A 59238-nucleotide genomic window follows, 5' to 3' on the forward strand; every position below is an offset into this window, starting at 1 on the left:
CGCCTCCAGGGTTAAGTGCGTCTGAATGTGTATATCAAATTCAACCAATGGTGAGGCTTAACGACAAAGACAGAGTGACGTGGGAGACAGGAAGTATATCGTTATCTGAAATATTGCCAAAGACGGCGTTACAGGGACGCAGGAAGTATGGCAAGGGAGACGCAGCGTCTTGTTCCCTTCTCAGGGAACAACAGTAACGTACGTAACCCGAGACGTTTTCATGTGTCAAACAGAATTATGCAAAAAAAAGCATTTTGGTATGAATCAACATTCACATACAGAAGATATAAGCATTTAAAGCGAACAGTTCAGCACATGTGCTAAAAAAGTCTAGAATTTGTATGATATTATCCTACAATACACAGGGAATAATACGGATTTTTTCCCAGAAAACTTCTTGCATAAAATAGATTCAAGCACTTTCAAGTTCATACTTTCAAGTATTTCAAGGACCTCTGGGAACCCTGTGCATAACACCACCTTAATGTATATGCAAATAAGGCATAACTTTTATTCTTGTTGTAGTATTGTTGCCGCCGCCATGTCGTGGAGACGCTGGCTTTGGAAGGTGATATTCCAAATATGATATAAGGGGCTTGAGGTATTTGGCCAATCACAACGCACTGGATAGCTGGCCAATCAGAGCACACAAATATTGACGCGTTTCAGAAAGGAGGGGCATAAAAAAGCAACAATAATGTACGGGATGTGGAAAATAATGTGTTTTGTGAACCTTAAACCATGTGAATACATTTGCATTACACCTAATACACGAAATAATGTTCTTTTTAGAAACGTCATATTACCCATCTTTCACTGACAGCCCAAATTTTGCCTAGATTTAAACGTCTGAGCTGTGTTTGGACACAGACACTATTAGACAACTTTTAAACTCAAAATTGCTTGCTTGGAAAATTAGGGTTAGGCTTATTTCTTCTAAATGTGAAATTTGTCAAAGTTTGAGAGGATACTAGTTTTAAGATATCTCTAAAATTAACATACGGTATTCATACTAAAAAAATCAATTCAATTTCATGGGGACTTTAAATGTCCAAGAAGCGCCCTGATTCTTAAATGGCCTATAAAATCATTACATAAAAAGTAATTTTCCATAGCCCAATTATATAAACATTGTCCTGCATCTTAAAATTAAGTGCCGTTTCATTTTACAGTTATTTACATTCTTAAATACAGCAAAGACTTTCATTGTGATATTAACAAAAATACAGGCTGAAATTGAGTGTTTTTTCTTTTTTTGTCATGATTTTGAGGTTTTAATCTGTTTGTTTCTTTCATCGGGGCAATCTGCTCGAGTGCTCATAGATAGTAAACCATGAGATCAAACAGCCCAGAGACGGGAAGCTCATTTACAATGTTGTCAGCACAGCCCTTTCTTTCTCCGATTCTGCTTCAATTTACAGGAAAAAGAAGCATTTCATCTGAAAATAGCCAAACACTATTTTGAGATTAAACCTGTAACTGATGTAAGACAAGAAAGAAAATTGTGTATATCTGGAATTTGATAATGAGTTAAACCATAAAAGTCGCCTACAGAAGATAAGGCCTGAAATTATTTTTGTGCATTTATTTTTTGTGTTCATTTTTTCAAAATGGTTCTTTACTGTTCTTTGGCGCAACATGGCTCTCCTGATTTTATGTTGATCCTGGGACAACATTTCAATCAACCAATCAGATTTCAAGAAATAAGTTTACAGTTTGTTTTAAGTTTAAGCTTACAACCAGGATTAGCTGTTTCTAGACCATTGTTTTTCACTTATCATGTCCCTGAGGGTGATTTTAGGGTTAGGTTATGTTTAGGGTTGTGGTTGGAGTTTGGGGTGGGTTTAGAATTTATTTCAGAAAAATTTTGCCCTTGGGTCAACACAATATGTCCATGAGTACATCAATCACTTGGCAAAATCAGTTCGAGTGGCCCAACATCATACAAAGTAAAAAAAAAATCTAGGTGAAAAATTTAAAGGTGACATAGAATGATTGAACGGGGTATTTATCCTTGTTCTGTGATGTGACATGTAGACAAAAAAAATTTGTTTGGGTCTGTAATGCCTTAGAAGCTTCCTAAAACCTCTCTCAGATAGCTCTATTAGGGTGGGGGATTTTAAACAAGTGGTTTTGCACCTATTTGGCTCCCCTACTGGCTTAACTTGCAATCTCATTACTGATTGGCTGACTTTGCTGCCACTCAAAAAATGTAGCCAATTATTTTAAAGTGAGGGGGCAGGGAGATGCCTGTGATGTCATAAGCATCAGTTTTTCAGATTGGGCCGTTTTCTGGCTGACATTTCTAAAAGAGGAATTTCTATGAGACTGAGATGTTTACATGTCTAGCACTTTTTGTACGTTTGTGAATGCGGGTAGACTACCATTATTTAACAAAGACAAGGTAAAATGGTTTTTCATTCTCTGTCCCCTTTAAGAACTTCAATATTCAGAAAGATTAACATCGCTGCTATTAAAACCATATAGAAACCATCAGAAATTCTAATCGATTTAATGGTTATAAGGGGAATTGTATTGGTTTTATAGGAAACTTTAATTGATTTTTGTGGGTTTCTACTGGTAATGTGTTGGGTTATATTGGTGGGTATTTATCTGCTGGATGCGAACACCATTAACTCTTAATGAAATAAGACCCAAAACGATTTGTGGTTTGTTTTTCAGAAGGGATGGCATAAGCTGAATAGGAAAAGTGGATTTCTATGAAGCTGGGCTGACAAGTAACAGCACCAAAACACTGAGTGCACCGCGCAGCCTTTAAAGATAACAGGGTATCTTCTCCCTTTAAACTTCATCCTATAATTTCGCATACACATTATATTTAACAGCATGATAGATTCTTTGAATGTCACATGGCACACTGGGTTGAATCCTCCTCACAAACAAACTATATCATTATTTGCCTTCCTGCAAGGCAGTGTTTCTCAATCAAAGGGGTCACAAGATGATTGAATATTATTCACAATATACAGTGGCTCAGTGGGCAGCACTGTTGCCTCACAGCAAAAAGGTCCCCGGTTTTAGCCCCGTCTGGTTTGCATATTCTCCCTGTATCAAAAAACATGCAAGTTATGTGAATTGGAGATACCAAATTGCCCCTCCCCAGCCTGTGTATGGATTAAAGGGGTCATAGCATGAAAATGTTAGCATTGCCACTTTGTAGGTTTGAGCAAAAATGTGTCGTTTTGGGTGTGTTTTTTAAAATGCAAATGAGCGGATGAAGTGCAAACACTGATCACAATGATGGTGGTTTGTTGTAATTCAAACTCAATTGTGCTGTCAAGTCCTTCTTTTCTCTCTCTTTCTCTCTGCACTAAATGGCAGTGCAGTGGTTGGATAGTGCAGATTAAGGGGGCGGTATTATTCTAATAAGATATCCTTATGACATCATAATGAAAGCCAAATTTCAATGACCTATTTTTGCTCACACCTACAAAGTGGCAATGCTAACATTTTCATGCAATGGCCCCTTTAATTTGTGTATGGATTAACTGGTTCTCGCCATGAATATAGCCATATATACTGGAATGGTGTGAATGAACGAATGTATGAATGAATAAATAAAGAAAGAAAGAAAGAAGACAAGCCAAGCATTAAAATAAGCTAAAACAACTAAAAATATAAATATTTATAAGTGTGGGACAATTAAATATTGTTATGGACAATCGTGGGCCTTAAAGTAAAATGTTTCGATAAAATGGCAAAGCAGTATATAATGAAATACAACCTCAAAAAGGGTTCTAGAGGGGATACAGCTACGACCAAATCTCGCGAGATGTTGAGTTTAGGGTTCGTTTTGGGGGCAGGATAAGGATGAAAACATATGTTCTGCTAGATAGGATACAGCTACGGCCTTATTCCGTAAAATGTCGGGTTTAGGGTTAGGTTTGGGGGTAGGATCATAGATATGTATATAAAGGCTAGATGGCTCAAGGCGGAGTCAGCTGTGTCGTCACTTGGCGGCCATCTTAGGTCAGTGCTGCCATAGTGCTGCTCCCTGCTGCTGTGGACGGAAGGTGAGTGACATACGCCAACTAAAATGCTCGTAACTTGCTGAATTCTTGACGGATTTACAAACGGTTTGGTTTTTTACAAACGTTATTAACGTGGCTATAATTATGGATGCTTTAACATGTTTCATGAATTTTTTATTTATTTTTAGTATACGTATTCAGTGTCATAGGTACATCTTTGACGTTTATAACAAACCAATCCGTTTGAAAATCGGTAAAAAATTAAGCAAGTTATGGTCATTTAAAAGTACCTGCATCATTAAAACTCAATGCTACGAGTGAGCGAGCGCCCTGTCCTAAGATGGCCGCCAAAATGCGGACGTTCAACTCAATTGGCCATCAGCGCGGACGAGCCATCTAGCCTTTATATACATATCTATGGGTAGGATTACGAGATTTTCCCCGTAGCTGTAGCGCTTCTAGCCACAACCATCAAAGAGGACCTGACAATTGAGGAGCAACACTGGCATCTACGGGCAGGAAAAGGAACCGCATATTATATTAATACAGAGTGACATCATTGTGTCGTCATTTTGTCACGTGTCTGAGTTGAAAGGTCGTGGGTAATATGGCAGCTTCATTGATTTGTAACAACACGCAAAGCAGGTAAGAATAACGTTATTATTTGTAAAATATCGGTAGGCTAAATAAATATGTATTTGTGAAATTCACTATAGGCTCAGGCTGTTATACTATATTTGGTAAGATGACGTAAACTGATTTTATAATATTATACATACAGGGTGAGCTCAGTGCTGAACAGAGATGTCAAACAATTTGGTAAAAAGTTTATGTTTGATGCCAATGAGGAGACATGCTGGAACTCCGACCAGGTAATGTATTTTAATACAAATAATTATCAAGTTTAAACTGTATTAAGACACCGGTAAATTAGCTGTTAAGTTACTATGGTTTCACTACAAATACCTTAAAGTATGAATGCTGTATTACAAAAAATTTAAATAATTTTTTAAAGGCTACTTTGCCCTATTATTATTTGTTTGGTCTTTTAGGGTGGATCTCAGTGGGTTATTTTGGATTTTCCACAGCCGGTGAAAGCGACCGATTTGAGGCTACAATTTCAAGGAGGATTTTCAGGGAAATCCTGCAAACTAGAAGGTTTTTGTCAACGTTAAACTTATATATTTAACAGAAAAAGCTTTAAAGACCTACCATGTGCTCCGACAGGATGTTTTTGTGTGACTTTTAAAAGAACAATGAGGTACAAACAAAATCCGCCAATGAGAGAAGCTTCTGTTACCATAGAAACACAAAAAATCGCGGCAAAGGAATGAAAGCGTCCAATCCCATAACGGGATTTTAATCATAAGGTTTGAAATATATTTTACATTTATATATAGTTTTCTAAATAAACTATTTATTAATTTAATTATATATATAAAAAACATTTTAAATACATTTTATTATTTATTTATTTATTTCATGTCATTTCGTTATGATTAAGACGAAAAGTCATAGTTAAATTAAACCTTACGGTTTAGTAAATAATTTATTGTTTAACTAAAATAAGATAACGTTGAGCCCATCAGTACCTCTTTTTATAACTTTTCCTTTCCAAAAACCAAACCTATCCCACTTTTGCCTAAATAAATAAGCCGTTTCTGTCTTAATAAATGGAAATATGTTTTTAAAACCAAAACTGCTGTTTATTCAGTGTTACTCTATATTACAATTATTTTACTATTAATTTTAATAGATTAAGTAATACGTATGTTTACATTAAACTGCATGTTAAATCAATTGCAAGTACAAGAATATAAATATTAAGTATTGAAATACATTTTCTTTACAGGTAGTGCCAAAGAAAATGACCTCAAACATATTTTAGACTTTTATCCAGAGGACGACAACAGTCTACAGATATCCTTTTATGTGCTGCTGTTTCTACACTATATTTAAACATACATATTTAGATGCATGCACATCATCACCTCATCCTTCAGGAAGCTCAACTCCACATCCATCCCAAGCTTATCGAATCCTTGATTCTTCACCCACAGTTTTCCCATTCCGGATAGTCCTTTGGTGCAGAGACTTAAAATAGTGTTTGAAAACAGTACTGACTTTTTTGGAAGAATAATTGTTTACACTTTGGACATCCTGGGGGAAAAAGTTTTGTAATGTTCTGAGAAAAAGAGCTGTGAGGAAGTATGAAGAGGAGGGAATGCCAACCAGCCTTTTCCCTTGGTGTTTGACAGACTTTGTTCACCTCTGCTCATGAAGTCCCTTCTCACCCGCTTGGTAATATCAAACGAGTTTCTTTGTATTTGTAATACAGCGCTTCTGGCCTTTTCAAGTCAATACAGATGTAAACTATGTGTTTATAAGAGTGTTTTATTAAAAAAGTATAGAAAATCAGATTTTTCTTTACATCTTCCATTTCAACCTATAAAGTATGCAGGATTATTGAAGAACAGTTTTTAAGGCAGTCATTTGCTTCATGTGTTTTCCGATACCGAAACTGGCCCCCGAAACAGTTTCAGTATGTGATCTTCAAGGAGTTTTTGCACTGCAAACAAATTGGTAGACATGTTAGCATGATGAACTTATGTTTATACCGACTTTCCCAACCCTGTTCCTTAAGGCAGTGGTTCCCAAACTTTTTCAGCGTGCGGCCCCCCTTGTGTACAGTGCATTTTTTCGCGACCCCCCGAAAGAAAATGTATGACAAAAACAGTTTTAAAATGTTATATTTTAATTAAACAAAACATATAAAATTATACCTAGTAGTGCTGTTGGTTAGTTGGCTTATTATTTTTTAGGTTTAATTACACAGAATTCATGATAAATGAATGTATTTTATAAAATGTCATAAAACTGGGGCCTCCCTTGCCCCATCTTGCGGCCCCCAGTTTGAAAACCACTGCCTTAAGGGACACCAACAATGCATGTTTAGGATGTCTCCCATATATTCTATCTTAGAGTCTCTACCATTGGCATTTTAAGGATTTAAATACATTTTTGTTCACAAATTAAATTGATTTTATAATTACATCTCATTCGGTCTATCATAGAGAAATGCTATTGTAGAGTAAAATGAATTATTTTTTTGGATGGAGATGATTGACACTTGCCTTTTTTGTGGCCCAAAGCAACGGCAAGGGCCACAGGGCTGTATCCAGAGTCTGCTTCAAATGTGATGTCTGCCCCAGATCCTGGACACAAAGTTACCTCTTAGGCTTTATCACAAATGTGCTAAAAAATGAATGTCAATAGACTTACTTAAGAGAGCTTCAACACATTTCAAGTGATTCCCGCGAACTGCGTACAGTAGAGGAGTCCCGCCATTCTGTTTTTAAAAAGTAATTTCTTGAACTATACTGAATAATATCTGTGCATAAATTGTAAAATAATTATTAATAATAAGTGGTGGGCAAAGATTAATCGCATACAAAATAAAAGTGAGTTTTTGCATAGTTTATGAATGTTTGCTGTGTGTAATTAAGTATGTATGTGTATATATAGAGATAGAGATATAAAACACACACATTCATGCATTTGAGAAACATTTACATGTGTATATATATTTATTTTTATCATTTGTTTATAATCTATATTACATATATTATGCAAAAACTTTTATTTTGTATGTGATTAATCTTTGGCCACCACCAATAATAATCAAAGTAATATACATACCCAATCATAGGAATCAATATCAACCTCATTTTGTAGCAGAATATTAACAATATCTGCGAATCCCCCAGCGCTGGCCAAAGACAGGGCACTTTCTCGTTCCCTGGCCATCATTTTCGGATCTGCCCCCTGTTTAAAAACAAAAATGGTGTTGTTTTACACTATCCTGACTCATTTTCTCTCACCAGTTTGAAGATAGATGTCCGTCTCACCTTCTGAAGTAGAAACTCTACCATTGTTATCTCTCCAAAAGCAGCGGCCCACATCAGTGGCGTGAAACCTCGCTCATCTTGACTATTCAACAGAGAACTGTCTGCAAGAGCAACCATGCATATGTATATCACATGTTTTGTATATGACCTTTAAATTGTTCATGTTGAATTATCAGGTACCTCTGGCAAGATGTGTCTCTACTTGGGAAATCTCTCCCTGGGCTGACAGCTGATGAATAGAGAGGACTACAGAAAAAAAAAAAAAACATTATAGAAAAATTAATAACAAAAAGATTGCATTCATGTACAACCCCAAATCAGAAAAAGTTGGGACACTGTAGAAATTGTGAATAAAAAAGGAATGGAATAATTTACAAATCTCATAAACTTATATTTTATTCACAGTAGAATATAAATAACATATCAAATGTTGAAAAGTAAGAAATTTTGAAATGTCATGCCAAATATTGGCTCATTTTGGATTTCATGAAAGCAACACATTCCAAAAAAAGTTGGGACAGGTAGCAATAAGAGGCCAGAAAATTTAAATGTACATATAAGGAACAGTTGAAGGACCAATTTGCAACTTATTAGGTCAATTGGCAACATGATTGGGTATAAAAAAGCCTGTCAGAGTGGCAGTGTCTGTCAGAGGTCAAGATGGGCAGAGAATCACCAATTCCCCCAATGCTGCAGCGAAAAATAGTTTTCTGAGTTTCTCAGAGAAAAATTGCAAAGAGTTTGAAGTTATCATCATCTACAGTGCATAATATCATCCAAATATTCAGAGAATCTGGAACAATCTCTGTGCGTAAGGGTCAAGGCCGGAAAACCATACTGGATGCCCGTGATCATCGGGCTCTTAGACGGCACTGCATCACATACAGGAATGCTACTGTAATGGAAATCATAACATGGGCTCTGGAATACATCCAGAAAACATTGTCAGTGAACACAATCCACCGTGTCATTAGCCGTTGCCAGCTAAGACTCTATAGGTCAAAAAGGAAGCCATATCTAAACATGATCCAGAAGCGCAGGCGTTTTCCCTGGGCAAGGCTCATATAAAATGGACTGTGGCAAAGTGAAAAACTGTTCTGTGGTCCAACAAATTAAAATTTGAAGTTCTTTTTGGAAAACTGGGACGCCATTTCATCCGGTCTAAAGAGGACAATGACAACCCAAGTTGTTATTAGCGCTCATTTCAGAAACCTGCATCTCTGATGGTTTGGGGTTGCATGAGTGCGTGTGGCATGAGCAGCTTACACATCTGGAAAGGCACCATCAATGCTGAAAGGCTTATCTAAGTTCTAGAGCAACTTATGCTCCCATTCAGAATTCGTCTCTTTCAGGGAAGACCTTGCATTTTCCAACATGACAATGCCAGACCACATACTGCATCAATTACAACATCATGTCTGCATAGAAGAAGGATCTGAGTACTGAAATGGCCAGCCTGCAGTCCAGATCTTTCACCCATAGAAAACATTTGGTGCATCATAAAGTGGAAGATGCGACAAAGAAGACCTAAAACAGTTGAGCAACTAGAAGTCTGTATTAGACAATAATAGGACAAAATTCCTATTGCTAAACAATGGTCCTACTCCAGCTGTTCCTTATATGTACATTTAACTTTCTGGCCTCTTATTGCTACCTGTCCCAACTTTTTTTGGAATGTGTAGCTCTCATGAAATTCAAAATGAGCCGATATTTGGCATGACATTCTAAAATCTATCACTTTAAACATTTGCTTTGTTGTCTATATTCTATTGTGAATAAAATATAAGTTTATGAAATTTGTAAATTATTCCATTCCTTTTTTACTCACAATTTCTACTGTGTCCCAACTTTTTCTGATTTGGGGTTGTAGCTTGATTGGAGGATTTTGTTAGCAACACAAATGTTATGGGTTTGTTTAAAGGGATAGTTTATGTCGTCATTTACTTACCCTCATGTTGTAACAAACCTGTATAATTTTGTTGTTTTGATGAACACAAAGGAAGATACTTAAAAAAACAACAACTTTGAAATCTTGAAAGTTATATATAGTTATACTATATATAAATTTGAATTCATGAAATCTTTTTGCTTCCATAGTATTCTTTTTTCCTCCTATGGAAGTGAATAAGGGTCCACGAACGTTTTGGTTTCAAACATTTCTCAAAATATCTTCCTTTGTGATCATCGAGAACAAAGAAATGTATACAGGTTTGTAACAACATGAGAGTGAGCAAATTATGACACAATTTTCATTTTTGAGTGAACTATCCCTTTAAGGGAAACACGCATACTGAATAAGTGTACCTTGAATGCAAGTCACTTTGAATAAAAGCATCTGTCAATACATGGATTTTGATGCCTTTATACTTAAAATTACCCTTTACTATAAAAGACTGCAATAAATTGTAGTATACGGTAATATATTATGGTAATTACTACACTTGTTGTATACGATTATTATACATTATATTAACTTTAAGCTGCAGTAAATAATGTACTATAATATTTACTATGATAAAGTAAAAAAAAACTATAGTCCAGGAATTTTACTACAGTATGCTACAGGACAGTGTAAAAAGCTTTTAGGATATTTGTCATTTTATGACAGTAGTGACTTATACCGAGTTATAATGCTTTTATTTTATTGCAAATATATTTTGTGTTTACTGCGTGAGAGGCTGCGGACTCACCATCTAAAGTGGCCGGGCGGACTGTGGCCTCGTTCCCACGCTGTTTGTTCGTCAGTGTGGTCGAGTGATTTAAAACACTCTCGTCAGGTCTGTTTTCCATTATCTCTGATCATTACTCCTGCTTTAAAAGTAAACAAGTACACCCACGACTACAAGATCACCATCAAGTACAGAATCTTGATATGAATGTACTAATATCAAAAATTAGCATGAAAGTGTGTTGAGAATAACTTACCTTTGATTACTGACACTTTATGATCCCTAATGTGATGAACACAATAGAAATTGCACTTGACGAGCTTAGTGCTTTTATTTCCTCATCGTTTACAAAAGTGAAACTGAAATAGGAGACTTTCACGTGCGTTGAGTTAAACACACCCCACACAAATATAAACGTATGGGTATTTATAATGTTTTGAAACAAAACTTTATGCGATAGTATCGTATAATAGATTTCTAGATGCAAAATTATTGTTATCCTTTTTGGAAATTTAATTTGGAAATGTGCCTAGGAACTATTTATTAGGCTGGAGTTCTTCCGGGCGATATTTTAGGTGCACACTCGAAGGAAAAAACAAGCGGCGCTTTCATAACAGAAGTAAAATTAATCGTTCGTTTGTTTACGGATTTTAAACCATTAAAATGGACGATCAAGAAATGCAGTTGAAAGTGAAAAGAGGTACTGTGGCTACAATCAAAATTCCTTTGCTTGTTATTATAGTTTGCAGATACAATATACGATTTTAGCACGTCTAAGTTATTAATGTTTCTGAGTTTGTAGTCGTTGTTTTACATTTTAATTTTGTATATGTATAGTTTTAATTCCGAATTATTTATATAGTGCTTTTAAAATGGGCTTTGCAAGAAAGCTTTAGTTGTTAAAAATAAACAAAATCATAAAATGATATGTCAAAATAATGATATAGAAACATAACAGGAAAATTACATAACAGACGAAAGAAGAAAAAACACGTGAAAGCACGTGCAAAAGTGCCACACTTATAAGAAATGAAAAATACAATGTTTTATGTATGTTTTGTCAAGATTTATGATTACAGACAGTACTTCCAATGTAATAAACTAATGGAGGTATATTGATTTTTGTGTGTTTTATTTTTGTATGTTGCAGTGACTGATAAATTCACAGAGAGTATGTATGTGTTGGCCAATGAACCGTCTATAGCTCTATACAGACTGCAAGAACATGTCAGGAGATCCTTACCTGAGCTCGTGCAGCACAAGGTGCTTTATCAACTTCTTCAATAATATTTATTTTAACAATGTAACCTATGTTGAAAATACTATATAGTGATATTTCCTAAATTTGTTTCATTTCAGTATTTTAAAAATATATTTGTTAACCTTTATGATGTGTCTCATTTTCTTGGGTCCCTGCTGAATAAACCATGCAAATTCTGGTGGTTTCCATTACAATATACAAACCATCAGCTGTTAACAATTCAAACCATTACGTTTTCCATCCACCAAATGACATCCCACCAATATACCCAGGGTTGCCAGATCCGCGTAACAAAACCAATGGCTGTTTAAAATTGGTCCAAAGCATATTAATGACTATTTACAGCCCAAACACCAAGAACTAGTGAACCAAATCCTTTCTCATCTAACCCACAGAAAAATCAACCCACAGAAACAATTTAAAAGTAGCTGGCAATGCTGAATTTACCGAACACATATCAGTAGAGACCAACAGATACCATTATAGTGTCTAATAAAACCAATACATCTCCCAATATAACCATAAATCCATTAGAATTTCTGTGATTTCTGTTTTTTTTTAAAGCATCCCAAATTGTAAAATTGAAACGGTATTCTGCAGTCATGTTATTCATCTAGTATCATTTTATCTGTTTGGTATCAAACGGACCCAAGAAAAAAGACTTTAAAAAAAAATACAAAGTCAAAACAAACATTGTCTATATCAGACTGAAAATCTGATCATGTGAATATTAATCTGGGCTCTTTAAGTAATGTAAAAGGTTTTTTTGTAGGACAGTAGTTGTTATCAAGTTGGTTAAACGTTAAAATTAGTTTGTAATCGGTTTTCATACGTTTAGATTAATTTCATAAATTAATCATAAGTTAAATACCCTAACATTTTATAATGAAGTATTTTTCTTTTTTGTAGACAGATATGCAGAGCTGGGAAGAGCAAAGCCAAGGAGCGATATACACTGTCGAATATGCATGCAGGTACTATTTGCATATCCAAGCAAACATAAATCACTTGTGGCAGCTAATGTTTTTAAGTTATTTGATATGTAATCCTTTCTCTTTGTGTTTCCAGTGCTGTGAAAAGCATGACAAATAGTAGTCTGTATTTCAAAAACATAGACGGTCTCCTCCGACAAGCCATTTCACTGAAGGAGCAGATCAACTCACAGGGACGCAGGTACAAAACGTAAAACTTTCTGCTAAGAATAAGAACACTACAGTCAGATATCTTTTATAGATATATTATTTATATATATATATAATCAGTCTGCAATAATAAGATCATACAATAGCTTTAAAAAGAGACAATATATAGTTTTTGTTAGATATTTACTACGCAAATGTTCATTTTTTTTACATTTAACTTTTTTGTGTCTCTTAATTTTTTCATTTCTCGTTTGCATCATTTTTAATTTGCTCATTTTTTTTCTGTTTGTGTACATGCATGTTGCTTTAGTGCTGTGAAACCTCCATTTAATCCGAATGATACATCCGCACATGCTACAGTCACACCACCTTGACTCACGAAGGTGTTTCTTCAAGGTTAGTTTTCCTTCACCCATTGCTACTTTTAGCATTGCGTGTAGTTATTTTGTCGTTATGTGCAAAACCTTCAGTTGATCTGTTAAAGGTCAGAAACTTTTGTGGTACTATTTTTGTTTCATTGTGACATTTACTACATACACGATCTAATAGCAAAGCTATACACAAATTCTTAATAGTAATTTTATAATATCTCACCCTGTCTATGAAAACCCAGATAAAGTCTTTTTTTTGCCATTTACTGTTTTCTACATAAAATCATCCTACATAATGTGAAAATATATCCTTAATATCTTTAATATTGACTAAGGTCATGACAAAGATTGAAATCGATGACTGAAATCAAACTTTGCTCCTAATTTCATAATTAGATAGAGTCACATTAGTGTATAAAAACTGATGATCTCATCATATAAATTGGCCTAGAGTAAGAATATAGCAAGAATAAAAACACAAGACAGATTTTGTAATCTTCATCCCAGCATCTGTTTTAGCATAGGCACATTATATATTTCCTCATATTAAATAATGCCCATCTCAATACTATTCATACTAAAGTAGAGTCCCTGACTGTGGATTTGCGAGCCAGTACAGCTCTCATCTCGCTGTTGACCCCGGTCCAGGGTTTGGCATGGGCGTGCGACTGTGGGGACTCATCTGAAGCGGTGCGGTGCGTCCGTCCATCACCGTAATCATCTTTATCGCTAGAATGAACGTGAGGCCCGTTCGATGGAGAGTACTGTGGTTTCTGTCTGGGATAGTTGTCGTGTTGTCTGGGATAGTTGTCGGTAGAATTCGAGAAATGGGCGTGAAGACCGGCTAAGCTGTGCTGCCTCCGTGGCTGGTCCGTGAGTCTCAGGTTCGACCTTTGAATTTCAGGACCGCTAAAGTGGTCGTTTTGGTATCCGGGCTGGGCGTGTTGTTTGCGGAAGCGTCTGCTGGTACATGTGGCCTGTATAAGGGCGTGAATAATGATAAATTGCAGGACGAGAACCCCGGAGGAGAGCACGCAGGCGCCGGCTATTCCAGTCTCGATTTCAAACACCAATAACATGTAAATGGACATAGCTGTAAAAGAAATTTGGAAGTCAGTGGCTATCATATTATGACTTCAGACTTCATGTTTTTTTTTTTTACAATGATGCATTCTGTTTAAACAGGAAAAGAGCTTTGGATCCCGGCATGATTAAAGATGGAGGGGAAAAGCAGAGCTCTGGGATATAAACCCATGCACCCATGACCCCAATGAAGGAATTTTGGATGAGACCATCTACAGTTTATTCCTATTCATGATGATTGTGGGTCTGCCTTTGTAAGCATATGAAGATAATGTATTAGGAAGTATGTGGGATGTTTATAAGCTGCTTATAAATGTGTATGAGAGTTTGCACTATAAATGTATAGTTCTACATTTGATTTGTGCATTCTGTAAATATAATCTGTATCTAAAAATATTAAACTTTATAAAGAATGCATGGGTCATGACATTCATGTGGTTTTATGTAGGCCACTTTTTTTTAATACGTACCAGCTAGGTAAACTGAAACGCCGAGGCAAAACAGCCCGATGGCCACGTGTCGGACTGCCCTGCTATCCATTAGGAACCAGTCGGCCCTTAGGATGTAAACAAAAATGGGAGTTTATTCTGTGAACTAGTATCTGCGGATAATTTGCAAAACAAATAGACTAACCTGTTTCCGAAAATGCTAAAAGCTAAAGCAATACATGTTCAATATAGACTACTTTGAATTGGACGTTTAAGTGGTTATAGATGAATACAAGACACTGATACATTTACAATTCTTTACATTTACACATTTGGCAGATGCTTTTATGCAAAGCGACTTACAGTGCATTCAATCTATACATTTTGTGTTCCTGGGTATCGATCCAGCCATCTTTGCCTTGCAAATGTTTTCATTTAAAAATATTAACCAACAAATAAAATGCATGCATTTACAAACATTAAGTGACTTTTTACAATTATTTATTATATATAAGTAAGATTTATTTTCTAGTGTGTGTTGACTTTAAAGGGATAGTTTACCCAAAAATGTTAATTTTGTCATCATTTACTAACCCTTATGTTGTTACAAACCTGTATGAGTTTTTATTTTTATTTTAATGTACACAAAAGAAGATATTTTTATAAATGATGGTACGGACACAGTTGAAGGTACCTATTGTATTCCATCGTATGTGTTTATCTTACCATGGAAGTCAATGGGTACAAACAGCATGGTGTGCTTACCATCATTTATCAAAATATCTTCTTTTGTGTTCATCAGAAAAAATAAATTAACACAGATTAAGAACAACATGAGGATGGGAAAATGGTGACAGAATTTTCATTTTGGGGTGAACTATACCTTTAACAGGTGTAGTTCAAAGGCACCTTTGTGTCCAAATACCTACCTGTGCAAATACTTTACTTTTTTAAATCTACGTATATATACTATCAAAAAAGCAATTACCTTTGGGTATCGTCTGTCCCTTTGCTCAATTCGTTTATGAAATAACTATGAAGCAGACAAACAGCCACGGAGCTCAGGTTGAGAGTTAGAGAAAAAGCTGACAGGACTGTAGAAACGGGCAATAAAACCGCGATAACTTCAGTCGCCAGGAATGACGGCGTGCCCTTAATAATGGCCTGTTGGGCTTGAAGCTGGAAAATCAAAATGACGGATAATATGGACATTATTGCGGATAAAATCCCCAAAAGCGCGAGCACCACCAGCGAACGCTGGCTGTACGAATGCGTCATTCCGAAAGCGTTTTGCGCCAACTTTAACGAATATGTACAGCTCTAAACCCGCAAAAGTCCATCGATAGGTCTTTTTTAAGATTTAAAGTCGACGACTGGTTTCTGTCTGTCTGTCTTTCTTTCTTTGCACAGTTTGCGATGCAAAACGGTGCAAGCGCGCGCTGGAATGCGCGTCCGTGTTGTTGTTCAGCCGGGGCATGTGATCTACTTTAAACCGATTTAAAACTTTATGCAACAATGGCGTTTTGATTTGCATTGGGCAGTGCGTTTTATTTTGAATGCAGTAACCTTGGAAGTGATTTCTATTCAGCCTGGTACTACTTTTCCCTTAAGGAAAGAGTTTGCCAACATGCATTGTTCATTCAGCAGGTGCACAAAGCACTAGAAAAGTCTAAATCTGGAATCACTTTACATGACAAGATGGTAAATTAGGATGCATGCGCGTAAATGAAGATTATTTAGAAATATAGTTTGTTAATTTCTTAAAATTAGGTAACTACATTAGATAACAATGCATACAGCATTTATTAATCTTAGTACATCACATGTTAACTTAAGCTTTAACTATTATATGTAGCATTGTATCTGTTAACATGCATGAACAAACAAAACTAGCATGAACAAACAAAAGTTGTATTCGTTTTAACTCGTGCTGGGCAAAGATTAATGGCATAGCCTACCAAATAAAAGTGATTTTATATATATATATATATATATATATATATATATATATACACTCTAAAAACAAACAACAAAAAGAGTTTTTTGTAATCATAAAAGGAACCATTTTTAGAGGTATAGTACTTATGAAGAACCATATGAAGTCATGTAGCCCCACTTTCTATGATTATGAGCCAAGAACCACTCTTTAGCACCATTTGTTTTTAGAGTGTACACGTGCTAATGTTTCTTAAGTACATACATGAATGTGTGTGTGTGTGTGTGTGTGTGTGTGTGTGTATATATATATATATTTATTTATTTATATATATATATTTATATATTTATATTTATATATATTTATATATATATATATTTATATTTATATATATATATTTATATTTATTTATATATTTATATATATATATATTTATATTTATATATATATATATATATATATATATATATATATATATATATATATATATATATATATATATATATATATATATATATATATAATGCAAAAAAACACTTTTATTGTGAATGCGATTAATCACAATTCATCTTTGCCCAGCACTAGTTTTAACTAACATTATTCATAAATAAATTGATAATTAATTAATCCATTAGGTAATGAATGAGACTGTTTATTATAAGACTTTATTGCAAAATGTTACCTAATATGTCCAATAACTCGGGCCATAAAATTTTAAGACAGAGATGTACAGATGCTTAAATAATAAAACAGTCATCATACATATTTATTTGAGACACCATGATATAATTGCAGGTACATTTGGTGTCCCAAGTCATCATTATTATTATTTTTTTGGATTATTATTATTATTTCTTTTTTAATGGTTATGCTTTATTATTATAGATTGGATTTTCATTGGAACGAATCACAATATGTTACAGACCACAACAATATAATATTTTCAGTAAAAAGTGTCTTGAATATCATGATTTTGTGTTGTTTGAATTAGTCGGTGCCAATTCTGTTATTGTCTAATAACCTAACCTACCAAGGTAAAGTAACAGTGTTGACCATATGTAACACAACTAGCAGTCACACACAGAATTGCTCGCTAGCTCGCTCACAAACACACACTTTGTCTGTCAACACTGTTACAGAAAATCAAAAATATTCAGACAGATATTTAGTTCTTGGTCTGTAACATCTTGTGATCCCATAATTAACCAACCAACTTGGACAAAGAAATGATGACACATTCATATTTTCAGCTTTAAAATACATAAAAAATACTTTTTAAAATAATTGTAAGGACTCATTGGAATAGAGAGAAGAAATCCAGGACGTTATGATTTGAAAAGCACTAACTTAATAAAGGCTTTTTTGTGTTTTGAATGAGATGAAAATAGAGGCAGCTGCATCCATTTAAAACTGATAAAGCTGGTTGCCTCAGAGACAAGCATCACACTGCAGAGAATGCTTAGTTAAATCAATGGAAAGCTTTTGATGAATAGCTCACATGCACTCGCCGGACACTTTTTAGGTACACCTTGCTTGTGCTGAATTGCGCTTGGATTTGCCTTCAGAACGGATTCAGCAGTGCTAGAAACATAGTCAGATTTGTTGTTCACACATTCCACCACATCCAAAGGTCTGGTGGAGTTCATCTTAAAGTACTGTAATCTCTTTGTTTGGGATGGCCTGTGCTTTCAGAAGTATATTCTGACAGGGGTACACTCTTGGCACATGATGTCATAGAACTATTTTTGGCGGTATGACTCTATATAGAACCTTTAACATCCATTGCGTAGAAGGTCTTTAGTAGAAAAGTTCTTTAGACAATGAAAAGGTAAATAAAATGATTCTTTTAAGTACCTTTGCCTGAAACATATCAGTGGCAGAACCTTTTGGTAGCACCTTTATTTTTAGAAGTGTAGTCATTAAAAGATGAGTCATAAAGGGCTGGGCGAGGTCAGCAACTACTCAGTGCCGTTTAAACAATGCCCGATTGTTATTAAGGGCCCCAAAGTGTGCCAAGAAAATATCTCACACACAAGTCGACCACCACATGCCTGAAGCATTGCAAGGCAGGATAGATTCATTCATTCATGTTGTTTATGACAAATTCAGATGCTGCTATATGAACTGAGATCCAGGCCACATTTTACAGTCTTCTTTCATCCAGTTTGTGCCTCACTTTCTTGTACTTAGACAAACAGGGTGGCATATGAGGTTTGGATCCGAAATATCTAATGTACATCGACAGCCAGCATAGCTGAAGTGTGTAATATTTTAAATATTTTGTAATTATTTTTTTAGGTTATGTGGTGATTACGTTTTATAATCTTTTAACAGGGCTTACTCTAGTCCCGGATTAAAATGCATGTTTGAGCTGTCGTCATTAAAAAACATCTTGTACTGACCTATCTTAACATATATCAGTGACATTTTGTCTCGATGCACACCAGTATTGTTTTTTGTACGAGGTACGTAAAAACGATTTAAACATCCTAATGCCAAGTTCTGGATTAATTCAAACCGTGTCTGGGAAACCGCCTTGACTTGGAGTCAGTTGTGAACAAATATGAAAGGGTGCGGTAGGCCTTATATGTTGAAATGTAAAAATATGTTGTATATGTTTCGAACTAGAGTAGAAAATGTATATAATGTATCTTATGATCTTATGATCTTATATCTATATATATCTGCAAAATGCATTGTATTTCAGCTGCATAACGGTGAAATGTTAAGGTGTTACCTTAACCCCAGTCTGAGCAGGTGGTTTTTTTTCTCAGAATGGGTTGATAGGAACTCAAGGTCTGCTTCTGTGCTCTGCGCGATAAGCCAGAGACTAAAAAAACATCGCCTAAAAATCGCCTATACGTGTATGCTGACCAGCGAGGCTATTTCTGAATCCGAGAGACTCACCACATGTGCAAAACTTAAAGCCACTGATGTTGTCAAAAGCAGAAGTGAGAAGTTTCAGGAAAAAAAGGTTTGAAAGGCACTTTCCAGAGTTTTTTTCACGACACCCAGACAGTTATTTAAAGTAATAATTAAACAGTAGCCACCATCCATATATTATATAATAATAATAATAATATAGAGTTAATTCAAATAATTTTTTAGGTTTTGACTTGTGATTAGTTGCAGTAACTTTAGTTGAACAAAAACAAGTTGAAATTGTTGAACTTTAAAAAAAAATTAAGTTAAAGTAACATGAAAATATATGTTGATACAGTATGATATAATTTTTTTACAGTGCAGTAACGTTAAAACTCACTTTTAGACATCATTTTTTACTTTTAGTTACATGAATTTAGTTACATATGCAATTTTGCTCTTATTTTAAATTTGGCCGGAAAGCTATAACAGGCTGTATGTATGTATGTATGTAAGGTTTCATTATGACAACATATAGCATATAGTGAACCTAGCTATATGGGCAAGCTGTCACAAATAACTGCTCAGCTGACCGAATCCAGGGCAAAAATGGTGGAAATGTTCAAAGATTCCCCGTACATAGTAATTGATCAAATAAGCCTGCATGCCATTAGATAAGTTGAATTAAAAGTATGGATAAAATTTTTTAAAATTATGACCTTGTTGTCCCCAACAATGTAACAATATAGAAATATATTAAAAAAACCTGCATGCATTGCTTTAAGGACCCAGAAATCAATATCCTGATTTCTCATATTGTGCAAGCAACATTTGTTTTTCACATCCAGGTTTATTTGTATTCTCTAGTCAAGAGGAAATCCAGGTACCTTGAGCTTCCTGCAGGATGGATGCTTAGGGACTTTCGGGAAAATGGCAGGAGGTTGCTAATTCTTGCATCAGATGACATGCAGATTATTATCCCATAGGGAAACTAAAGCCATTGCATGCATGAGCGAAAAGACAGTGATAACTGCTTTACGGCATGTATAGTATCTTGTTATTACTTTATACTAAAATGGTTGGTGAGATTCAGCTATATTAAATACTAAGCATACGTCAGATGTGATAAATCATAAGAGACTAAAATAAAAATGATTTACAGTATAAAAATGGACACTAGACAATGTCTGTTTAATAATCTTTTTTGGTTGACAATTGTGTAATTATAGTGGTGACGTTTGCCTAAATAATAGACTATTTTTAAAAGATGATACATTTATTATACATACACTTTAAATGCTGGGTTGTTTTAGCCACTGGTTGCGTAAAATATAGACAAACCTAACCATTTGGTTTAACCTGGGTTGTTTCAACTCGTGATTAGGTCAAGTATGGAAATTTTCTAGGTTCATTTAAACCAAAAGTTGGGTTTGTCCATATTTACCCAACCACGGGTTGATTTTGAGTGCACTAATTTTATATACACACTATGTAAAAAAATACACTATTTGTATAGAGATTATCACTATATTTATAAACTATTATGTACTATTAAAGAGAGAAAGCACTGCTTTTATTTTTGTATATTTGCATAATTTGAAAAGGTTTCCTTAGTAATTACATTTTAAAAATGTATCTGAATATTAATGTTTTACTGGTTTACTAATTGACAACTTAAAAGTAATATATGTATTTACTTTAAAAAAATTAATAAATGTATTTTGTATTTTTACGTAAAGTTATATTTATTAGAAAGCGTGTTATTAGTTAGCATTTTGGGCTTGCAAACAGATATTTGATTTTTATTTATTTATCATCTTTAATTTACTCATATTAATAAAATTATCAAGATAAACACAACACATTCTTTGTTAAATGCAAGCAGTGTATCACTTCAAGCAAAGCCACACTCATATAGCTGAAATATTTTTATTAGTGTTTATTTTTGAGTAAAAATGTTAATAGTATGTGGATTAAAAAATCCAAAGGCAATTGAATTATGAATATCCTCACCTAATATAGCAAATAGTTAATGTTATAGAGATTTAAGTGCCTTTTTCTTAGAATATAAACCATTTTCTAGGCTAATTTAATTTAATATCACCATGCCTCCTATTGTCAAAATTTTTTTTATTAATAGCTTGTTTACTTGTTTACTGTTACTTAATTCATGTTATTTAAATGCATATTCACTGTAATGCATCGATAAACTTTTAAACCCTGATTTAGTTTTATGCTAAATGCTTAAGATATCTTTGAATAACTTTCATCAATGAATGACGGAGAATAAAGGTGGGGATGATCGACGTATTTCTCAGCCAATATGAGTTTAAAAGAGGCGGGCGAATAGTCATTTCCTTCCAATCTGACGCCGCTACTGCGGGAACTGCTGTAGATGATTGACGTCTCCTTCTGCCAATGGAAACTGCAAGGGGGCGTGGCATGCACACGCTACTGGCTACTGTATGAAACGCTTCAGATGCGCGCCTGTCAAAAGCGCTCGACGTTGATGTGAACAAAACAAAAACGTCTTGTCATCTGATTTATATTTTTGCAAACTGCTTTTAACCGACTGGTTACGTTCAGAAGCAGGTAAGATCAGTTTTTTATATTAAAATGTGAATAATTCTTGTAAATGTCGTTTTCCCTGATAACGTTTGGTTTTGGCAAACTTAAACACTGAGAAAACAAGAACAAGTTAACGTTACTATATTTATAACTTAAATATGCTTAATACTTATATAAGTTCATATAAGGAAGTATAGCTTACCTCTATAGTCCTCAGAAGTACATGACAAATGTAAAGGGCAGCTTTAATCAATTCATATGTGATTTTATGTCAATATTATGTAAATTACTATTACATTATCACTATTAACTAAATTAATATTAAAGTATTTAGGTTGCTAAATCAAAGGATACACTGCTGATCTCAAACTTTATCTGCTGACATTAAATCCTCATTGTGGTTTTGGTTGGCCTATGTTGCTCTATAGGGGCCGTCCACAAAGTTATTATACTGTAAAATAGTTAGGTTGTGGTTTATTTCCTAATAACATTGTCATAAAACTGCTATAAAGCTGTGAGATGTCCACATTGTAGACATTCTTTACTGCATGGTTGGTGGTGTCACATTGTTTGTTTAATATTACCGTATAGTTAATACAAAATCATTGCATTTATTGTTTTTAGGACAACAAATTGCTATTTGTTTGCTATTCTTGTCCAGTTTATATCGACCATATCAAAGAAAACTGTATATTGAATGCATACAGAAACAGAATGCCCATACTTGACTTAAAACTAGGCCGAAAAATGATAAATTTTTCGCACAAACGTCTAATCAAACCACTGTCACTGCTTAATTTTAAGACCATGACAAACCGATGCACACAAAGTGGTATTGACACATTTTGTTTTAAGAAATTCTCACCGCTTTGTAACTCGGTCTAGATCCTTGTGAGTTTACAGATTGTAGGAGTTTTGATTGAAGTTTTCCATGATCTGGCATTTGTTGCAAGCATGTTTTGTCAGTTAAGCCACAGAAGTGTCCTATCTCCAATTATCTTGTATATCTGTAGCTTTTTTTGTAGAGATCTTGGGTTCGATCCCCAGGGAGCACACATACTGATAAAAAGTATAGCTTGAATGCACTGCAAGTTGCTCTGGATGAAAGCGTCTGCCAATATGCCTTAAACAAACCGTATACAAAGATCATCTATATTTAGTTACAAATTTTAATCATGAAAACAACAACAGTTTTTCGAAAACACATCTTCATCCAAATTCAAATTCTTAGGTCGCTCTGTTGCAGGTTTCCCCTTGTCATTTTGTATGCAAATACAAGTCTTAGTTGCTATTTTTGGCACCTTTAGGTTTCTCATCCCACCAAAACGAACCAAGCGTCAGCCCCCAACAGCTGAACTGTCTGTAAGCTACAGGTGGCAGTTGCGTTTGGTTTTCACCTCCATTACAAATCATCATTTGCCTGCTCATTTATTTTGCTTCAACGGCTTTGACTCGACTTCACAGAGGTTTTTGTTGTTGGTGTTCTGATAGGGTGGACCTCATGAGGGATCAGGCAGTTCCTCCCCTCGTGCCCCAGAGTAAGTGCTCCACTGAGGGATACTGTCAGCGTATGAGTAGACCTCTATTTGCGTGTAGTCTTTTCCATTGTCTGGTTTCTGGGTGGATCGCACAGGAAGTTGAACTTTCACCTTGGGCGAGTTACAATTTTTACTTTACGCTTTAATTCAAAGTGACTTGCAGTGCATACAGTATGCATTTTTATCAGTACGTGTGTTCCCTGGGGATCAAACTCATGACCTTTTCACTGCTAACACAATGCTAAATGAGCTTCAGGAACATCACATTAATTATAATTATATTATATATGTGTGGTATCCTATATAGTATATATATAGCAATACAAACACTGTAAAAAATACTTTGCTGCCTTAAAATTTTTTGTTAAATCAACTCGGATTTACAAGTCATGTCAACAGAGAAAAGTCAACTTAATTTTATAAGTTATAACAACTCACCTGTAGTTATAACAACTCATATCTAGTCAAGATAAATAATAGTAAGTTGAAATGACTTGTAAATCCGAGTTGATTCAACAAAAAATTTTAAGGCAGCAAAGTATTGTTTACAGTGAAGGTTGTGGGTTCGATTCCAAACACACATACTGATTAAATGTATAGCTTGGATGTAGTCACTTTAGATTAAAGCCCCTGCAAAATGTGTAAATATAATCATAGAAAGTTTATAAAGTAAATTACCTGGTTGCCTTAGAATTTTGAGTTAATTCAACTTATGAATATTAGTTGACACAACAAACTTTTTTTGAGTCAATTAATATTTTAAGGCATTTTAACTTACTTTTTTTTAAACTTGAACCCACTTTTTACTTTTTTTAAGGTGAATGAACAAATCTTTTTTAGGCTCCCATTGTAAATGGGTTTTTTAAACCATGATGAAACACATATTTCGGCCTTTGGTCAGCGTTTACCACAGCAACTTCATTTTGTCAAGATATGCTACCCAAAAGTGTGAAACTTCTGAATTTAGTTCAATTTCTGAAACTGAATTTATCCCAAACACGTGATTTTCACAAATCCAGATTTATAAGGTGTCCAGCATCAGAATTTTTAAAAATCCCATTTTTTTGCACATATAAGATTAAGGTCTTAACTTACTATAACCATTTTTTTAGAGGATTTAAAAAATATTTCCTATAGAATTATTTACATTTTTTAGATTATCAAAAATGATCATTACCGCAAAATGATATTACATTAATAAATATATGCATTTACAAACTCATGTTGCGGTAATGAGAACTAAAATATTGTCTACTATGAGAAAAAAATCAACTTTTATCTGGAGAGAAAAAATAAGAACTGCTTACCTGGTGGCCATCTTGAGTGTCACAGTCAATTATGTCCCTTACAACAATTTTTTTTTTTAAATTTTAGTTCCTTGAGGGCTTAAACAATGATTGAAAATTGTTGTGGAGGATGAGAAAATTGGTCTTGGACACATTTATATTCCTTATTATTGTCTCTACATTTACCAATGATCACCAAACACCGCATGTTTTTTTTAATGTAAATGTTTATAGTATAACATGCACTGAAGCTTTTTATTTTTTAATTATAAATTTTCCATGTCAAAGAACCCAAATCCAGTCATGGATACGTTGCGGTAATGAAAAATTTCCCCTTAAATGTGTAAAAAACTACAAGATTGGTTTGTATGATGTCATTTGAAATCATGTGCAAAATAGTACACGAAGAGATGTTTGTAACTGTATGCTTCTTATTTTAATAGCATTTACTTTTTTTATCAAAATGTTTCATGACACCTCATAAGTCTAATTTCGTGAGAATCAAAATCATTATTGGTCAGTCAAGCACAAACCCCCGCCCACAACCTCAAATTTGTTGCCTTAATTAATTTTCAAGTGCTAAAAACAAATCCTACCATCCTATACTTTGCTTTCATGTATGTTGCTTTTATGTCCAGTTAATTCATTTAATACTCTTCGCTTCATATCAGCAAATTTGAGGAACTTTAAAATTAGCCACCGACACATCGTTTGGTGATAGAGATCTTGTCACCAATGTATTTCACTTCCTCGCGTTACAATTATATCTCATGATCAACTGCCTGACCCTACAAGCCACCTGTCAAGGCCTTCAGGAGTCTCTGTGTATGCAACGAACGGATGCTCATGTCAGTATTATCTTATATGGTTATAGTGGCACAAAACATCAGCTCCTTCAGTTGCCTCAGTGCCACTGGGTGGGTGTGAGGGCAACGGGCATCAGTGGATCGTGGGAACAGCGTCACTCTCTCCGCAAACCCCTGGCTTTGAGATTTTAAAAATAGATGAGGTCACTAATATGAGATTAAAAAAACGACGGCCAATCTCCCTGGGGCTTTTACTCTAGCAAGGGCAGAAAAACGGCTTCTTGTGTATAAACCCAGTTTCCGCTATCAAACACGATTTGTAAAAGTTGCAAACCAATAAGGAGTGAAGTGGAAAACTTAAGTGTTATGTGAAACTAAAATAAAGAAGTTGAAATAAAGTTAAGCATTCTTCTAGGTTATCATCATTCATCTTACTACTGTAGGTACTAGCAATCGCAACCAGGCAAAACGCTAAAACATGACGCATGTTTAGAAACCACACCACAAGTGGTTTCTGCAGAATTTGATCGAATTTTTTGCATTCAATGAAGAGTTAATACAGACATAGACTTAGATCAAACTCTGTTAATATTTTGTTTTCAGGGAAACGTGAATATATTTTAGATTGCAAGGACATTACTAAATAAAAAGTATGATCTTTAAACAAAATGATAACAATAAACACGGATCATCCTGTTCAAAAGTTTACATACCCCTGGCGCTTAGTGTAATAGTTATGTGTGAGTCTCTCAATTCTCCTCAGTGTAATACGTTGAATATCAAAAACAATGTTGTAAAGGGATCAAACATACAAAAGATGCTGAAAAAGCACAGAAGGTGCAGGACCTGAAGATTTTTTTCTGAAGGCCGGTGGGCAGTTTAATGCCCAGATCGAACAAGAGACTCACAAACAACAATCACAAAACATAAAAACAGCTTTGTATTAAGAATCCAGGGTATGTAAACTTTTGTAAATGCAGTTATTATTTAAATTTATATGTAAGCATGTTATGTGAAATAGCTTGCTTAGGGCAGTACTAAATACAAATTGTTTTTTTAAAGAGGATGAAAACTTATGAGCTCAAGTTCAACTGTAAGTCGTGTTGCATTAAAGGTACAGTTCACCCAAAACGGAAAATTCTGTCATCATTTACTCACTCTCATGTTGTTACAAACCTGAATAAATTTCTTTGTTCTGATGAACACAGAGGAAGATATTTTGAGAAATGTTTGTAACCAATCCATTGGTGGACCCCATTTACTTCTATAGTATTCTTTTTTCCTATTATGGTGAAGTGAATGGGGTCCACCAACAGTTTGGTTACAAACATTTCTCACAATATCTTCCTTCATGTTTATCAGAACAAAGAAATTTATGCAGGTTTGTAACAACAGGAGAGTGAGTAAATAATGACAGAATTTTCATTTTTGGGTGAACTATCCCTTTAAAGCATCTTCTAAATGCACAAACGTAATTGCAAGCATAGCAAATGTGTGCGTCACATCATCCAAAAGCAAGTCTTTTATTACAAATTATTTTATTTTGTGAAATACCATGCTTAATATAAGGGTATTATTTTGTACAAAGTTAAATGGTTTAATGTGCATGGTTTCAATATGAATATGCCATATATAATATTGTATACGTTTATACTGTATTAATTTAATATGCTATGTGTCACTGTAATCTATTTGTGTAAGTTTGCAGAGAAGGGACACTCACAAAAAAAAACCTGGAAAATGTCCATATTTGTACCAACTGTGTGTTTAAACAACTCAGCTTTCAGGGTTAAAACCAGTGAAGGCCAGTGACTTCTCTTTCGAGTGGTGCGAATTCAATATGTGTTGTGTGTTTCTCGTCATGTCAAAATATGTGTTTGTTGTGTCATGTGAACCATGTGCGTCTTGTTAAAATATGTGCCTGCTGTACACACGTCGACATGTCCATATTTGACCCAACTGTGTGTTTTAACAACTCAACTTTCACGGTTAAAACCAGTGGCGGCAGACTTCTCTTTCGAGTGGCGCAAATTCAATATATGGGTCATTCTACAGAAATGTCAATTTTTCTGTCCCTAGCCTTTACAGAAATATTACACTTGAAACACCCTTTAGGGTTAATTTTTTTTTATATATATATTATAAAATGAAACAATTTGAACAATTACACATTCTTGAGCCATTAATGTAGCAATATTTGATTTTTATTAATTAATTAGAAATCCAAGCACCACAGAAGTGCTCGTCCCCACAGTCATGTAGGCTACAGAGCGAAAATGCTTTATTTTGAGATCAAAAATAGTGTTTTCTTCCATTTAAAATACAATAATGTGTCCATAACTATCAAATATATGATGTAAATTACATTAAAAACAAAATGCTTAATTAATATTATAAAATATATAATGAAAGTAGTGATTTCCTGGAGTTGTGTCACTGGTGTGCCTGTTTAACAAAAAAGCTCTTATTTTTAAATAAAAATCACACTGATGACATCACTTGACTTCCTTCTTTCAATTTCCTGGAGATCTATGAAGAGACGCCCATATAAGTCCACTGTCTCTTTTCAGTTATCAGAAATCTTCTCATTTATCTCATGTTTTCATATGAAGCTTTTAGTTTAAGTCACTGGTATGACCTTCTTTATTGTTAAGGGAATTCCAAAAACCTAGAATACAAACGGATAAAAATACTTAATTTACTGAATATACAATGATTGACAACATGTGGTTTGATACTTTGCAGCAGAAATTTTGTAAAATGCAGTTTCATGAAAATTGTCACTGGTGTTATCTTCCTTATGGGTAACAGCAGTGAAGATCAGTAACACCACTGACTGGTGATTTGTTGGGTCACTGGTGTTACTGTGTTTTTTCTTTCACATTTAATAAAACATGTGACATGATGATAATTCATTGAATTCTGATTCATTGAAAAATTCATTGAATTCTGCTACACTTAAGAATTAAGCTTTAAAGCTGAAAAAAATGAAAATAATATTTCATAAACGCCTTTAATATTGCTAAAGAAGTGGTTACACCAGTGACAAAAAAGGTCTATGCAGTCTTGAAGTACATGCACACAAAAAATAAAAAAAAAGAGTAAGCTGTCATTTATGTTTACTTATAAAGTCAAAGAGTAATCTAATAATTTGGTCTAAGTTTAAATGTTAGAAATGTTAGAAGACATCTTGCCATACCAAAAGTGGACGTTTCTGTAGAATGACCCATGTGTCGTGTATTGCTTGTCAAATTATGTGTTTGTTGTGTGAACCATGTCCATCATGCGTCTCGTTAGAATATGCACTGAAAAAAATGATTCATTCAATTTACTTAATTATTTTAAGGTAAGTGGTTGCAATCAATTTATTTGAGCTACAATTAGACAAAAAAAATAAAAAATAGAAAAACAAAACGAAACAAAAAACATTTGTTTAAATGTACTGTAGCTTAAATAAATTGATTGCAACCACTTACCTTAAAAAAATTAAATTGAATGAATAATTTTTTTTCAGTGCATATTTGACCCAACTGTGTGTTTTAACAACTCAATTTTCAGTGGGTAACCAGTGGCGGCCGGTGACTTCTCTTCCGAGGGGCGCGAATATCACAATGTGTCATGTGTGTTTCTCGTCATGTCAAAATATGTGTTTCTTGCGTCATGCGAACAATGTGCATCATCCGTCTTGTCAAAATATGTGCCTGCTGCACACGCGTCCAAACAGTTTATGTAAAAGAGACGCTCACGTTTACAAGATACACGCAAGACACTAACTTAACTCCACACATTAAGCGAGTATCTGGCAAACGCGAGCGTCTCTTTGATCATAAACCCCTTCGAAGCGTCTGCAGCAGGCACTTATTTTGACATCACGCGTGATGCACATACGTTTACATGACGCGCCAAACACATATTTTGAAATGACGAGCCACACACATGACAGGCTACATACATTGTGCGCCCTCGAAAAAGAAGTCACCGGCCGCCACATTTTTTCAGCCAACATTGGCTTAACTTAGCACTCACTTCTATACGTTACATCATCAACACGCTAGCTTGTAAAGCTTATTCATAGCCGCTACTTATGCTGTTTCTATTAATGAAAAGCTGTTTTGATACAATTACCTATTGTGAAAAGCACTATATAAATAAAATTAAATTGAATTGAATTTTTTAAAGAGTGTAAACATGAAAAATCAATAATTGAAAACCTAAAATATTACATGAATATGCAACAGATGGAATATATGTAGAAATGACTGTATATACAACATTTCTACCTCCCTTTCTCCCAAAATCAATTATTTGTGTCCATTTGGCTCATGGGAGAGCAGGGGGTGGATGAAACTTTCCCTTCATTGAAACACTATTATTCCAAGTGCGGTTGTAAGGCTAATGTTAACATAACTGTACCTTTAAATGGAGATGACATATTTTTAACCCATGCCCTGTGGAAATGCTGGTGTTTGTGCTGGGATAACACAGACTGCGGGGGTGTTGGCCTGCCAACTTTATTCTCAACTGAGTCTCAGGAGGGGTTAAGTACACAATGTTGGGTATTTTACAGTTTTATAGGAATTTGGGGTGGTAGTTGGGTATCGGCTAAACTCATAATAACACATGAACAACGGAAATATGTAGCTTAGCAATCCAAAGTTCACGGTTTCAGTCCCAAAGGTACAAATGGGTGGGTGGGACGGTACTCTTAAAAAAGGTCCTAATGTGTACCTTTAAGGTACTAATATGCACCCTTTCAGTACCCATTTGAAAGCATACCACCCCAGTGACAACTTTTGTACCTTTATTTAAAAACTAAGACTTTACTTTTTAATTTTTAACAGGTTAAGTACCTGCTTTAAACACAGAAAATTATGGGGCGGAAGAAAATACAGATCTCTCGGATCCTTGACCAACGCAACCGACAGGTTGGTGTTTTTTTACTTTGACTAACGCATTAAAAATGAGTTCCTGTATTAGTAGTGCAAAGGTTGGGGATTCAATAAATGTATCTTTAATTGACTTTAAGATGCTTTAAATTAAATCGCCTGCCGAATGTATAAGTGTAATGTATATGGATCTTTCAGATCTTGTATCCAAGGGTTAAACTAGGTGGTATTTTCACACCTGATATAATAGACATCAATGCTCTTGATTCTAGCTCTACCTTACAGCGTGATATTTTAAGCCACCCCAGGATCTCAATGTGTGAAACACAGTCTAGCTATGTCAGAAATACATGTTCAGAAAAAGACATCCTAGCTTTGCAGTGGTATTTGTAACAATAGTACTGTGGTTTGTTGGCCTCCCCAAGGTGACATTTACCAAGCGCAAGTTCGGTCTGATGAAAAAGGCTTACGAGCTGAGCGTGTTGTGCGACTGCGAGATCGCCCTCATCATTTTCAACAGCACAAACCGACTGTTTCAGTATGCCAGCACCGACATGGACAAAGTACTGCTGAAGTACACCGAATACAGCGAACCTCATGAAAGCCGTACCAATAATGACATACTGGAGGTACGTGCCAAATATCTTCTTTCTGGAAAGGCCCTTTTTAACCCTTGTATTGTGTTTGATTTTTGTGACGATTTTGATTGAGCGGGTCAAATTGACCCTAATTGGATTCACAGCAATTCCCTAAACCTATATGTGAAATTGACCAAAATCGTAAAAAAATTGTGTTAAAAACCCACTTCAAAACACATCAGTGTATCTTAACTTTGCATGCATGTTCATGGCCCTAAATGAGAAAAAGTGACCAAATGTCTGGAAGACAAATATAACTTAAATATTATTTCCTATACATTATAAATAGAAATGATAGCTCACTTTTACCATCTGTTAGTGTGAATGTTTTTTCAGTACTCAAAAGAGTGAGGAGAAGCATTTTTACCCCATTTCAGGATAGTAAAACACCAATACAGCAACAAACACTGAAAACAAATATTTAATTTTTGGTCTGTACAGTTGCTATGACCCGCGAACCTCAAAATTGTTACAAAATTATTTGCGTACATATCAGCGTAATAAATGAGAAAAGTCACAAAATTTCGAAAATAAAATCACTTAAAGGGGACATATCATGAAAATCTGACTTTTTCCATGTTTAAGTGCTGTAATTGGGTCCCCAGTGCTTGTATAAATATAGAAAATGTAAAACATATCAACCCAGTAACTTAGTTTTGGTAAACCATTCTCTGCAAGCATGTAAAAAAGTAGGTCATTGAAATTTGGCTCCCCTTGTGATGTCAGAAGGGGATAATACCGCCCCTAAATCTGCACTATTCAACCACAGCACTGCCATTTAGTGCAGAGATCAGCTCATTTGCATTTAAAAGGACACACCCAAAACAGCACATTTTGCCCATGCCTACAAAGTGGCAATTTTTACATGTTATAAAAATTATCTATATGATATTTTAAGCAAAACTTCACATATGTACTCTGGGGACAACAAAGATTTATTTTACATCTTAAAAAAGTCTTGTGAAATGTCCCCTTTAACAGCTCAAAGTGACCCAGAACATAATACAAGGGTTAAAGTTCAGTCGTTGCCTGTGTGGTTTCTGTTTTTGATCAAGTTTATTGTAATGGAACCAATCAGCTTTCAGCAGTTTTATATCACAGCTGTGGCTTATTGGTTTGCACACATGCTTTAGATTCGGATATGGTGTGGAATTCATGGTATTCGAATTTACCCCTGTCATGTCCTGCTTCCCATTTTTTTCTGTTTCTGTCTAGACTTTGAGAAGGAAAGGATTGGGACTGGATGGTTCTGAGTTGGTTGATCATGAAGATGCCTCGTCGATCGGAGCAGAGAAATATCAGCTCGGTGATGGTATGGATCTGTCCGTCGCTCGCCAACGCTATTACGTAAGTAAAGTGGTTTTTTAACAATGAACAATACATCATGAACATTGCATGCATTAAATCAGGCCTACAATCATCACTCCTTGTAGGCAGTGGGGGCTTGTGACTGCTCATCCGAGGGGCGCAAATTCAAAATATGTGTTTTTTAGTGTCATGTGTGTTTTCAAAATATGTGTTTGTGGCATCATGTGAACCATGTGCATCACGTGTTTTGTCAAAATAAGTGCCTGCTGCACACGCGTCAAAACCGTTTATGATAAAAGAGACGCTCACGTTCACAGAATACACGCAAGACACTCCCTTAACAGTAAACTTTGATTACGCATGAGATTATGCGAGTATCTGACAAACGCGAGTGTCTCTTTTATCATAAACCTTTTAGACGCGTCTGCAGCATGCACTTATTTTGACAAAACACATGATGCACATAGGATAACTCGATGCGCAGAACACATATTTTGAAATTACAAACCACACACATGACGGACTACATACATGTTGTCACGAACTTTACATCGTGCGCCCTCGAAAAAAGAAATCACCGGCTGCCACTGCTTTTAGGCGTAATCACTGTTGACTTTGCTTTTGCATCGCAAATTTTTACGCAAAAAACAACATCCACATTTATTTTGGATAGATGCAGTTTACTCATAGCCAGATTATATTGGGTCTATAGTTAACCTAGACAAGCAAGGGGTTTCAAACACAAAGGTTTCCTTGCGGTCCCCAGAAATTGTCAAAGAGAAAAAGTCTAAACTGTGAAAAGTCTATATTTAAAGTTTGTAAACATTTAGCAGTTTTTAATTTCACAATTACAATTTATCTAACACAGTTTAAATGTTTCTTTATAGGATAATATAGATCAGGGGTCTCCAACCTTTTTGTGAGCAGGGGCTACCACAATGGATAAAACAATCTGGAGGGCTAATTTTTGATAGTCTACTCAAAAAATTTTTAAAAACACTTGTTGATTTAATTTTATTATGAGGGCACCATGTTGGAGACCCCTGATATAGATATATATTTTAGGAAGGGGGTCCCTCGCTTAAGGTTCATCATGGGTCCCTGCCATTAAAATGTTTGAAAACCCCCAACCTAGACGGTGAAATGATGGCTTTTGCTTGCTTTGTGGGTACAACTTGCTGAAACAAACCTAACAAATGAATGTTTCTCCTTATACATCTTGATCTAAAGGTGATCCATAAATGATTGAAATTAAATTTGTAGATGAAAAAAATCTTGGGTTGTTTTCAATCCATGGGTGGGTCAAATTTTATCAAATCCACCAGCTGGTTTAAATTGACTTAGAGAATTGTCTATATTTGACCTATCTATGGGTTGAAGCAACCCAGATTTTTTTTTGAGGGGGGGTTATGAATTTCTTTACCCAACTCCAGTGGCGACCTGTGACTTATTTTTTCAAGGGTGCTCGATGCGAAGTTCGTCACATCATGTATGTAGCCCGTCATGTGTGTGGTTCGTAATTTAAAATATGTGTTTTGCGAGTTGAGTGATCCTATGTGCATCACATGTCTTGTCATAATAAGTGTCTGCTGCAGACGCATCTAAAGGGTTTATGATAAAAGAGACGCTCGCGTTTGCAGATACTCGAATAATCTCATATGTAATCAGAGTTTACTGTTAAGGGTGTGTTTTGGGAGTATTTTGTGAACGTGAGGGTCTCTTTTATCATAAATGGTTTTGACGTGTGTGTAGCAGGCACTTATTTTACACATGGTTAACATGACGCAATAAACACATTTTGAAACCACAAGCAACACAGATGACAATCCGAACACTTATTTTAAATTTGCGCCCCTCGGATTAGCAGTCAAGAGCCGCCACTCCCCAACCTTTAGACCATTTTGCAAGATGTAAACAACAAAGCACTTCCTGTTGTTTTTAAGGTTCAAATTTATTTTACATTTTGATTCAGTTCAAAAGTTTCTATTGGTTGTATTTTGTTCTAAAAATTTATTAATATTAGGGCTGTCAAAAGATTAAAAAATAAATAAAAGTTTGTATTTGCATAATATATTTGTTTGTTTATTGTGTGTAATTATTTTGTATATATATATATATATATATATATATATATATATATATATATATATATATATATATATATATATATATATATATATATATATATATATATATATACACACACATGCATGTATACATTTAAGAAAAATTGTATGTATGTATATATTTTTATCTATATATAAAAATACATGGAAATCTATATATATATAAATATTTATAAATATATATAAATAAATTAATTAAAAAAATATATATATACATACATGTAAAAATGTCTTAAATACATACATGCATGTGTGTCTATTTATATATACAAAATAATTACACACAGTGCACACACACAAAAACAAACTTTTATTTTGTAAGCAATTAATCACGATTAATTTTTTGACAGCCCTAATTTATTCTTATATTAATTTTTGTTCAGTGTTAAAAAAACTAAAACAGCAAGTGCTTCTGCACCAGTGTTGTTTACATCTTGCTAAATGGTCTATATGTGAAAAAGGTAAAATATACAATATAGAAATAAAGAATGTATAATGCAGGTCTTTATTTTTTGGAATACAGTAGTGTACTTGCATATGTGACCCAATTTGTGTAAACCCATCTCAAGCCATTTTTGTGATTTACTGTTTCTATAAAATCATCGTACATAATGTAAAGAACATGTAGTGAAAAATAACTTTGATATCTTGCATATAGGCTGAGTAAGATCATGCCAAAGATTGAAATCAATGAAAAAAATCTAACTTTGATGCTCCTCATCTCATCATTAGTTTACGAGACTTAAGCCTGGATTTCACAGACATGGTCACATAAATCCCCTTAAAAAATGTATTTACATTTTTATATTTCAAATCTTGTCCCAGGCGTCTTCACACCTCCCTACCGAAGCACAGATGATGGGTTCAAGTAGTGAGAATGGCTACACCAACTCTTCCAATCCAAACCTAGGGAGGACACTGCCCTACAAATCCCTATGCAACAGATCCGGCTCGGACGGTTCTGGAGGTTCCAACTCCCACGCGGCACTAGCAGGCCCGCATTCAGGTAAGGCCCATGTCATTTAAAATTACCATTAAAGAATCTTATTTTTAACAATGATGCTTTTACTATTATTCAGGATTATATTTATTTATTTATTATTTATATATATATATAGCGTTACAAAGACATCTACTGCATTCATAGGCCAAATTATTAAATTGGAATTATAAATGGCCATACATTTTTTGTTGGGTTCAAACAGAAAGTTAGTATGGACCGCTCCCCGAGTGGAGTATTTTAGTTCTTTGTTCACAGGAAGCTGTCTTATATATGAAACCCCCCCGCTTTTCAGCCACAAACACATATGAGACAGTACCTAAAGGCTAAGCTGTGGTTTTTGAGCTGAACATCACACCTGCTGAACTTTATGAGGCTGCACCTCTCCATTTAACTATTAGCGGGACATCATGGGAATCTTCTCAAGCTGTGTTACCTGCGTGTTATGTTGTGGTCACAATCCAGCGTTAAAGCGTTAAACGCACCAGAACATAGCAACTTATTTTGACCGCGGACTTACAAATAAATCCTTTTAGATGTAGAGGCAGACGCCCAGGCTCTTGTACGTCTGAAAGCTTGTGGCCGCGTTGAACCGTCACCTCGAGGCAGGTTCACACATATCAGTGGAATTCGTGCAGGTGTCAAATCTAGATAGTGAATTAAAGCCATATGGTGAAGGAGACTTCTCCTTTTACTGACCGACAGAGATGGAGGGAGGGAGAATGAGAGAGAAACCGAAAAAAATTGCAGCCACATCTTGTTTTTCACTTCCCATATGACTGTGAAGGTGTGGGCTATTCGACATTCACCCATGGCAACCTGAGCAGAGGTTTGGAGATGAAAACTCCGCCCCCTCTGGGTGTCACCGGCGACGGACGGCGAATCGACCTGCATGCCGGCCTGTGCGGAACCCGCAGCAATTTGAGCAATGCAGTGAGAGAGTCCACCAAAGTACTCATCTATCTATCTATCTATCTATCTATCTATCTATCTATCTATCTATCTATCTATCTATCTATCTATCTATCTATCTATCTATCTATCTATCTATCTATCTATCTATCCATTTACCATCCATCCATCATCCATCCATCTATTGTTCTGTCTTTTTTTCTGTTCTTTTTTCTGTCTGTCCATCCGTCCATCCATCCATCCATCCATCCATCCATCCATCTATCCATCCATCCATCCATTCATCCATCGTCCTGTCTTTCTTTTTGTCTGTCTATCCATCTGTCAATTTATATATCTGTCTATACATCTGTCTATCCATCTATTGTTCTATCTGTCTGTCTGTCTATCCATCCATCTGTCTGTCTGTCTGTCTATCGTTCATTTTTTGGTCTGTCTGTCTGTCATTATATCTATCATTCTGTCTGTCTCTCTGTCTGTGCGTCTATCCATCTGTCTGTCTGTCTATCATTCATTTTTCGTTCTATCTATCATTCTGTCTGTCTTTCTATCTATCTATTTATCCATCTATTTGTCTGTCTATTTGTCTATCCATCCATCCATCCATCTATCATTCTGTTTGTTTTTCTGTCTCTCCATTGCTTTATCGTTCTGTCTGTCTGTCTGTCCATCCATCCATCCATCTATCGTTCTGTCTGTCTCTGTCTGTCCATCTGTCCACCCACCTGTCCATCCATCCATCTATCGCACTGTCTGTCTTTCTATCTATCGTTTTATTTGTCTGTACGTCTCCGCATCCATCCATCTATCACTCTGTCTGTCATTCTCTCTATCGCTTTATCTCTCTGTCTGTCTATGCCTGTCTGTCTGTTTGTCTGTCTGTACACCCATCCATCAATTTATCACTCTGTCTATCGTTCTATTTGTCTGTCTGTCTATCCATCCATCTATTGTTCTGTCTGTCTGTCTATTGTTCTATTTATTGTTCTGTCTGTCTGTTTTTGTCTGTCTATCCATCCATCTGTCTGTCGGTCTGTGTCTCTGTCTGTGTATTTATCATCCATCCATCCATCCATATTTCGTTCTGTCTGTCTGTCGTTCTATCTATCCATCTGTCTGTCTGTCTGTCTATCCATTCATCCATCTATCATTCTGTCTGTCTGTCTGTCTGTCTGTCTGTCCCTCTGTCTGTCCACTCATCATTCTATCTATTGTTCTGTCTGTCTGTTTTTGTCTGTCTATCCATTCATCCATCCATCTGTCTGTCTATATGTCTTTCTATACATCTGTCTATCCATCCATCTGTCAGTCTGTTTCTCTGTCTGTGTATTTATCATCCATCTGTCTGTCTGTCTATCCATCCATCCATCCATCCATCCATCCATCTTTCGTTCTGTCTGTCTGTTGTTCTATCTATCCATCTGTCTGTCTGTCTATCCATTCATCCATCTATTTGTCTGTCTGTCTGTTCATCCATTCATCTGTCTGTTTGTCTTTCTGTCTGTTTGTCTGTCTGTCCCTCTGTCTGTCCACCCATCCATCCATCTTTTGCACTGTCTCTCTTTCTATCTATCGTTTTATTTGTCTGTCCATCTCCCCATCCATCCATCTATCGCTCTGTCTGTCATTCTATCTATCGCTCTGTCTGTCTATAGTTCTATTTGTCTGTCCGCCTATCCATCCATCTATTGTTCAACTATTGTCTGTTTTTGTCTGTCTATACGTCTTTCTATACATCTGTCTATCCATCCATCTCTCTGTGTGTCAGTCTGTTTCTCTGTCTGTGTATTTATCATCCATCCGTCTGTCTGTCTATCCATCCATCCATCCATCCATATTTCGTTCTGTCTGTCTGTCATTCTATCTATCCATCTGTCTGTCTGTCTATCCATTCATCCATCTATTTGTCTGTCTGTCTGTTCATCCATCCATCTGTCTGTCTTTACGTCTTTCTATACTGTCTATCCATCCATCTGTCTGTCTATCCATCCATCTGTCTGTTTCTCTGTTTGTGCATTTATCATCCATCCGTCTGTCTGTTTATCCATCCATTTATCATTCTGTCTGTCTGTCTGCCTGTCTATCCCTTTGTCTGTCCATCCATCAATCTATTGTTCTGTCTGTCTGTTTTCGTCTGTCTATCCATCCATCCGTCTGTCTATACGTCTTTCTATACATCTGTCTATCCATCCATCTGTCTGCCTGTTTCTCTGTCTGTGCATTTATCATCCATCCGTCTGTCTGTCTATCCATCCATCCATCCATCCATCTTTCGTTCTGTCTGTTTGTCTGTCTGTCGTTCTCTCTATCTTACTGTCTGTCTATCCATTCATCTATCTGTTTGTCTGTCTATATGTCTTTCTATACATCTGTCTATCCATCCATCTGTCTGCCTGTTTCTCTGTCTGTGCATTTATCATCTATCCGTCTGTCTGTCTGTCTATCCATCCATCCATCTTTTGTTCTGTCTGTCTGTTGTTCTATCTATCCATCTGTCTGTCTGTCTATCCATTCATCCATCTATTTGTCTGTCTGTCTGTTCATCCATCCATCTGTCTGTTTGTCTTTCTGTCTGTTTGTCTGTCTGTCCCTCTGTCTGTCCACCCATCCATCCATCTATTGCACTGTCTGTCTTTCTATCTATCGTTTTATTTGTCTGTCCATCTCCCCATCCATCCATCTATCGCTCTGTCTGTCATTCTATCTATCGCTATGTCTGTCTATAGTTCTATTTGTCTGTCCGTCTATCCATCCATCTATTGTTCAACTTCTGTCTGTCTGTTTTTGTCTGTCTAAACGTCTTTCTATACATCTGTCTATCCATCCATCTCTCTGTGTGTCTGTCTGTTTCTCGGTCTGTGTATTTATCATCCATCCATCTGTCTGTCTATCCATCCATCCATCCATCCATCTTTCGTTCTGTCTGTCTGTCATTCTATCTATCTATCCATCTGTCTGTCTGTCTATCCATTCATCCATCTATTTGTCTGTCTGTCTGTTCATCCATCCATCTGTCTGTCTTTACGTCTTTCTATACTGTCTATCCATCCATCTGTCTGTCTTTCCATCCATCTGTCTGTCTTTTTCTCTGTTTGTGCATTTATCATCCATCCGTCTGTCTGTTTATCCATCCATCTATCCATCCATCTATCATTCTGTCTGTCTGTCTGTCTGTCTGCCTGTCTATCCCTTTGTCTGTCCATCCATCCATCTATTGTTCTGTCTGTCTGTTTTCGTCTGTCTATCCATCCATCCATCCATCTGTCTGTCTATACGTCTTTCTATACATCTGTCTATCCATCCATCTGTCTGCCTGTTTCTCTGTCTGTGCATTTATCATCCATCCGTCTGTCTGTCTATCCATCCATCCATCCATCCATCCATCCATCCATCCATCTTTCGTTCTGTCTGTTTGTCTGTCTGTCGTTCTCTCTATCTTACTGTCTGTCTATCCATTCATCCATCTGTTTGTTTGTCTGTCTGTCTGTTTATCCATCCATCCATCATTCTGCTTGTCTTTCTGTCTGTCTGTACATCCATCCAACCATCCATCTATCTATTGTTCTGTCTCTGTCTGTCTATCTGTCGGTCCGTCCACCCATCCATCCATTCATCCATCTATCGCTCTGTCTTTCTGTTTGTAGATCTATCAATCTAGTTTATTTTATACAAAGATGGTTTTTTATTTCCTTAAGTGTCATGTTGTCTTGTTTGTCATTCATGTAGAGCAAATGTACTGTACGAAATATTGTAGTTTAGTAAATTTGTGTGTTCCTGTTTTCTATCCAGAGGGCTTTGTATCAGAGTATGCACGCTGGAGGTCACATGATGACTATGGGGAAGACAGGTTTACTGGGGCACAGTCTCGGGAACTACGGGCCCACAGGTGAGGGCCGTTTTAAGATACCCAACCATTAAATAATTATGGCCCGGAATTACTTTCAAATACATGTTAACTTGCAAAGATAGCAAAAATTATGAATTTAAGGTTTGATTTCTTAAGTGTAAATAAAAAATGGATATCCATTTGTCATTTCTGTCTTAGACTACAGTCATCCTGGTTACGCTGTGGGTTATCAGCGCAATTCCATGAACACATGGCAATCTCTGAATCATCAGGATGCCCACCAATCCATGATCAGCTCTGGGTGAGACATCTTCTGTTTCTCCTGATATATACTAACATGTCTATCTGTGTTATACTGGGATTTTAAAATTACATAATAGTTTTACGGCAATAAAAATCAGATCAACCTTTGGATCAACCTTTGCCTCATTGTAGTACCATTGTGCCATTTGTTCATGTCTAATCTGACTCAAAGGTGTGTATGTCATTTCCATTGTAGGATGAGCTCAGCTGGAGGCTGCTCGTACCCGTCCCACAGCTCCTCCCCTACCTCCCCGACACACCCCTCCCTTAACCTGAGCATCAAATCAGAGCGCACCTCTCCTGACCACACTCTATCAGCCACGCCCCCCGCCCATCACATGGTGCAACACTCACCAATGGAAGAGCCTAAAGTTATGAGCCACTGTCCTCCGAAGGAATATACCGCTTTGGAGAGAGACGAGGTGAAGAAGGGAGGTTTCTCCAGCCAGCAGGGTCCGCACAGAGACCCTGGAGAGGAGAAATGCGATCATTCTCTAAAGCAGCGAGACATCAGTAATGGATGGATAAGATAGTCTATAAAAAGATTCATTATCATTCTGGGTTCACCAATTCTGAGCTTCATTTTCAAGAATTGGTTCTGGTTTGATTTGTCAATGCATTATATAAGCAGTGAAGGAGATACGTTTAAGAAGGTCTGTTATAATTTTAAGTTTAAGGAAAACTAGCAACCACTTCCTTTTGCTGCTTGAAATATATTGGTACACCGTCAGAAATAATGGTCAAAAATCTGTCACTGAGGCGGTACCATTTCAAAAAGTGAACCTTTGCACTTAAAGTGTTCATATTAATACCTTAGAGGTACATTTTGGTACTAAATGCATACATTTTTGCGCACCAAATGTATAGCTTTTAAGAGGTACTGTCCCAGTGTCAGCGTTGCATTTTTTTTTTGACTCTTTCTTTTCTGACAGTGTTTTTTTTTAAATGCCACATTTTATAGATGCACTTATTTGGAGTTTTAATCAAACGCTTTTGTCCAAAGCGCATTTAATCTATAGGCCTACGTTGTTTATACATTATGTGTGTTCCCTGCGAGTTAAACCTATCAGTTTTGTTTTGCTAACACAGTGTCAATTTATCTAGAGGAACAGACAGTTTTATACCTTTTTAATGTGTTTTTAACTTTTTTTGTGTGTTTATAAGAAACATTTGCTTAATGTAACAGGTGATGCATTGTGTATTTTTCAGGTTATCACTTAAAAGATCAATGCAAATGCTATGTAGATTACATAATCAGTTTTAAAATAAACCAAAATTGCAGCCATGATGCACACATTACATTTTCACTTTACCAGAGCAACATTTAAATATCAATGCTGTTCCAGTTTACAATTGTGATTTATGCCATGATGTAAATTACTGTAAAGTCAAGCATTATGTTCATGTAAATGATCTTTACTCAGGACAGTGTTTTCAGGTACACGATGTAATTATATTTTAAAAATTAAGGCATTTCTAAGTAGATGACTTTGTTTTCTTAATATGCAATATCCTGTCGCAGTGTTTTTACTTTTATTTTATTTTTCACCTATATGCTTGTTTTATGAGTTTTGTGTGAATAATGTATACCAGCTTGACGTTTGTTTCAGTGTCCACTAGAGGGCAGCACATGATCCAAAATCATACATCGAGCACATCTGAAACTTGCAAATTATGCTTAATACTTTGTAAACTTTAATAAAAATTATTACAACCACATCATTGCCTAACATTTAATCGTGTCCTAATGGTTTCAAGGGGCACGTGCCCCCTCAGTTTTTTTTAGCCAAATGTATTTTGCATGCACCTCCAAATCAAAGAAGCCTCTATTAATCTGTTACTTCTCTTTAAATCTGTTTAAATAGACACAATATTATCTGCATTCCCGTAACTTTCGCCGAAAAGGCGGTGTCGCAGACGTCATCAGCATCTGTTCGCGGTCGCGTGCTCCTTGCTGCTGCATTTCGTTATCTAGAGAATTTAAACATTGTCAGAAACGCTCGCAACATTTCCAAAACTCAGTACGGTAATGTGCAACTAATCATCGTTGTGTAAAAAGAAGTTATAATTTCTAGATTATTAATTTCTAGATTCCTCTTGGTACAACGTCAGAGTTCGCGAGAGTTCACAGGGGCGCGGAATTACATATGCTGACATATATGAGGTCAAATTTAATAATTTAATTTATTTATTTAATAATTATATTAAAGTTTTTTTTAAATGTTGCAATTAAATTTAATTTCATAAATAAACAAAATAATATAGCGAAATAACGAAAAGTGTAGATTTTTTTGCAGCGCTGAACATTACAGTCACGTGACATAACGCAGTTAATACATAAATAAACATTAATATAATACTTTTCAACGAATTTTTAGTGTTATAGTGCATACTACCATATTATGTGGATTTGCATTGTTTCTAGGGTCCACAGCATTTTACCTTTTGTATGCTACCTAGTGTGCATATGCTACCCAGTTGAAACATTCTGCTTCCTTACATAATGATGCAGTGTTAATGCTTCTGGCTCCAAAACGTTTATTAATAATTAAAAAAGGAACCAGGGTACAACCAGGATACATGAATATTGATAACAAACATCAAGGATCAAAGCAATACATTCCCAGAATGATGTCTATTACTATGTAATACCATCAAGGTACCATTACACAAAAATGGTCCCAGGCTGGCACTGGGGCAGGATTTTTTTTAAAAGGTCTATTTAGGTACAGATATGTATCAACTACCAATATGTACCTTTGTGCATACTAGTGTGTACACATATCCACATTTGTTTTTGATCTCATTTCTGACCTTTGTTGTTACTACATGCAGCATTATTATAATCATCCTTACAACACTCCAAATCAAGACACACACTTATAATGAGTCCCGCCATGTACTCAATTACATTCAGATATTTTTTCAGACACCCGTTCGCACCATCTCGAAGCCCTTCAGCTATTAAAAAGCTGAAAATTGGCTGGAATTAGCCATCTCTCGTGCTCATCAGCAAGACCTAGCCTACCTCAGTTGAAAAGAGGGTCACAAGGGTCACGTCTGGGCAGCTCTCGAGGGGCCTATGGGGCGAGTCTGCGGGCAACGTCTGAATGGTTGTCGATTCAGTCCCTATAGCAACAGCCAGGACTGCAGTGGGACTCAGACTGGGCCTCCTGACAGATGCACATAATTCATGTGATTATATAGATGTGTCAACATCGTCACCCTTCACTTCATTAAGCCAGACACGACTACCAGACGTGTCATTGGCCAGCTTGTCATGGGAAAAAATATATGTCTGAGTATAAGACGAGACGTTGCCGGGGCAGTGGTGGTCTGGGTGGCGAGACAGCGGATGTGGATGACAAAGAATGTAGACCGACTTATGCATTTTTTAAACCAGAACTTTCTATGAAAATATAAGCTTAATATTGTCTGAGATTGAAATTAATGAGTAAAATTAAATTTATGAGATTTTAACCAGGATTAAGACAGGCACAGGCTCACATTTGATTACTTTTTACAGACAAATGCTAGAATCAAAATTAAATAACACAACAAATGTCAAATAAGCAAACTTAAATCATTCATAATCAAACATATCAGTTTATCATTAGCTACATGTAACCATGTGACCTTTGATCAGCACCTTGGTCTGTTCTGACTGTTAGTCAGATATCATCAGCCATAAATCATGTCATCTTTCAGAAGACCGCTACAAGCCTAGTGAAGCTATGAAGAAATATGGTTTAAGATGTCTTCAATATTTTTTTCTGCTTATTGTTTTACATGCAATTGTGTCTGAGAAAACAGGCAAAACTACAATGTACAAAACCATTTTACACTCAAAAATACATTTTCTTACTTATTATTTTTGTCTAATTTCCTATGCAAATATCTAATAATTCTTCAAAGAATACAAATGTACCTAAGAAGCAAGAAAATCACCAAAGATATTAATTCAAAACTGAGTTTATGCTTAAAACAACACTGTCAGAAAAAAGGTACAAAACTGTACCTTTTTTGTCGCTGGGGTGGTACCCCAAGGTACTGTTTCGTACCTTTACAGGTATATAAACATAATACAATGTTGTACCTTTTGGGGTACATTACTGTTCCTTAAGGATCTATTTTGTACCTTTTAAGGTACAGTTAACTGTTTTGTACCCCTAAAATTTAACTGGTACAAAATTGTTCCTTAAGGTACACAAAAGGTCCTTAGAGTATAATATTGTACCCCATAAGGTACAACATTTCAATGTGTTTTATACCCATAAAGGTACAAAAAGGTACCTTTTAGGGCAGGAGTGGGGAACCCTGGGTCCTGGAGGGCCACTGTCCTGCAGAGTTTAGTTCCAATCCTAATCAAACACACCTGAATTTCATTTCCAAGTGATCCTGAAGACTTTAATTAGATTTTTCAGGTGTGTCTAATTAGGGTTGGAACTAAACTCTGCAGGACAGTGGCCCTCCAGGACCAGGGTTCCCCACCCCTGTTTTAGGGTACCACCCCAGCGACAGAAAAAGGAACAACTTTGTACCTTTTTTTCTGACAGTGAAGAAATCTTGCCAGTGATGTGGAAAAACTAACTTGCACTAAATTCTTCATAAAGTGGTAAAACCTGCTTCTCCATTGGCCGATTTTCCTCATGCTTTTAGCACAAATGCACTAAATTTTGATGATTTAGTTAAACAAAAAACTTAATATTTTGTTTCTCATCTAAACGTATCTCAATTTAAGATTCGGTTTTCTTTTTAGATTTTTGTACTAGAAAACGAGACAAAAAGTGTATTCGACATCATGCAGCACCGCAAGAACTAACAGGTGGATGACGTCAAAGTACCATGAGAGCAAAATTAGACTCTGCAGGGGCGTCAGTTTGTGTTGAAAAGTGGTGGAGACAAAAGATCAGATGAAAAACATTACAGCAGGACGGGAAATGGGCATAGTGTAGGCCGGCCAACAACACAAAAATACTCAGCATAAAACCCTAAACAATGTCATGTAACAGTCCCTGCGACACCAGGTCAACCGAACAGCACCATACCGTAGAAAACAGCAGCACGTTAAGTCAATGATTACAATGAAATTCATAAAAGAAAACACACCATAATCACACAACGCAACATATATGACCCTGGGCCACAAAACCAGTCATACACGGCAAAAAATTATTTTCAAGAAAAATATGTCTTAGTATTTTTGTCTTGTTTTCAGTAAAAATATCTAAAAATTCTTAAATTAAGATGCTTTTTCTTGATAAGCAAAATGGCCTAAGAAAATAAATCTAGGTTTTAGACCAAAAATACCAAATGTAAGTGATTTTGAGCATAAAACAAGCAAAAAAATCTGACAATGGAGTAAACAAAAAATCTTCAAAATTTTTCTTAAACACTAAATTCAATAAAAATTCTAGAAACAATTGCTTACCCCACTGGCAGATTTTTTTGCTTGTTTTATGCACAAAATCACTTACATTTGATATTTTTTTGTCTGAAAACTAGATTTTTTGCTTATCAAGAAAAAGCATCTTAATTTAAGATTTTTTTTATATTTTTACTGAAAACAAGACACAAATACTAAGATTTTTTTTCTTGAAAATCTGACTTTCTTACTTAATATTTTTGTCTTGTTTTCAATAGAAATTTCTAAAAAAAAATTTTAATCAAGATGAGCAAACTATACAATTTAAGTGAATTTGTGCTTAAAACAAGCAAAAATATCTGCCAATGGGGTGAGAAAATTTTGCTTAAATTAAGTGTTTAAGTAAAAAGAAATCTTATTTTTAGATTTTTGTCTCACCCCATTGGCAGATATTTTTGCTTGTTTTAATCACAAATTCACTTAAATTGTCTAGTTTTTGTCTAAAAACAAGTTATTTTTTTTACGTCATTTTTCTCATCAAGAAAAAGCACTTAATTTAAGAATTTTTAGATATTTCTACTGAAAACAAGACAAAATTACTAAGTAAGAAAGTTATTTTTGCAGTGTAAGTCGCACAGGTATTGTTTGATTTTTCAGAACATTTTAACCAAATGCTTTCAAAAAGTGATGGGGACAAAATCAGCCATTTCAAATTTAGTGTGGTTTATTTGATAATGTATGTATAAAGGGTAGGCATAATAAGCTTTGGCTTCAGCCTACACCTTTTTCGATAATTATGTATAATTTCTTATGAATTAATAATTGATTGAAAGGACCGAAATAAAACATATTTCATTCATTCAATTCTCCAAATTGACTTTACACGTACCGTTTAAGTGTATATATATGTATACAGTACTAACCAATACGAACTACTGCTAGTATGGTACTAATATCAACTATGATATGCAAAGGTATAGTTTTTGAAAGGGTACTGCCCCTGACAACTAGGTTAAAGTTACCATATTTTCCTGACAGTGTAAGAAATCAATACTTTTTAAGAGCATACTTGTTTTGAAACATCTATAATGTTTTGAATAACAACAGGATGGGATGAAGCATTGATTTTTTTTACTTTTTTCAACAAAAAGTTTATAAGATATTGATTTTTTTCAAATCTAATTAGCAGCAATTGACATTTATTCAATTTTATTGTACGTCATATTTTATTTATAACAGCATCAGCCATTAAATAAAGCATACTCCTGCCGTATACTGTAAAGCCGAATAATCAAATAAATCACAGAAAAACAAAAAAGACAACATTTTTTCCTAAATAATTTATTATTCAGAATCAAATAAAATGTTGACACAAGAAAATGAATAAATAAATCTGCATGTTATCAGTAAAACTTAACATCGTAGCTTGTCTAAATGATATGAATCGCTGATGATTTCAGATAATGATTGATAAAAAAAACAGTAGTTTGGCAGCTAATGTAGTGGACAAAATGACAGAAAAAATAATGAAAGTAAATGTAAAGGACCGCAATTAGCTACATTAAAAGTCATCAGCCACAGCAAACACAATATTTAAAATACACCGTAACATTCTGATAAAAAATCCAAGGCAACGTACAAAACGAAATTAACTCCGATTTCATTTCATCACTGCAGCGCTGCAGAAATCTGCACTTGAAGACTTTGTGCTGGTGGGAGAAACGCTATTTCGGACCGCATCCCTGAGTTCACATGCCTTAAGAATTACATCGGATGCAAAGATCATCATATTGCGAGTTTATAGCGATTATGTAAATGAGGCATCTGGCCAATAGTTGCATCAGTTCCAGTTGTTATGCTAACAAAACTTATCTTTGATTGTACAAAAAATAATTTTTCTAGCGCGTACCAGCAACGTGCTAATTCATAACCACAGGGATTACGAAGTGCACATGTTTAGATGGTCAAACATGAATGTTTCGAAAATCCAGCTTTTATGATGTGATGCTGTCAATAAAGTTTACAGGACTGTTCGTGATGACTCGATTCAGTGCATAATTTCAGGACACTTTTTCAATTGTGCATAAGATACTGGTGGAAGTAGATGCCGAACAGACTGCTGATGAGTTGGCAGGCCGCAACCCACCAAGTGAGGAAGGCAAAGATGCCTCTGAAAAAGAGGGGGGTGAGGACCCCACGTAAGGCAGCGAACAACTCTGTCAAGTGGGCCACGGTGGCTTGGACATCTTCTTCAATGTCTTCCATGTCCTCGTCATCTTCAAGCCTGGGGGCCGGCGAAGGCATGACGGGAATGATGGGAGCGGGGGTCACGCCTGGAGTTTCTGCTCCGAGTCCCCATGAGAAGTCACCTGAGAAGAATGGTAACATTAGCTTAGATTTTTAACTAGAGATGCAATACAGATGGTTTAAAAGTGCATTTTATTTTTTCTTGCCAAAAATGGCAATCGTTTCGCTAGATAAGATCCTTATGCCTCGTTTGGGATCATTTAGAATTCTTTGAACCTGCAATTTTTAAACTGCATTAAAGTGTTGGGGTCCATTAAAATGAGAAAAATCCTCCAAAAACATAATTTCTTCTGGACTCAACAAAGAAAGACATCCACTTTTTTGAATGACATGGTGGGGAGTAAATTATCTGGATTTTTTTTTAAAGAAAATTGACTAATCCTTTAACAGAGCACTATGATCTCATTGGAAGCTTGCCGACTTCCGGCAACACATTGACGACTGAATGGGGCGTGTCCAGCGCCTCAGCGAAGTTAAGAAAAGTTTAACTTAATGCAAATGATGAGATTGTGGGAGCGACTACTAATGAGAAGGAAAAAGTGGATGGAGTTCACATCACCATTCTCTTGTCAATTACTGGAGTGGACGATACTCGTATGACAACCAAAATTAGGAACGACCTCATTGAAAGAGACAAGCGACACACAGTGACAAAGCCATTTGTAATGTGTACGGGGCATAACGGTGGATGCATTGACCAACCTAGAGATTTGAGCGCCATCGTTGAGAAGAGGACAAGCAGAACAGGCAAAATATACTGCAGGGTGACCACTGTCAGGTAGCAGAAAATTCGTGTCACCTGCACAAACAAACAAGTTTTCATTATTACATCAAATTGTAAAATTTTGCGCATTTTTGTAAACGGCATCACTGTTGAAGTGAGCCCTAATGTTTGTACATAAAGACAAAAATTGCTGTGAAATGCCATCGTGCCTTTCTCTGGATGTCAAGGGCAGCAATACGCCCCGCCTCTTTTTTCATTTGCTCCACCCACTTCTGAGCCAGGTTGAGGTAAGCCTGCAGGTGGTACCTCGTGAGCAGAAGCCGCAAAACACAGAGGCCCACGATCGTCCACAGACGCACCGAGTTGAAGGCTGAACTGGAGAGTCTATGAAATGGGAAAAAAGATGTAGATATAAAGAAACTTGACTTCAAACTTATTAATTTAAATAAAAAATTATGAAATGCACATACAAGGTGACTGAAGTTTTTCCCAAGGGTGCATTGCCAAGAAAGTCGCGAGCAATAGGTTTGATCCATAATACCAGAATAACCAGTGGAGACAGAAAACTCATATGTAACAGAATTCTGAAAAAAAAAAAGAAAATTCAAGTTGTTTTGGCAGATATATGTTTCAATACAGAATATCAAGAAATGACCTCTTACTGAATGATTGGACGGTCAGCATTCATCTGAACAGCGTCCAGGTGAGTTTGGGCCAATCGCAGTCCGGGGAAAGCGAGGAGAGCTCCGATGAAGGCACAAATAACAGCCAGACCCAACTTTACAGTCAGCTTGGTAAAGGGAATTCTGACCCAAGACACAAATAAATAAAATTTGACTGTCTTGATGAAGAATTTGTAATGGATCCAAACATCAGTGTATTACTTACGACCACTCGTAGCCGTGCTGTTTGGCAAAGACTTCGAAATTGTCAAAGAGACTGGTAAAACCTGCAAAAATGTATACAAATAATTTAAATATCTATGTGATGTATGTAAACGTACACTACTTTAAATAAACCACATACCAGGCTCAAGGCCGAACTCCAAGTAGTCTTCTCTCACTACAAGAACCAGCATGGCCACGAGCAGAGATAAGAAGCCGAAAGCCATACATACCGAGCGCTCTCCACCCTCCTCAGAACTGAAATAGTGGCTCATGAGGACATACAGGGTCCTCCTTAAAACTTTGGTCAAGGAGAACATGTTTTTTGAAAAGGGAACGATACTTTAAAATACTACTAAGTTCAATCTTATTAAAGGCTCAGGGTTTGTGACTGCAGAGATGAAGGATACAGGCAGAAGAAAACAGTCAGCACACACCAGATGGCAGCGATATTGACCTCCTTGCTGGCGTCCACAATGCTGTAATAGCCTTCGGTGAAGAGGTAGATCCCTGTGGCATAGACTGCAAAGTCGATAAGCCACTGGTACTCAACGAAGAACCGCAAAACTGTGGAGAAAAGAGAACATGGGGATGACAGAATGAGCTGGGCTTAGTCTTTAAAGGGGACGTATCATGAAAATCTGACTTTTTTCATGTTACAGTGCTACAACCCCAAATCAGAAAAAGTTGGGACACTGTAGAAATTGTGAGTAAAAAAGGAATGGAATAATTTACAAATCTCACAAACTTATATTTTATTTACAATAGAATATAGATAAAATATCAAATGTTGAAAGTGAGACATTTTGAAATGTCATGCCAAATATTGGCTCATTTTGGATTTCATGAGAGCTACACATTCCAAAAAAAGTTGGGACAGGTAGCAATAAGAGGCCAGAAAATTTAAATGTACAAATAAGGAAAAGCTTAAGGACTTATTTGCAACTTCTAAGGTCAATTGGCAACATGATTGGGTATAAAAAAGCCTGTCAGAGTGGCAGTGTCTCCCAGAGGTCAAGATGGGCAGAGAATCACCAATTCCCCCAATGCTGCGGCGAAAAATAGTTTTCTGAGTTTCTCAGAGAAAAATTGCAAAGAGTTTGAAGTTATCATCATCTACAGTGCAAAATATCATCCAAAGATTCAGAGAATCTGGAACAATCTCTGTGCTTAAGGGTCAAGGATGGAAAACCATACTTGATGCTTGTGAACTTCGGGCCCTTAGACGGCACTGCATCACATACAGGAATGCTACTGTAATGGAAATCATAACATGGGCTCTGGAATACTTCCAGAAAACATTGTCGGTGAACACAATCCACTGTGCCATTCGCCGTTGCCAGCTAAAACTCTAAAAGTCAAACAAGAAGCCATATCTATACATGATCCAGAAGCACAGGCGTTTTCTCTGGGACAGCTCATTTAAAATGAACTTTGGCAAAGTGGAAAACTGTTCTGTGGTCAGACGAATCAAAATTTGAAGTTCTTTTTGGAAAACTGGGACGCCATTTCATCCGGACTAAAGAGGACAAGGACATCCCAAGTTGTTATTAGTGCTCATTTCAGAAACCTGCATCTCTGATGGTTTGGGGTTGCATGAGTGCGTGTGGCATGGGCAGCTTACACATCTGGAAAGGCACCATCAATGCTGAAAGGTTTATCCAAGTTTTAGAGCAACATATGCTCCCATTCAGACGTCTCTTTCAGGGAAGACCTTGCATTTTCCAACATGACAATGCCAGACCACATACTGCATCAATTACAACGTCAAGACTGCGTAAAAGAAGGATCTGAGTACTGAAATGGCCAGCCTGCAGTCCAGATCTTTCACCCATAGAAAACATTCGCCGCATCATAAAGAGGAAGATACGACAAAGAAGACCTAAGACAGTTGAGCAACTAGAAGCCTATTTAGACAAGAATGGGACAACATTCCTATTCCTAAACATTGGTCCTCCTCCAGCTGTTCCTTATATGTACATTTAAGTTTTCCGGCCTCTTATTGCTACTTGTCCCAACTTTTTTTGGAATGTGTAGCTCTCATGAAATCCAAAATGAGCCAATATTTGGCATGACATTTCAAAATGTCTCACATTCTACATTTGATATGTTATCTATATTCTATTGTGAATAAAATATAAGTTTATGAGATTTGTAAATTATTCCATTCATTTTTTACTCACAATTTCTACAGTGTCCCAACTTTTTCTGAGTTGGGGTTGTATAATTGGGTCCCCAGTGCTTGTATAAACCTAGAAAATGTGGAAAAGATCAACCCAGTAACTTAGTTTTGGTAAACCATTCTCTGCAAGCATGTGAAAAAATAGCTCATTGAATTTGGCTCCCCTGTGATGTCAGAAGGGGATAATACCACCCCTTAATCTGCACTATCCAACCACGGCACTGCTCATTTGCATTTTAAAGGACACACCCAAAAACAGCAAATTTTTGTGCATATGTCCGGGACACCAAAAAAATTATTTGACATCTTAAAAAAGTCTTGTGAAATGCCCCCTTTAAAGGGAATATGGAATATATGCACATATGGAAAACATATAAAAGTCTCATAGGTAAAATATAACAAAAACATGATTCTAAAGAGGCCAACATTTTTAATGTAAGAAACAATGAAATTGACAACATAATAAGAAAACTTTTAGAATCATGTTTAACATATACAGATTTTATTAGTATGTGTGTTCCCTCAGAATCGAACCTATGACCTTTGCATTGCTAACGCTCTACCAATTAAGCTACAGAAACAATGCACTACATATTTCAGATGCATCAGTCAAGACCTACCAAGAGCATCCATGACATTAACAGGAGCACTGTCCAAGTGAAGATCAATGTCTTTTGGAACTGTGAGCGGCTTGGATTCTCCGTGTCCATTTTGTCTCCTAAGAAAAAAAACAAACACAGGAGAGGAGATTACAAAAGTTACTCAAATTAGTTAACCGACAACGGTTATACATATTCAAACTAATGCAAGATGATTCCGACCTCTCTCGCCTTCCTGTCTTGGGAATCTGCTTTCCTGCAAGGGCACACAGCTCACCCTCCGATGGATGTTTGAACCTGAAAAGACTGAGAATACGACGAGGTCTGGATATTAGGAAACATTACCCACATCTTATACGTTTATCTATCCACCTGAACCGACAGTGCAGTTTATACAACGTATGTGCACACTTACCTGCCATTACATAAGAGCCAGCGTGCAAAAGAGAGATGTGGAGCCATTCTTTGCATTATGCTGACCGCCAGCAAGCTCACCACCAACTGAACACCCATCAGAGCCTATAAAGACAATTACAGAAAACATATTTTTTAACTGCATAAATTAATGTCCTACTGATCATTATAGAAATTTAAACATTGAAGTTTTCTGGATTTTAGTATGAATATGTTATTCTTAGCGATTTCTATATGCTAGTGTGCTCCTTAAAGGGACACTCCATTTTTTTTTTTAAATATGCTCATTTTCCAGCTCCCCTAGAGTTAAACATTTGATTTTTACCGTTTTGGAATCCATTCAGCTGATCTCTGGGTCTGGTGCTAGCACTTTTAGCATAGCTTAGCACAATCCATTGAATCTGATTAGACCGTTAGCATCGCGCTAAAACATAACCAAAGAGTTTCGATATTTTTCCTATTTAAACTTGACTCTTCTGTACTTACATCGTGTACTAGGACAGACAGAAAATTAAAAGTTGCAATTTTCTAGGCAGATATTGCTAGGAACTATACTTTCATTCTGGCATAATAATCAAGGAGTTTGTTGCTGTAACCTGGCTGCAGGAGGCGCAATGATATTACACAGTGCCCAAAAATAGAAAATATTGAAAGTAACCAAGGGGACTATTTTCGGGCAGTGCATATTAATATCCCTACGCCTGGAATTTTAACTTAAGGTTATCATACCACCACAGTGTTATATCGACCCATGCCTATTCCAGGCTGTCAGGTAACGTTAAATTGAACCCAATTGGCTACTTTAACAGGAGGAGGAGCCACTTAATATGCCCCACCATAAGTTCCTGTTTCAGTAGAAATTACATCAATGCAATAGACCTTTCTCACAACTTCCGTATTTATGACCGGAAATACGCAATCGTCACGGAAATCTACTTCCTCCGCAGTCAAGGCAATGTAAAAAGCCGTATCTGTTCCATCAATTCCCTGTTGATGGTGAAGTTAGACAGAAGTGGATTCAGGCTATCCGGCGAGACTTATAATGTGTCGTTTTAGTTAACAGTTCAGTAACAGTTAGACTCGCTCTCTACTTACCTAGAAATTTATGGACAAATTCTTCATGGAAAAAGTTTTCCTCCATTAGTCGTGTCACATCAGCAAATGTAATATTTGGCAAATCCGTTAACGAAGTTGTGTAGACTCTTTGATCAATTTTAAACTTGCCCGGGTTTATGTTTTTCTAGTGTGTTGACGCTTGACAGGAACTCCGCTTACACGACGATTACGTATTTCCGGTTACTGTGAGAAAGGTCTATGAACAGTGGGTCTTTAAAAGGAATGTTCGACCCTTAGGAAATTTAACCATGGTTTTATTACAGTAAAAGTGTAGTAAAAATTAAGCATTCAGATTGATTACTATTTGAATTACCATAACACAACCAACAAACACCATGGTTAAACTATGTTTATTGTAATGAGAGAGACCATCGTAAATTTGCAGTTACTGTAGTTTCGCTACAAATAAAACGAAAAAATAAAAAGTGCAGCTCATGTTTCATCTTAATTTAAGTGAACAAATATTAGCACAAATATTTGTTATTTAAGCTGTAAATGTAAAGTTCCCTAAATTACACTTTAAGTGGTACTACTTTTCTAGGCGGATGAAGTTTCAGTTAGGGGTTATTGTTCTCTATGTAAACACTCAATTTCTGATACTCTTGCGCGAAGTGCGCAAAAGTTACTTTGCCAGCTTCATTGCAGGAGATTGAATATAAGTCACATTCAAGGCTAGTAAGCGATTTGATCGCTAAAGTCTTACGTTAACATGTATAATACTTTTGTATCTTCACGTATATCCTATTTGAAATGTTTTACCTCGAAGGCTACAAGTACATTTCAACGCAATTTTTTTCACCAACTAAGGTAGGGGTTTTTGGGGGTAAAAGACATTTGGTATGATTCGGTATTATTACAAAACTTCACTTCCCACGCTGTTTTACTGTAGGACTGTGCCAATCACTCAGCACTGACTGGAGTCATGCTGTCAAAAGTTAGAGCAGGTGGTCAGTTCAAACCCCCAACACATTGCGAGACATGCAAGGGTTGTTAGCAACCATGCTACAGCTAAGCATCCGATATTACACTAAAAAGGCCACAACTGAGACACATTGCATAAAAACGGAGCCATTTCTTTATAGTCTCTTTTAAGTTATATAAAGTAACACGCCTGCTATGGACCCCAAAATAGAAATGCAAAGCCAAATCAACCTGAGTAATCGTTAATGCTAGCATGACAACAATACAAAGGCTATAAACTAAAATAATAAACGGATTAGTCGCATGCAAGTGCACCATTAGTTAAGTTTAGAGCAACTTAAGTAAACATACTGACCATTTTCCTTTAGTGAGTTTAATGAATGAGTTTGTCCCATGTAGATGCGCACGCGTGGTTACACTTGTTCCAACAGCTGAAAGAGTATTTTGATGACGTAGACGCCAAACGCTCGCCCTGATTGGGCTATTCCGACGACGTACGAGAGTTGCGATTCGATTGGTCGAGGAGTGAAAGGGGTCTGCGATTTGATTGGCCCCCGTTGCGAAACTGTAAACGTCTTCAGTTTTTCTTCAAGGACAGAAATAACACAGGTCAAGAGGTGTGGCGACAAATGTGAGGTGTTGTGTCAACATAGACTTTTAAAGCCAACGACTTTTATATGTATGTATATTTGTGTATCTTTCAAACATTGGATTACATTTATTATTTTTAGGTAAAGTATAATAGGCCTAACCATGGTTTCTGGCAGATGGATTACTATTTGTATGACCATCACAACAGATATCATGCTTAAACTATAATTACTATAGTGATGCAGTTACAAATATGTGGTTACTATGGTTTTACTACCAATGCCATAGTTAAAGTATGGTTATTGTAGTAAAATAAGGGATCTCTCTCTCTCCCCCTTTCTTCCATTCTCTGTTAAACACAGAAAATTATATTTGTAGTTAGTTTATGAATTATATTAAATTATCACATAATGGGGCGGTGTCCCGGACAGAATCATTAGACTAGTCCTAGACTAAAATAAATGTAAGAGCTGTCCAAACTGAAAATAACTTGCACTGGCATATCTCAAAGTACATCAGTGCTCTTTGCTTTACCTCAAAATGCACACAAGTGAGGTTTTTAGTAAGGCATATTTGTTAAAACTAGTTATATTTCCTAATTAACCTAAGGCCTAGTCCTGGCTTAAACTAACCCCTGGCCGGGAAACCATCCCAATATATCTTTAACATTGATTATAGTCTACATTTTCTGCTTAGAGGCAACATTTTTACAACTGTAACAACTGTTTATTGTGATGAATTTAAAGCAGGGGTGTCAAACTCAATTCCTGGAGGGCCAGTGTCTCTGCAGAGTTTAGATCCAGCCCTTTTTTGAGTTTGACACCCCTGATTTAAAGGAAAACATCACAGTTTTTCAATATTTTACTATGTTCTTACAACAACTTAGACAAATTAATGCATACCTATTTTTATTCAATGCACGCACTTAATCTTTTTGCAGCGCGCCGTAAATGTGATAGCATTTAGCCTAGCCCCATTCATTCCTTAGGATCCAAACAGGGATGAATTTAGAAGCCACAAAACACTTCCGTGTTTTCCCTATTTAAAGGTCCCGTTCTTTCTGTTTTTGAAGCCTTGATTGTGTTTACAGTGCACAATATAACATGTGTTAATGTTTCACATGTAAAAAACTTGGTATTTTTCACACAATTTACTTATCTGTATAGCGCTGTTTTCACTGTCCTCAAAACGGGCTGATGTCTTCCTTGTTCTATGAAGTTGCTCCTTCAGAAATACGTAACGAGTTCTGATTGTGTAGCTTGTTTAGTGTGTTTTGATTCGATAGCAGCTTAGCTTGCCGTTAGATAGCTGGCAACTGAAGTATTCCTGTGGGGAGAGGTAACTGTTCTACTGACTTAATTAAGCAGGAAGTAGACCGCTGTAGTCCAAACCGGCCGTTCGCTGTAGGCTTTGAAAGGCAAATTCTGTTAAAGAAAATATATCGCCTGGCAGGGAACTTTGAGCTTTATCATTTTAAAGGTATTATTAATGCTATTATAGCAACATTATACACAAACTAGTGTTTACAAAATGGGATCCCGTGCCCTTAAAGACTAGGTAGGTACACAAGTAAGTATAGTGGCACAAAACAAAGCGTGGTGATTTTTTTAGTCTGATAAAAAATGAGAACTATATTGTATGGTGGAAGAGCACTTAGTTTGCAGCACTTCGACCTCAGGCGCAGTAATATTGACGGAAGTTTGAGCGAGAGGGGGAGTAGTCAGGAGTGATGATATTACTGCGCCGAGGTCGAAGTGCTGTAAACTAAATGCTCTTCCACCATATAATATAGTTCTCATTTTTATCTGCTTATCACATTTTATTTTGTTTTATTTTATTGTACTTTGTTTTATTTTTCATGTTTTATACTTTTCCATGTATCTGGATTTATGAAATTGGAACATGTATGAAAGTTTCTTTTTCCCAAACATTTAGATTTGACTAGAGCACAGCATTTTCCCATGTGAGAGCATATTGCATATTGCTTTATCCTGATTAGTAGTGAGACCAAAGTGTTTTTTTCCTCATTTTGCATTGAATTACAGAATCAAAAGGGATTTTGTGCACTGCAAAACAAAACCAAAGCTAAAACTGGAGTCTTCAGCTCTGCTCCTGAAAAGCTAGCTTCAACCCTAGTCAAACACAGTTTAACCAACAAATCAAGTTGTTGAGGTTATTTGAAAAATACAGGAATTAAATTTTTCAAGTAACCCTGAACTAAGTTATGCATGAAGTTAGTTATCAGGATCAGGTTGCAGATCCCTGTATTACACCATGGAACAAGTAATACAATTTGTTAGGAGAATATTAATAAATGAACATATGACAAATGATTCAATAAAAAAATTTAATAAATGAAAATAGCTTCAGAACTAAATCAGAAGTTCAGCTGTAGAATCTTTAGTGGTTAAATTGTTTTACTCTAACCTTGTGGGTTTGAATCCTTTTTGGAGATAACTTGGTACATTTCTGAGCTTTCTTTCAAATGTAATTTGGTTTATATCAGGAGTTTGTGTTTGTATTCTTACTTATGTGGTGGTCGTTGAGGAAAACAGCCAAACCTTGGAGCTCTATACACTTGTGGGTTTAAATCCTCCCTGCAGCAGATGGTAGACTTCATATTCTTCAAAGATTTCACTCAAAATTTAACTTGCTGCACATTAATCATAACATGTATTCAGAAATAGGTCCCCTTTCTGATGAATACTATACACTGTAAAAAGATTAACATATCAACATATATTTTATGTCACTTTAACTTAACAAATTAATATAAACTATTTTAACTTGTTTTTATAAGTTGTGTCGACTTATTACAAGTCAAAACTTAAAATAGTAGGTTGACTTTCAGTTGTTTTAACTTCATGCTGCATTTTTACAGTGTACATAAAAAATTTGTGTGAAATTTATGGCAAATATCTATTAGGCTTTAAACCTCTTTTGGTTATAATCAGAACTTTTACAATAAAGAGTGCATATAATTTACATTTATCTTTTGAGAGTAAAAGATTTACACTGTAAAAAATTATTTGCTGCCTTAATTTTTTGGTTCAATGCAGATTTCAACCTATTACTGTTTTATTTATGTTGACTAGAGATGAGTTGTTATAGCTTATAAAATAAATATAGTTGAAATAAGTCAACTTCATTTTGTAAATAAGTTAAAATTTAAGGCAGCAAATAATTTTTATAGTGTGTTTTTATCTTTAAACATAGTTTGTTATATGCCAAATTACCTTACATGACTTTGATGGGCAAAGAGACT

The 59238-nt window shown here is 35.8% G+C and overlaps 6 protein-coding genes across 11 annotated transcripts; 3 read left to right on the plus strand and 3 right to left on the minus strand.

The window, feature by feature from the left end:
• The first annotated feature begins 4538 nt into the window (after window positions 1–4538).
• nr2c2ap (nuclear receptor 2C2-associated protein) lies at window positions 4539–6189 on the plus strand. 2 transcript variants are annotated; one of them, XM_065246050.2, is made up of 5 exons: window positions 4539–4637; window positions 4774–4864; window positions 5045–5150; window positions 5845–5912; window positions 6051–6189. In XM_065246050.2, the coding sequence occupies exons 1-5, from the start codon at window positions 4600–4602 to the stop codon at window positions 6171–6173; spliced, it is 426 nt and encodes a 141-aa protein (XP_065102122.1). In that variant the 5' UTR covers window positions 4539–4599; the 3' UTR covers window positions 6174–6189. The 2 variants fall into 2 exon arrangements, with proteins under 2 accessions (XP_065102122.1, XP_065102130.1); XM_065246058.2 differs by having other exon boundaries at window positions 5081–5150.
• Window positions 6190–6423: 234 nt separating this feature from the next.
• rfxank (regulatory factor X-associated ankyrin-containing protein) lies at window positions 6424–10970 on the minus strand. Of its 2 annotated transcripts, none has more exons than XM_065246031.2 (8): window positions 10826–10970; window positions 10591–10711; window positions 8081–8146; window positions 7901–8001; window positions 7692–7817; window positions 7275–7341; window positions 7127–7207; window positions 6424–6561 (listed from the first exon to the last, which is right to left on the minus strand). In XM_065246031.2, the coding sequence occupies exons 2-8, from the start codon at window positions 10688–10690 to the stop codon at window positions 6491–6493; spliced, it is 612 nt and encodes a 203-aa protein (XP_065102103.1). In that variant the 5' UTR covers window positions 10691–10711; window positions 10826–10970; the 3' UTR covers window positions 6424–6490. The 2 variants fall into 2 exon arrangements, with proteins under 2 accessions (XP_065102103.1, XP_065102112.1); XM_065246040.2 differs by having other exon boundaries at window positions 10591–10739; window positions 10826–10967.
• Window positions 10562–14836, plus strand: borcs8 (BLOC-1 related complex subunit 8). 3 transcript variants are annotated; one of them, XM_065246081.1, is made up of 6 exons: window positions 10562–10677; window positions 11720–11832; window positions 12740–12804; window positions 12899–13003; window positions 13283–13368; window positions 14529–14836. In XM_065246081.1, the coding sequence occupies exons 2-5, from the start codon at window positions 11743–11745 to the stop codon at window positions 13344–13346; spliced, it is 324 nt and encodes a 107-aa protein (XP_065102153.1). In that variant the 5' UTR covers window positions 10562–10677; window positions 11720–11742; the 3' UTR covers window positions 13347–13368; window positions 14529–14836. The 3 variants fall into 3 exon arrangements, with proteins under 3 accessions (XP_065102153.1, XP_065102139.1, XP_065102145.1); XM_065246067.1 differs by lacking the exon at window positions 10562–10677 and adding an exon at window positions 11114–11269; XM_065246073.2 differs by lacking the exons at window positions 10562–10677; window positions 13283–13368 and adding an exon at window positions 11114–11269.
• On the minus strand, window positions 13606–16365 carry tmem221 (transmembrane protein 221). The gene is made up of 3 exons (XM_065246020.1): window positions 15843–16365; window positions 14897–14982; window positions 13606–14436 (listed from the first exon to the last, which is right to left on the minus strand). Exons 1-3 carry the CDS (start codon window positions 16130–16132, stop codon window positions 13916–13918), a joined length of 897 nt encoding a protein of 298 aa, XP_065102092.1. The 5' UTR covers window positions 16133–16365; the 3' UTR covers window positions 13606–13915.
• Window positions 16366–22120: 5755 nt separating this feature from the next.
• On the plus strand, window positions 22121–42441 carry mef2b (myocyte enhancer factor 2b). 2 transcript variants are annotated; one of them, XM_065246091.1, is made up of 9 exons: window positions 22121–22244; window positions 30692–30775; window positions 31162–31365; window positions 32590–32721; window positions 35634–35814; window positions 36596–36759; window positions 40510–40606; window positions 40766–40868; window positions 41067–42441. In XM_065246091.1, the coding sequence occupies exons 2-9, from the start codon at window positions 30722–30724 to the stop codon at window positions 41401–41403; spliced, it is 1272 nt and encodes a 423-aa protein (XP_065102163.1). In that variant the 5' UTR covers window positions 22121–22244; window positions 30692–30721; the 3' UTR covers window positions 41404–42441. The 2 variants fall into 2 exon arrangements, with proteins under 2 accessions (XP_065102163.1, XP_065102171.1); XM_065246099.1 differs by having other exon boundaries at window positions 36596–36741.
• Window positions 42442–47457: 5016 nt separating this feature from the next.
• tmem161a (transmembrane protein 161A) lies at window positions 47458–55853 on the minus strand. Its single transcript, XM_065246112.2, has 12 exons — window positions 55738–55853; window positions 53347–53450; window positions 53154–53237; window positions 52953–53050; window positions 50561–50717; window positions 50293–50444; window positions 50155–50215; window positions 49929–50072; window positions 49737–49850; window positions 49476–49650; window positions 49245–49341; window positions 47458–48604 (listed from the first exon to the last, which is right to left on the minus strand). The coding sequence occupies exons 1-12, from the start codon at window positions 55738–55740 to the stop codon at window positions 48309–48311; spliced, it is 1485 nt and encodes a 494-aa protein (XP_065102184.1). The 5' UTR covers window positions 55741–55853; the 3' UTR covers window positions 47458–48308.
• Between the last annotated feature and the right edge of the window lie 3385 nt (window positions 55854–59238).

This window comes from Paramisgurnus dabryanus, chromosome 24 (assembly GCF_030506205.2).
Source record: "Paramisgurnus dabryanus chromosome 24, PD_genome_1.1, whole genome shotgun sequence".
Lineage (NCBI taxonomy): Eukaryota > Metazoa > Chordata > Actinopteri > Cypriniformes > Cobitidae > Paramisgurnus > Paramisgurnus dabryanus.

What these genes read in the sequence shown, in the direction of transcription:
- tmem221 (XM_065246020.1), bottom strand. Translation starts at nt 16,132, where the DNA reads ATGACGCATTCGTACAGCCAGCGTTCGCTGGTGGTGCTCGCGCTTTTG. An exon ending in GGGACAGACGATACCCAAAG is followed by an intron (nt 14,983 to 15,842) that starts GTAATTGCTTTT and finishes TTACATCCTAAG; the next exon opens with GGCCGACTGGTTCCTAATGG. An exon ending in CGTTTCAGTTTACCTAGCTG is followed by an intron (nt 14,437 to 14,896) that starts GTACGTATTAAA and finishes TTTCTTTTACAG; the next exon opens with CTATGTCCATTTACATGTTA.
- nr2c2ap (XM_065246050.2), top strand. Translation starts at nt 4,600, where the DNA reads ATGGCAGCTTCATTGATTTGTAACAACACGCAAAGCAG. An exon ending in TGTAACAACACGCAAAGCAG is followed by an intron (nt 4,638 to 4,773) that starts GTAAGAATAACG and finishes TTATACATACAG; the next exon opens with GGTGAGCTCAGTGCTGAACA. An exon ending in GAAATCCTGCAAACTAGAAG is followed by an intron (nt 5,151 to 5,844) that starts GTTTTTGTCAAC and finishes TTTTCTTTACAG; the next exon opens with GTAGTGCCAAAGAAAATGAC.
- mef2b (XM_065246091.1), top strand. Translation starts at nt 30,722, where the DNA reads ATGGGGCGGAAGAAAATACAGATCTCTCGGATCCTTGACCAACGCAAC. An exon ending in CAGTGAGAGAGTCCACCAAA is followed by an intron (nt 36,760 to 40,509) that starts GTACTCATCTAT and finishes TTTTCTATCCAG; the next exon opens with AGGGCTTTGTATCAGAGTAT. An exon ending in CGGGAACTACGGGCCCACAG is followed by an intron (nt 40,607 to 40,765) that starts GTGAGGGCCGTT and finishes TTTCTGTCTTAG; the next exon opens with ACTACAGTCATCCTGGTTAC.
- borcs8 (XM_065246067.1), top strand. Translation starts at nt 11,233, where the DNA reads ATGGACGATCAAGAAATGCAGTTGAAAGTGAAAAGAG. An exon ending in GCAGTTGAAAGTGAAAAGAG is followed by an intron (nt 11,270 to 11,719) that starts GTACTGTGGCTA and finishes TGTATGTTGCAG; the next exon opens with TGACTGATAAATTCACAGAG. An exon ending in ATCAACTCACAGGGACGCAG is followed by an intron (nt 13,004 to 13,282) that starts GTACAAAACGTA and finishes ATGTTGCTTTAG; the next exon opens with TGCTGTGAAACCTCCATTTA.
- rfxank (XM_065246031.2), bottom strand. Translation starts at nt 10,690, where the DNA reads ATGGAAAACAGACCTGACGAGAGTGTTTTAAATCACTCGACCACACTG. An exon ending in TAGAGTTTCTACTTCAGAAG is followed by an intron (nt 7,818 to 7,900) that starts GTGAGACGGACA and finishes GTTTTTAAACAG; the next exon opens with GGGGCAGATCCGAAAATGAT. An exon ending in TGCTTTGGGCCACAAAAAAG is followed by an intron (nt 6,562 to 7,126) that starts GCAAGTGTCAAT and finishes ATTTGTTTGCAG; the next exon opens with TGCAAAAACTCCTTGAAGAT.
- tmem161a (XM_065246112.2), bottom strand. An exon ending in AAGACAGGAAGGCGAGAGAG is followed by an intron (nt 53,051 to 53,153) that starts GTCGGAATCATC and finishes TTTTTTTCTTAG; the next exon opens with GAGACAAAATGGACACGGAG. An exon ending in CTGACTGTTTTCTTCTGCCT is followed by an intron (nt 50,445 to 50,560) that starts GTATCCTTCATC and finishes CAAAGTTTTAAG; the next exon opens with GAGGACCCTGTATGTCCTCA.